General features: G+C 32.9%; 1 pseudogene; it reads left to right on the top strand.

Moving 5' to 3' along the window:
- Positions 1-36,998: 36,998 nt before the first annotated feature.
- Positions 36,999-38,260, top strand: LOC105070284 (protein downstream neighbor of Son pseudogene; annotated as a pseudogene).
- The last annotated feature ends 33,829 nt before the right edge of the window (positions 38,261-72,089 follow it).

The following is a 72,089-nucleotide window of genomic DNA, read 5'->3' as shown; positions in this document are numbered from 1 at the left end:
AAAGTAGTAACAGTAACAATGTATTGCTTGATGATAGTGCATATTAAGTGAAATGAATGACAGCAATATAGTAAGAGATGGGAAAGGGACTGAGAATATTCTGTTATATGTTTCCTGTACAACACAAGAAGTAAAATAAAACCTGACGGCACAAATAAAGCTTGAGAAGGCAGAAAAATAAGTCTTCAGCAACAAAGAGAATACAATTATGAATTGGTTGATATTGATCTTAATATATAACCATTTAAGAAAGAAGGGTAGATGGATCCATATATAACAGAGATTGCACAAAGTATTAAATAAGAAGACCTAACTATATGTTGTTTGTAACAAACCCATTTAACATTTAAATATTCAGGAAGGTTAACAGTCAACGGATGGAGAAAGATGTACCAGGCTAACCTTGATCCAGCAAAATCTGGGAGAGCTATATTAATTTCAGACAAATCAAAAAATTATCAGGGATTAAAAAAGATACTACAAAATGATAAAGAGATTAATTTTACAAGTTATAATGATGCCTAAAAATATGTTATCCAAATATGTGGAGCAAAACTGACAGAATGGAAAGTAAAAATATAAAATCTACAATTTTAGGTGGAGACATCAGTATTTCCTTATTACTAACTGATAGATCAAGGATGTATAAAATCATTAAGAGTATAGTCTAACTGCACTATCACTCAATTTGATCTGATTGACATGTGGACAACTCTTTCATTAAAGCAGCAGAATTCATACTGTTCATGTTTGCATGACAGTTTTGCCAAGATAGGCCACATTTTGGGACATAAAACACATCTTCAATTTTTTTTAATTGAAATTACATAAAGTATTTTCTCAGATTACAGTGGAACTAAATTAGTAAAAACTAAAAAAGATAGCTGGGACATACCCAGGTTTTTCAAAGTCAAAAAGCATATTTTTAAGTAGCAAATGAGTTGAAGCAAATTCAAATTAAATTTTTAAAAAATTAACAAAAATGAAAATACAACTTGTCTAAATTTGTCAGATGCAGCAAAATATGTGCCTAGAGAGAAATTTATATTATTAAAGATGATATTTGAAAGAAGTTAAAAAATCATGAGAAGGCAAAGCTCTAGAACAGTCAACACAATACTAAAGAAAAACAAAGTTGGAGGATTCACACTACCTCACTTCAAGATTTTACTACTATCATAATAAATATAGCATCACTGGCAAAAGAATAGACATGTAGGTCAAATACACTACACATAATAATCAACAATCAATCAATAATGATCCTTGAAAAGAAATAAAGTCAAGTCATGGAATAAATGGAATGGATTAGACAAATCTGTGTAGGAGAATTCCAAATGCTGAATGCAGATATTCTGTCCTTATAGAGGTAGAGAATAACCTCCCATTCCTTAAGTGTGGGCTGCACAACATGACTTCTATATAAAGAGTGTATATGGAAAGAGGATTGAGTACCTTCAATAATGCAGAAACTTGACAAACATTACCTCATCCAGGTGATCAAAGTCAACATCAAAAGTGAAGGTAACGTTTACAGTGGGTACCCAGAATGACACAGTAAGAATTAGACTTTACTTCCCTGGTCCTCCTTCCAAAACCGTTGCTACAGTCTAATCACGAGACAAACATCAGAAAAACCCCAACTGAGAGGCATCCTTCAAAATATCTGATTAGTATTCCTCAAAACTGTCAACGTCATAAAACACAAGGAATGTCTGAGAAGCTGTCAAAGCCAAGAGTAGCCTAAGGAGATGTGTTAACTAAATGCAGTACTGTGTCATGGCTAGGATCCTGAAACGAAAATAGGACATTAGGGGAAATTACAGAAATCTGAATGAAGTGTAGTCTTTAATTAAAAACAGTATGTCAATACTGGCTCATTAATTGTGACAAGTATGCTAATGTCAGATATTAATAGCAGGAGAAACTGGATGTGGAATATATGGGAACTCTCTGTACTATACTCTTAATAATTTCATAAATTTCAAACTGTTCTAAAATTAAGTTTATTATGAATATATAATTGGACTATTTTTATGAACAAAATAATATGAATTAATATTGCATGTATAAAAATATGAGCTTTCTTTCAGTAATTTAACTCTCATTTCAGCATTCAATATCAAGCAAATATTGCTGCTTCACACAAGCTCCCTTAACCTTGCATTGTTGATGTGTTTTCCCTTTGTTTCCACTGCTTACTAAACAATCATGACCTCTCTTTGTTATATCTAATATATCCACAAAAGTGCATTTATTCAGTTATTAATCATGCCCATCAATTTCTCTGAATTAGATAAAACGCTAAGTGAAAATAGAGTTAATAAGGATAGACAGTGATTCACAGTGTTCCAAAGATGCCATTAAGATAACAATGCATGTCTCTTTGACTAGATGAAAAGGAAATCACTAAAAAATAAATAGAAGTCTATATTAGTTTTTGGCTTTGGACATTGTTTAAACCACAGTGTTTGTTTACTTTCTCTAAAACCTTCATAATTATAATGTAACTATTACTTTTAATCAATTACATTGCATCTTTCTTCCAAGTGATTAATAATCAGCACTTCTCTATAATACTGAAAAGTCATTAAACTTTAATACTGAAAGGTGATGCATTTTAGACATGCATATATAGATAATTTTAATAACTGGACAGATATATAAGTCCATAAGATAACTGGGATGTTGTATATATTAAAAGAGATAAAAATCATTTATGGAACTTATTGTATTGCAGGTCCATAATGCAGCAGTGCTTAAAGTGAACTTATTTTTGAGGTGCTTTCTTGATGTTTTAGGCCGATTTTATGTGAGATTATTAACTTATAAATTATATGGTAATCCTCTGAAAGAATTTATAAAATGAAAAGCAAAACTGAAAAGTGTAAAGTTTAAATATATGAAAACAAGGAGAAATAAACAAGACAAATGAACAGCATACTGAAGTTCCTATACAGTATGGTCTTAGGGAGGAGGAGCCTTGGCGTAGGTGCTCATGGACTATAAGGCCAAGCACATACCCATTATGCTCTTTCTTTGTTCTTCACATTTTTTGCTCACTTTTTCCTACTGTTCTGATTTCTGCAAGTGCCGGATACATGTTTGTCCTCTATTCATTTGTTCACTTGTTGACGCACACATTCCTGTATTGAACAAATGTTACCTACATGTCCGCCAAGTACCAGCTATCCTTGTAGGCGTAGGTGGTCCCTGCCCCCACATAAATTTCTACTGATCTCCATTCCAGCTGCGTAATGGGATCATCTTTTTCTTCTTCTGCGAGGACTCTGGATAGGAATTTGGTGTCATTACTGAGCGTCTTTGGCTTTTGGGTAGAACAGGATATACTTCCAGTTTGAGTGATAACTAGAAATGGTCCCCAGTATCCTAGATGATCTCTACTGATTAAATGCTTTTTCACAGGCCACTGACCTCATCCACAGATGTAGCAGCAGCCCCAGTAAAACTTGGCTATGTTGCAGCTTGTATTCATGTGCTCTAAACAGTTACTTGGAGAAAAAGCTATGTAGATCATAGTTGTCATCATTCAAGCATGCATCAGTAATGTATTAACTGTAAAATGAAACGGGTAAAAATACATGTAAAAGGACTGGGGTATTAACATTTTGCTAATGAAGAGTAAGTAGTGAAAAGATTATTACGAATGGGCAAAACTAAGAAATTTATGTTTTATTAACCAAATTCGATTGGATATTGCATCTAGACATTTTAATAATTATAATTTATATACATGTCACTATTTATTTCTCTCTGCTATATAAATATGAAATAATGAGTTTTTTTTTATTCTTTGTTATGTAAAAAAAGTGGCTAAGCCTCGGTGTTTAAATACAAGGGCACAGATTTAGGAGTTACTAATTGCTTCTGTGTTGCACAATGGGAAATTGAAAATTCTACTAATGGGGAATATTTCCTCACCACCCAGTTTCGATTTTGAACCTGCATTCATTTAAGAAGACTCTTGTGATGGACAGCTCCTATACTTACAAAAGCTTTCAGTGTCCATTATTTGTAAGGACACTGCCACGAAAAAAGAGCAAAATTGACCATGATAAAGTCCCAGGAAATTCTCAAATTATCTAGTTATTCCTTTTTTCTACATAGCTAGGAAAGGACCCCAAATAACATGATTTAGATTGAGTTTCTCATTACAAGGGGAATGATAATTTTATTTTTTACCAGGAAAAATGTTGAATTGTAGTATCACTTGAATATATATGCTACGAAGAAAATTTAAACCAGTTAGAGAATAGGTTATCTGATTTTGGTTTCTTGTGAGTTTGATAGCTGTTCATAGCTGGATAAATCCTTCACTGTGGGCTAAATATGTTCCCAGTCAGAATAATAGTGTATGCAGCTCAAACACGGAGTATATTCTGTTCACGTGTTCAGTTAATGTCTACTGTGCACTAAGTACGTGAGAGGTCTTTTCAAAACATTTAGGACACAGCCATGGACAAAACAGAAAAATTACTCTATTCTTGGACATTACTATCTAGTTAACAGAGATAGTCAATGTACAAATTAAACAACTGGGTAAGCAAGAGAAAACCAGTTTTTATAATTGCTATGATAAATGGAATCAACTAATTGATGTAGAGAGAACTGAGGACTACTCTATGTTGGATGGTCAGGGAAGGCCAATTGGAGAAGGTGGCATTTAAGCAACTGCTGGAATGAATTAGCTATTTAAACAGAATAACTTCTCAAGTAGAAGAAAATAGGATGAAGGTTCTGAAGTGATTTAAAAAAATTCAGTACAATCAAGGACCAGAAAGAAAGCCAATGTGGCTGGATGGTTTATCAAACTATGGTTTAGTGAGTTATGAAGAGTAAGCTCAGAGATGTTTTCAAAGATCTTGGGCCAAGTTGCAGCTTCAAGGGTTGGCCTCAGTATCAGTGGCCCTGGATGGAGATGGGGTTTCTAATTCCAGATGTTTCCACCCAAACCCAAATTCTCTCCACCTGCCAAATATGCTCTGTCAAATCAAGGCACTTATAATTGTTGTTGGTAATGACTGCTAATTTTTCTTTTCAAACCTTGTTAATTCAAATAGAGATTAAGGACGGTTTTTGAGAAAGTAAAACTTTTATTAAAAATATTTAAATTGATGAACTGAGGCTTAAGTTTTTGCTAATGGTATGGCTACAATTGATAAAAAAGAGGAAGCTAGCAGCTGGGATGGAGGGTAGTGACCATTTTATCATTCAGTATAAATAAAATACCTTCCTGAACATGATAGGGAGCTGCGTACTTTCTGAAGTGTACTTGCTGGAAAACCATTACAGTAATAATAAAGTTCATATTTTCAAACATCATTCTTTTCCTTTCACAAGGTCAAAGCAACCTGCATTTCGCTAGGAATGTTCAGGTAGACAGAGTGTAGGTGGATGAATTACCCTCCAGGGGGGAAGCGATCACTGATCTCCTCCAGCACTTCATCTGTGAGGATTTACTCTTTTCTACTGAGGGTAGGAAATGAGAGACTGAGGGTTAACATTTTGTCCATTTGCATTCCAATCACTGAAATAATAATAGCTGTACGGTTTCTAGAGTAGAAATGGTGCTTTAAAATAAGGGCTTTCTCTCAAATCTTAATACTTTCCACTATAAACCCGGAGGACCCTCCTTCCTAGATTCAGTGTTTCAGAGAACTGTTATTAGTTGAGTCAAAACTTTAAATGGCTTTGTTGTAAAATAAATAATTGGTAGATGGCATTCAATGAGAGGGATGGTCTGAGAATGGTTTATTGTGACAATGCAATCACTTTCAGGTATTAAATTTCAGGATGGAAACTACAAATCATTCACCTTGCCAGAGTGAAGTTTGACTTATTCCTGGGGTCAGCATGGATATGGACACCAAGGGCAAATGAGTCACAATAACTGGATGAAAAAAGCCCGTAAGCTCACAGAGAAAAAAATGTGACAATGAGTGTGTATATGTCCATGAATAACTGAAAAATTGTGCTGAACACTGGAATTTGACACAACATTGTAAAATGATTATAAATCAATAAAAAAATGTTAAAAAAATTCCTAAATGGTTGTCTGATTAAAAATACTTAATATCACAACCTATAAAAAAAAAAAAGAAAAAAAAATAAGAAAAAAGCCAGTAAGCATTAATCATGTCTATTTTTCACCTCTTGCACAAACACGTGCTAAATTTTCACTATTAGCAATTCTCTAATTATAGATTAGCCATGATTTTTTTTTGGCTATGTGATATATTATTTTATCATACAGTATGTATTGACATATGAATGAATGAAGGCCAGTAATACATACCAAGCTTATAATGGGTTAGAAAAGTCTATTTTGTTTTTATCATTAAAATCATTTTCATTGTTGTCTATCATCGATGATATGTACCAATTATAACTGTGTCCCTAATAACATGGTACTGAGGTGTTTTTGTCTGTTTTTACAGGTACAATGTTTAATCCACCTTATGAGAACAATGGTATAAATAACTATAAAGTTTATAATTCAATTACAGGCCCCTCAAGGTCTACAGAAAGTGTTTCTCAACTTTTAATGTGCATGTGAACCACATGGGATCCTGTTAAAAAGCAAATTCTAATTCAGTATGTAGGGAGAGGAGGGGGAAGACTTTTATTTCAAACTCCATGGTGACACTAAAGCTTTCATTCTGCTGATCACAATTCAAGTAGCAAATAATGTAAGTATATCAATAGATAAAAGAAATATAAAGTAAAATATTTTCAGTACTAAGAATGGTTACATTCCTACGTAATTTTTGCCTAAGTGAAAGAGACAAGAGGCAATGACATTTTCTAGTTCCCTTTCCTCTTTGCCTTTTTTCGCCCACATTTCTTATTTCAATTTTAAATAAATACCTAAACTACAAATATTTTCACGAATGACTCATGCTGACTTCAAAATCAACAGTACGGCTGAAAATTAAAAGCACCTTTTACAGTAATGTGTTCCTTCTGGGAAAAGGGTAACTTCTGGTGCCATTCTCCCCATCATTCTCACTCTCTTCTTCCTGCCTCTGGCCAAGGATGTTAACAGAGCATCCTCAACTGTACTCCTTTGCAAACGGGAGCGGTGGCAAAGATGAGTGCCAAAGACCAGGAGACTTAAAGACCACAGATGATCTCTTCACCTTTCACTTAATTTTTGGAAAATATTACAGTATAAACATTTGCTGTCATTCAAAAATTTTTCCCCCCAGTCATTTCAAGGCATCTAAAAAATGTATTCAAAAATTAACAGCCGAACAGCTGAATGTACTCCATCTGGGGACCCTCAATAGACAATTCAGGAATGCTGATTATGCATTTTTTAGTTTGTTTCTATTCAGGGAGGTTATATATGTATATAATTTTGTATATATACACACACACACATACATACACACATACACACACATCTACATATATCTAAAAATACAACTTCTATATAGAATATATTTTTATGTGATACTTTTTTCCTCTGAATTAGTATTTGCACAGTAATAATTACCACCTGCAGATCTCAAGGCAATGTAATGGCAGGTCAGCAGCTGCAGAAGCCACAGTAGCAGCTGTAACCTGGTTTTCAGAAGAGTTGGCATCATCTTTCACGGGTACACTTAAATTTGGTGTCAATACACAGCCAGATTTCAACTTTTGTAGAGTAGTCATAAGGATAATAGCGTAACAAAGAGTTACACTTATTAAATTTGAAAGCAGTGTCTCTTTTGCTTTGTCACTGTCTTCAAATGTATTATGTAGGTTTGATTACATTTGTAAAAACAACTGCTGCTACTGGAAATGTAAAAGTTTGAAATCTACAGAGGTGCACGCTTACAATAATAAGTTCCATTAAAGCAATACTAACACATATGGAGGGATTTTAATTGTAAACTGGCTTATAAATTGATTTAGATGACAAAGTTAATAGTGCTGCGTCATGATTTAGAAAAGGTTAACTTGGGAGGGACACGTGAATGAACATACTTTGAAAGAATTTTCATATACAGGAAACTTGTTCTCAGAATCTTCACAAGCAATCAGATATTTTTTGCAACTATGTTAAGTGGACTTTTCAAAGCAATAAAAAAATAGAGTTCAGAAGATACTGTTTTCATGACAATGTCATAGCAGTAAAATAAATGTAAGGAAAACATATTATTCACTCAACCTACAAATAATTGAAAAGCTTACAAATATGAGCAAATCCCTTAATTCATAAGCCTTATTTGTTAAATGTCCAATTAAATTTCATTTTAAGTCCAAGAACTATCCAATTTTTCCCATTTTTGATTTTAATAACAGTATAGTCTTAAGTATGATTATTAGATAAAATGTATTGAAATAAATTTCAACTTAGTAAATTGTACTGGACCTATCAACACTTGGCAATAATGTATATTTTGTTTAGTAGTGAACAGCAGAACTGACTTAGAGGTCTTTGAAATGAATCACTGTACCTTCTCCATTTTGTTCACTGGTTCACACATAAATTATACATATTATACATATATATTTATTTGACAAGTCAGTAAGTGGATATTAGTAAATTAATGATTGCCTATCGAAAGTGAAGCTGGTTATATGTATTCTTTGTTTAATAACCATTCAGGTCAATATTTATTATGTAATTGAATATAATTTTCTCTTTTTATCTCAGTCTTACAAAAATTTTCATGGTTTTTTTTACTTCGAATATTTTAGGAAGTGTCATGGCATTTCATCTTTCTTAGATGCAAGTGTGCTTTTTTAGGCTTAGGGTTACATGATTCTAAGTGACTGGATAAATTTGATATTTTCAACAATTTTTGCTTTACTTTACTCATCAAGTTTAATAACAAAATACATTTGTCATCAGACTGTATTAAACATAATCACCTATGATGATTCTTTCTTACTGAGCATAGTAATTTTTTCACTTTTTAAACATTTTTTATTAAAGTGTAGTTAATTTACAATGCTGTGTTGGTTTCAGGTGTACTGCAAAGTGACTCAGTTATGAATATATGTATTTATTTTTTCAGATTATTTTCTATTATAGGTTATTATAAGATACTGCATAAAGTTCCCTGTGCTATACAGTAGGTCTCTGGTATCTGCTTTATATATAGTAATGTATATATGTTAATCCAAAAATGAAGATTTTTTTTGAAATAAATGTAATGTGGAAATTAGTTTCTATAGTTCTTGTCCATGAGAATTTTACTTTTAGGTTTTTTCAGGAGTCATCACTTACTCATAAGGAAATGTCTACCTTACAATAGTAGCCTATAAACCAAGCTTGACTTCAGCTGTAAAATTTAGGATATTTATAATAAATTATGAAGTTTGACAATAATCAAAACCATGCTGGAGTCTTAATGACCACCAAAGGTTAAGCCCTTTCTTGAATATGGAGAGGATATAGTGCAGTGTTTAAAGAGCCTAAATTAGTCATGTCTTTGAAAAATTATCTGCCATTCACTAATTTTGTGACTTGAAATTATTTATACATCTCTTTACCTAATTTTCTTCATTCATTTAGTGTATGGCACTTAGCAGTCTAATGCTCCAGCACTTAAAATGAAATGCAGGAACAAGACCAGGAGTGAGAAACCTGGTTTGCACAGGGAAGAATTAGAAACATATTATTCACTCATTCATTCATTTATTCACTTGTTTATTTTTACTTTAAAATTTATTTTTTCACAAAGATATAAAGATATTATAAGAAGCATTAATGTTTTTATTTTTTATTAAAAATGTTGAGTTTTAAGTAACTTTTCTTTTAATTAATACATTTATAAAATTTATTTTAAAATATAGAAAATTAGGAAACTCTAAAATTTTGCTCATCTATTTAATTTCCCTAATTGGATTTTTTTTTCTAATTAATTTCTTCCCTATGGCCTAAAATTTATTTTTAAGGTACTATATTTTTAATAACTTTTGCCAGACAGAAATCCTAATTTTCTATATTGACAAAAGACATCTACATCTCCTTTAAATAATATGTCCTATTACTAATAATGGAGAAAAAAGGGAAAACATTTACTAATAAAATTATACTACTTAAAGGAAATATTCAAATAACAAATAATTATTATAAAGTGTTCAATTCATGAAAATATGAATATCTAAGTGTGAAAAATTAGTAATAATTAAGTGTGTTTTAAATATTTCCATGGATTAATGTTAGTGCAACAGAAAAGACTAAAAATTGTTAATTTTCATCCTGCAGAATAATATGTTCCACAGATATAAAAGAGCTTTTATTTGTCTTAACTGCATAGTCTGGCATTACTTTATATATACATTAGTTTTGCAATTTCAATACATTTAGTTTTCATAATTTATTTTTTTGCTACTTATATGAAAAATAGTAACTCTTTATATGACAAATGAAAACAAAATATGTATCAAAAAAAGGCCTTAAAATCTTCTTTTTTTTAAAATAAAACTTTAAATTTCAGAAAAAGGTAACTTTTTTCCTGATGTGATTTGAGTCCATAAAAATTGGTACTACAGGATAATTGCATAGTTCCATGTTCTCAACCATACTAAATAGAAGCAAACATACAGGGCCTGTAACACAGGTTTAAATTAAATCTATTTTTATGTTTCGAAGCCTAGCAATTTTCTTAATGTTATTTAACTATGGCATAACGTGCAAACTGTACTAATAAATTAGAGGGTGAAGGAATGTGCTTCAGGTGTTAGTAGAAAATTTGTGCTGGTGATAGGCATTATTTTCTGCATTATCGGGCAACAATTATCTTGCTTCACATGTCATTGCAATATTTTTAAGTTTTATTTTCATCTGAAATGGCTTCTAGTTATCATGAGAACTACAAGTATGCTCAGTTGCGTGGCATATTGCATGTGTTAAGAAAACAGAAGCTGATCATTCCATTAATCCTAAATTAGACGAGTCTATACAGGTAGTTTCTGTGTTAGGAATACGAAGGTACAGATATATTTGTACTATTTATGTAACTACGTTGAAAGCATGCCACATTATTTTATACTTCTTCCAAAAATACGAACAATCCGGTAAACTGCATTTGGACTTAGCTGAGTACTATTAGTGTTTGAATGGAACATTGTGATTCCAACTTGGTTTTAAGTACATATCACATTTAAATACCTTCAAGTTGGATCATACTGAAAATAAAATATAGTAATTAGGTAATGCTATTAAAATATTTGTGTTTTTACTAGAATGTATCTTTATACCCATAAACATCTGTCTCTTTCTCTTTTTTATTGGTCAACCTATTTATGACTAAAAAACCTACTTTTTCTTCTATCATCCACGTATTTCTCTCATATCTATGACTAAGATGATTGGATAAATATGGGTGAAATAAATGAAGAAATTAAGGATGACTTTGGGTTGCCTCCACTGAATAACTATCTGGATGATATATTTAAAGTAATGTTGTAATTGGGAGAAAGTCCATTCAAGAGAGACACAAGTGTTCAATTTTAAGTGGTAAAATACTGGGATATCAGTATGATGTCCAAACATGCCAGCTGATCTATAAGATCTATAACTAAAATATCTAGGCTACAAATGCAAGTCAGTAGTCATCTTCATAGAGAGTATTTTTTAAAGCCAGAAAAATAAATGAAGAAATTTAAACAGAATATAAAAATTAAAATAAATACTCTATGGACAATGAGGACAAATTTTGAAGAACAGAGGTTGATGTAGGAGAAAACAAAGAGTAACCAAAGAAGGAAGAGCTGGGATGGAATGGGGGTGGGAGGACTGTGGTGAAGACCAGTTAAGTAAAGCAGAAGTATGTTAAGAAAAAAAAAAAATAGGTTGGGTCAACTGTGAAGAATACTGATGAAGGGTCAAGCAAGACGAAGATGTGGCAATATGAGATTACGGACCAGTCTGATAGCTCACTGTAGTTCTCTAGTGAATGAGAGATAGTAAATATGCCATTTTTTAGAAGATTCTTTTTAGAATTTGGCTATGGGGAGGGCAGAAAATGAAGCAATAACTGGAGGGTGATGCTGGAAACACTCTCACTTTTAAAACCACTCCTGGTATTATAATTGACAGTGAGATGCACAGAATTAAAATGGACAATGACTTTTGATAATTATCATTATGGATGTAAACAACTGTCAGATTAAGTTATAGAATCACTGATCTAAACGATACCTAAATTAAGTTATAGAAACTTCTTCGCATTTCTTTTTTAGTTCATTTCTTCAGAATCCCCACACAGAAGCTACCGGTTTCAATTTCTGATTTGTCACAATAGGTAAGTGTTATAGTTGCTGGGCCTTCGTAAAAAATTGAATCATACATTTTATATCAGGCTTTTTTTACCCCCTCAACATACAGCTTTTCAAATTCATGAATATCATTATATTCTTCACTTGTTTATTATTTTTCATTGCTAAGCACTACTGCATGGTAGGAAAGTACCCATTTAATCATCTTCCTGTTGATACATGTTCTCCTGTTGACGCACACATTTCTTTCCAGATTTGAGCTATTTTAAGGAACTGGATGTTAACACCATTTTTATACAAGTGTTTTACGGATACATGGCTTCATTTCATTCAGCAGATATTTAGAAGTTAGATGGCTAATTGTTAGAGTAGTTGTCTATGTACTCGATAAGAAAATGACAAGCATTTTCATGGTGTTGGTTCCATTTTACACTTCAGTTATGTATGCAAAGTTACATTTGGCTTTGCAGTCCTGCCCCTATTTAATATTGCCATGACATTGTCAGTCTTTTAATTTGCATCCATGTTAGAATGTATAAATGATATCACATAGTTGAAACTTGCATTATTATATATATATAGCTTGAAAATATTTCTTCATTCTACAGGCTGCCTTTCCATCCTGTTCACTATTTCCATTGCTGCACAGAAGCTTTTTAGTTTGACGTAGTCCATTTTATCTATGTTTGTTTTTGTTGCCTGCGCTTTTGGTGTCAAATCTACTCAATATACCTTCTGAAAATAAAGACAGTGTGTTTTCTGCCTTTTTTTGTTTTGCTGAATCGCACTATGACATTTGGTAAAATATTAGTGAGCATGGTGAAAACAGATTTCTTTGCCTTGTGCTCAAATAAATAGGAAAAGTGTGAAGTTTTAACATAAAGGATGATGATGGGTATCTGATTTTCTTACACACCCTTGATTTATATTGAAAATGCTCTCTTCTATTACTGATTTGCTAACAATATTTAATCATAAATGGATTCTTACCTATCCTTCTATTTTCTGTTCCTATTAAGATAATTATATTTTATAATTTTTCTTTTACAAATTTTCCTTAATGTACTCAATTATATTCTTTCATCTTTAAAACATTTTTAAACCAATGTTGAGTGGGATAAACCTTATACAGACATAGTATATTATCCTCTATATTGCAGGTATATAGTTGGTAGTATTTTGCTATGCACATCTAAGTTTATGAAAGATACTGGTCTATAATTTTCTTTTCTTGTAATATGCTTATCAGGCTTTGGTAGAGTTATGACTGTGTCAGTAAAATTACTTGATAAACACTTTTTGTCCTTTTTTTGAAAGAGTTTGTGTAAGCTCAATTTTGCTTTTCTCTTAAACATTAGGTAGCATCCAGTAGTTTCATCTGATTTGAAATTTTCTTTTTGGAAGAATTTTTTTTACTATAAACTCAAGTTTATATGATAGAAGATAAAATGCTACTTAGATTTTTAGGTTTTGTTATGTAATTTTTTGGTTAGTTGTATTTTTGAAATAATTTACTTTCTTCCTCAGAGATGTTGAATTTTTAGGCACAATGTTGTGTGTGTGCTTGTGAGTGTGGTTTACACTAAAATGGTTAAAATTCTGTACCTTATCGAATGACAGTTACTGGTTCACTTCTGATTTTGGAAATATGTGTTGTTTTCTCTCTTCTAAATCTTAATAATCTTGCTAGAGTTTATCAATCTCATTTTTCTTTTCAAAAAGTTAAGGTTTTCTTTTCACTGATTTTTTTTTGTTTAACATTTTATTATTTTCAAATTTTATCTTTATTCTTTCTTGTCTTCTTATTTTGGGCATAATTTACTCTTTCTAAAGATGAAAAACTATCTTATTGATTTTAAACTTTATTATTTAATTCATTTTTTTCCTCTGGTACAACTGTTTAAATCCATACATTTCCCAATAAGCACTGTCTTTGCTGCATCTCACATCTTTCAACAGATTGTATTTTTATGCCCATTCAGTTGGAAACGTTTTATAATATCCAGAGTGGTTTATTACTTGACTAATGCATTATTATCTGGGGATATTTCTACATATTGATACTGATTTTGTTCTGTTACTATCATTGTTCAAGAACATATGGTGCATTATTTCAGTCCTTTAAAATGCATTGAGACATGTTTTGATGTCCTAGTTAGTATATGTAGTCTATCTTGGGGAATATTTATCTATTTTGGTGAATGTTGCGTATATTCGTGAAATGAATGAGTTGTCAGAAGTCATTACATTTAGTGAATAAATGTGAACTGGGTTAGGTTTTTGAGACTATTGCTGATATGTTTTATGCATTTGTGTTTTTTACTTTTTCTTTCAATTACTTAAGAAGGATTATTCAATTATTTGGACATATTTTTGGATTCTTTTTACTAATTTCCTTGGCACTTCTTGGTTTAACTGAGAATTTCTAAGTGTTTCTTTACAAATTATCTTTATTGGCTTTAAATTATAATTCCTTAATTTATTATGTAGTAGTTATCCTAGATCAGTGCTATCCAGAAACACTTTCTGTGGTGACAGGGATGTTTTACAGTCCTCACTGCTCAGTATGATAGCCACCAGCTACATAGGCAATTATACAACTGGGATGTGGCAAAACAATTAAGAAAATGAATTGTTAAATTATTTAGTTTTAACCAATATAAACTTAAACAGACACATGTGATTCATGGCTGCCACACAACTCTAGAGATTGCAATAAGCCTAACTAAAGGAAACAATTTTCAAATGATATTATACTATGTCACATGTAATATGGTATAAGTACCAAATGTTAAGCTGAATTTTGTGATTGTAAATTTAGGGTGAAACTGTCAGCTTTAAAATGGGCTTTAATCTATCAAATTTTACTTGCTTAGGAAAATGTATGGAGAAAGTAAAGAAAATATTCTTCTGGAGTTGGAGAGTTTTTTTTAAGGCTACTGGGAAGAATTTGAGATTTAAAAGATGCTACAGTTATTGGTAAGGATAAGATCTAACATGTGACATTAATCTGAGTGGCTAAGGTGAATTAAAAGCAAACATCACTATATTTAAGAAAGCAAAACAAAACAAAAATACAGAGATGAAGTGTTTTGCTTTCCTATAATGATGTGAAGTCTTTGAGAAAAAAAAAAAAGAAAATTACCAAGATACCAAAGGATCATTACTTTTTCCCTTTACTAAAAACCAGTTTCAGGAGTGTTCTTGTAGAGACGAAGTAAAATATTCATAGAATGTACTTATCACTGGGAGCTTAACATTGTAAGCTCTTGATTTATATTAGTTCTCTTAGTTATTGTTATCATTTGGCTTTTTAGAAAGTGCACTACTGCTGCTTTGAAGATAAAGAAAAAGATGAGGATGGCCCAAGTAGGAGTAAGATCATGAACCCCAAAACCTGACCTCTAGCTCAAAACTTGAATTACCACCCACAAAACCTGGGAAAGAACTTTGTCACATTTTTTTTTAACCTCAGTTCCTGAAAAACGAGGCTATAGTGTCAATTGCTTAGGGATTTTGCTGGAATGAGTTCATGCAAATATAGTACTGCAAACACCGGTCCTTAGTAAGAGGAAATGAATATTTACTAATGCTATTAATAATTAAATATTACTATGATTTACATTCTTTGGGTTATCAGAGGACTATTTCTGAAGTTGTGGGGATTGTGCTGAGATATGGAGAGTAGAATGTAACTAGAAAATCAAATGAGGTACAGGACTGTTCGAAGACAACAGGAATGCGGGTTGCAAAGCATATTAGAAAAACTAAAGGAATTCCAGTGTGGACGAAACACAAGAATGGATAGAAGCCTTTGACAGATTCAAATGGACATCAGATGGGGAAAAAACAAATTGGATGTGTGGTTTTACCCAGAGAGAAATAGAAAGGCATCAAATTGTTTCAAGCGAGGAATTATTGCCCATTTATAGCAGGAATTGCAAATTCAAATGCCTGTATAAGACGAGTGACTACCACAAATACGTGAGGTGTCAAGGAAAAGACTCTGGAGTGTAATAAGAGCAGACACAGACTTAAATAACTTACACACAAAGGGAAACATCTAAAGTTGCCATTTTCCAGATTCTAATTTAAGGCAAAATATATCACTTTAAATGAATATTTAATAGACTTACTCTGTAAAGTAAGTATTTCGATAAAAACACTTATCTCTAAGCTTAAATAAAACCATGATATATATGCATATGTATATATGTATGTGTACATATTCTTTTATGAAATAGAAATAATCAATTTATAATAAGTAGGGTATCATTCTTCCTTTATTGCTTAAAATTGAGATAACTAGACATGGAGAGGAAGAATTTTTTTTTTTTTTTTTTTTTTTTACCATGGTTCAGAAATTATAGTCTGAAAGGCTTCATTTGTGGTCTGGCTATGTATGACTTGAAAGCTAAGAATGTTTTTTACAGTAGCAAAAGGTTATAAAGTAGAAAACGAAACAAAAACAAAGAAAAACATGTGACAGAGACCATATGTTCCAGTATCTTAAAATATTTACTCTTTGGCCTTTTGCACAAAAAGCTTGCCAACTCCTGTCTTAGGTGATAATATATTATTTAAACTTAAAAATGAGAAAAAAATTTATAAGTTTAATCGACATAAATTTTAATTTCATAGTAGACATACTATTGAGATTTAGACAATGACGACAGTACATTATCCAGGAACGTTGGTCCTCAATGATAGCTTGCCATATATATGCTTAAATAGGAATTTACAGTAAGCATATATTAATGTATTAAGCATATGTTAAATTTAATATATGGATGAATATTAACATTATGTATTGCCATTTTGTAAAGACCGCCATTAAAACACATATCACACATATATGGAATAAAATATTGCTGCAATAGATGTTGATGGAGATCTTAAGGACAATAATTTATATAAAGAATAATTTAAATAAAATTATAAAAATAACTACCTTTGGTTGATTACTGGTAGACCACTATTTTATTAATGGTCCTCACAAAAGCATGCCTCTCTGTATCCATATCCTGTTTCAGTTCTCTCATATCTTATTCAGAGATTGGTCATATGATTTATTTAGCCCAATAGGATAATATGAAACAGACAGAGGTTTGAGAAGTACATCAGAGCTTTTTCTCTTGGAATGCTGCTCTGAGACTGTCAAGTAGGGCCAGAATAGCTTCCTAGAACAGGAAGAGGAAAAGTACCGCCTCTTAACCAAACCTAGTTTGCTACATATGTTTTTGTAAATAAAGTTTTATTAGAACATGCTCAATTTGTTTACATATTTTCTATAGCTGTTTTCACACCACAATGGTAGGACTGAGATCTGATGACCCAGAGATCCTGTGCCCCACAAAACCTGAAATATTTACTACCTGGATCTTCACAGAAAATGTTTGCTGAATCACGTACAAGAGAATAAGGGCTACATGGAAGAGAACCAAGACACACCTTGTTGGCTGGCAGCACAAACTACAGAAGTTGTAAGTAAAGCCATCTTGAAACTTTCATCCGGCCACCTGTCTGGGCCCAGATAGAACCAACAGAGAATCACCCAGCTAACTTCTCACAGAATCATGAGAACTAATAAACCACTTGCTTTTCCAAGTCACGATGGTTTTGAGTTGATTTGTTACACAGCAATGGATAACTGAATTTGGTGCTGTTCTCAGAATAAAATGTGTGTCAGTGACTTTGGGATTGTGCAGCAGGTGGAGTTGGAAAGGGCAGCACACTGATCATAGTTACAGGCAGACAGAATAGTGAGAACAGCAGCATTCAAAGTTAGATCAAAAGCTAACACGTGCCACACAATGGGTAAAAAAAAAAAAAGGTAGCAATAATGTTTGCCTGGTGTATAACTTGGACAAACAGAAACGTTACCAAGTTGACTATATACCTTGCTAAAGACAGTTCTGGCAAAATGAAGGAAATGGTAGTTGGCTTTTCTTAGTTGCAGGCAGGACCAACTGGATTAAAAAATAAAACTGTTCTTCCCAGTCTATGAAAAAAAAAATCTCCAAGTAGGAGCTGCCCACAGTGCAGTAGTTAAGGGTAAAACTAAAACTAAAATTCTTTGTTAAGACCTATTAAAGAATTTTGGTGTTTTCTAGTATATAGTCTCAGCTAGATAAAGGAACTTCCAGGAACCTTAAGTTTCTTGCCCCAAGTAGCCTCTTACACAGCCGAAAGTCAGTGCAGATTCAACAACTAGTTTGAAGGGCAGGGGTAGTGATTCACATGGAGTAAATACTCCCAGTTTGACTGGCTCACAAAATTCCGTAACATTTGAAAATTGGCTCTTATCACTTGTAGGCTAGTGCCAGCTGGCTCCTGCATTCCACGGCAGTTAAAGGATGCTTAGAGAGTTCCAGATACCATTATTTTTGGGTGCATGGAGAAGAAACTGTCTCACCTCTCAGCTTCATTCTCTACGAAATCTCAAAAGTTGTGCAAAAATAGAACCATGGGCCTGACACTGGCAAAAGGCCGTATCAGAGAAGCCTGAGATACTTGAAAATCTGAGGACTGTGAAGGGCTGAACATGCTTTATGGAAGAGAAAATCTTTTCTCCCATGAGAAAAGGGGATGTATGAGAGTGACAATGGCAGAGATACTCCTAGAGGAAATGCACACGAAATGAAACCTCTCACTAGTTCTCAGTTTTGCCTTTCCAGATTTGAGGGACTAGGGAGAGGAAGAAAGTAGACGGCACTGCAGAAGACTGTTACACTCCAACACTGGGGATCAGGGGGTTCAAAGGGTTTGAAAAATAAAGCAGAGGGGAAGTCTGCATACTGTTACTGTGGTCTACTGATTGAATTTTTCCATTTCTCTTTTTAAGGGGTGATGACTTCCATTAATTCAATGTGGGAGCAAGAGATTATCATTTGAAAATTGGTTATTGAAGTTTTAGGATAATAAAGACAGGATTTTCAACTAGTGATTGAATAACCTTGGTTACAACTTAAGGGAACTAGCAAAGACGATGTGAATTAATCTATTAAAACAATAAAAATTGAACCAAGTGCTTTAGAAAACACAATTTCAATGTAAGGAGCTATATGAGGGTTTTAAAAGGTAAAGGGAAACTAATATTTATCACGATGGAATTTAAAATCTAGGTGGATAAATGTGGAAATAAGCTCCAGGCAATAGGAGATGAAATAAGTGTAAAACTTCATCTCAATTAGTGTCAGATTTCAGTATTTAGTCTGCCAATAAGACTGTGATTGTATGGATGATGGTTGGTTGAACTATCTTTTACTGAATGACTATCTGAAAGAGACTGTATACATTCCACTGAAACCTATATCCTTATAATAACTGATAACAAATCTGTTAACTTCCTGTTGTCTGACATAGTTTAAACTGATGCTGAACTGTGTGATTTTCCAAATCGAAAAAATTTTCCACTGATAGGTCTTTACGATTAAATGATTGCTGATAGGCATGGAGCAATTTAATCAACATAGTGTTCTCTTAGATTCAAATAATAGTTATTAGCAAGAGCATATATAAATGTACAGGGCCACACATACAGTGTATTTAATGAGTGTTATAAGGCTCTCCAAATTGTTATAAATGAAATTTCTCAGCATGACTAGACTTGCACAAAATGATTCAGTGATTAAGATGGTTGGCATTTTAAAATGAGTAGTGAATCATATAAACCATCATAATTAATTTTAAGTATTCTGATTGCTGTTGTTTTTAAATTTGGGAAGGAATACAGCTTGACCAAAAACAAATTAATTAAATTATTGCCACAAAATATGTTTCCTTGTCTGTGTTAAAATATGCCATTAAAACAAATAGGCTTTACATGCCTATTGAGCTGATAAATCCCATTACTGACTTACTTTTCCCTGAGGCATAGTTTTCATGGCTACTATTCTGACATTGTTAATAACTTGCATGATAGTAATCAAATGCTTTTTTCCACATCTCTATTGTGCTACATTAATTTTTTTTTAACAGCCCAAAACAACAAAAACACTGAAGGAGAATCTAATTGTAATACCAACTTCGATCTTGCTTTATGAAATTTGAACTCTACAGATACAGATAATGTTAATATGGCTTTTTGTTTAAAATGCAGTTTCAAAGTTCTAAATACTATTATTCTAATCTCACGAATAAGTCTTGGAACACTATTAAAAAGCTTGCTTAGAATGATAATGTTTGTGGCATAAAAATAAATGAAGGCATACAACATGTGATTGAGCTGTCCATCACAAAATCACACACTTGTGAAAATAAAAGCCCATGAAACTGCCAAGATTAATTTAAAAAAATAGTCCTAATCCTTTATTTTATTATCTGGAATAGATACAGGCATACCTCAGAGATATGGCGTGTCTGGTTCTAGACTACAATAAAGCAAATATCACAGTAAAGCAAGTAATGTGAATTTTTTAGTTTCCCAGTGTATATGCAAGTTATATTTATGTTATACTGTTGTCTACTAAGTGTACAACACCATTATGTCTAAGAAAATCATGTACATACCTTGATTTAAAAATGCTTTATTGCTAAAAATTGCTAACCATCATCTGAGCCTTCAGCAAATTATGGTAGTAACATCCAAGATCACTGAACACAGATCACTGAAACAAACGTAATAATAACAAAATTTGAAACATTGCAAGAATTACCAAAATGCGACACAGAGACGGGAAGTGAGCAAATATTGTTGGAAAAATGGTGCCGACAGACTTGCTTGACACAAGGTTGCCGCAAACTTTCAATTAAAAAACACTGTATCCGTGAAGCACAATAAAACAAACTATGCCTGTGTAAGAAGTAAATGAAATGGTTAAAACTAATCATTTCAAAAAAAACAAAAAGAATCTGTAACTCTAAGAGTAGGAAAGTCAACTTTCATCATATCTCTACACTTATTAAATCACAACTTTGTCTCAGCATATGCTTGTGTAATATTATTATCGTGTTGGCCAGAATTAAGTAAAACCTTACTTTTGTGGTAGATTATATTAAATAATAATATGAACAGAAGTTAATACAATATTTTCTACAATATATGCTGTAATTATTATTTAACCCTCACTTCACACATAAAGAAACTGAAGCCCGAACACAGGATTGTTAATGGCACAAATTTATTAAGTGGCAGAGCTGGGATTTGAAAGGTCTTTTGGAAGAAACTGCATTTTACTGCCTGTTTGATCTAAAATTAGCTTACCCTTTAACAGTAATTAATGATTATATATTTTTTACCCAACCTGTATTTATTTAGTGCATTGTAAGTGTTACTTTCTTAGGCTCTCAGGATACACTGAAAAACAAAACAAGCTAAATCTCTGTCCTTATAGAATTGATACTGGATTACAGCTTTGAACTATTAAGCAAGAAAATAAACAAGAAAATTTTACAAAGCTTAAGAAGAGGGCTTATATAAATAAGAGTAGGAGGGATGTTTTCTAAAGGTAATATTTGAGCTTATTCTTAATGGTGATACAGACATGAGGAGACTGAGAAGGTTATGGAAGGCTTAATATACATGGAATTGGATTGCCACTAAAAAGCAATAGAGAATGTGGTAAAAGTAGTTTCTTGAGAGATAATAAAGTTTTCCAAAATTATTTAAAAATGAAAACAAAATGAGGACATTCAATAGCCCCCATAAAATATTAAAACATGAATAAATAAGCAAGTTATAAAGAGATCATACATCACGTATATGGCTTGGAAAACTCAGTATTAGAATTATTCTCATTGCCACAAAATTATTCTGATTCAACTCAATCTTAACAGAAAACCTAACAAGTAGACCTGATACATATATGGGGAAAAGGGAACAAGAAAAGCCAAAATATATATATATTTTTGGTGGGGGGAGGCATTACAACATGGATGGATGATAGTCAATATATGAACATATAGAATTTTTTATAAATTAATAGACTGAGAATGACTAGTTATAGACAATAGAACTAGAAAGCTTACCAATTTATACAACAGACTATAAAGCCAGAAATATTTAATATTACTATGGTAAAAAAAAAAAAGATCAAGAACAACACTAACATGTCAAATATATTTTAAACACATCAGATTTGCAAAAAAAAAAAAAATATATATATATAGTGTGTGTGTATGTGTATATGGGAGGAAAAGTGTATTATTTTGAGGAGAAACAAGTATTCTGATAGTTATTTATAATAAAATACTATTAAATATTCCAGAAGACTACCTGACAAAAGTCATCTAAATTTTACAATGTTTTGACAAAGAAATTCTACTTCTAAGTATTTAATAAAAATTAATATTTCTAAAATAACTACATATAACATTTTATTGTAACATTGTTAACAATTGCTGAAATATAAAATAATCAAAGTTAACATCTGTGGGAAATTGATCAGAATTATTATATCTATGTATACAAAATTATTATAGTTATGTTTAAAGTCACCTGATACAGCTTATAAAACAGGTTGCAAAAAAAGCATTCTCAGTAGTCTCCTATTTTGGGGAGAGAGAACATCTAATATACTTTCTGGTTATCTGCCTATCTTCCCACATAATTTCATAAAGAATTAAAAATAATGATAATGGATTACATTCATGTACTGTTTAATTCAGATCAAACACAGTTTGGAATTCTTAACATTTATGATCTTATTTAACCTTTACAAGTGCCCTATGATAAAGATATTATTCCAGTGTCAATTGTGTCTTTTCAGATTCAAAAATGTATGATGCAGAAGGTTAATTAACTTGCCCCAAACAATCCGTAAGTGTTAGAGTTTGAATTTTAATTCAGGCATTTGCTTCTGTTCGTGCTCTTCAATACTATACCAAAACTTCGTCACCACAAAAGATTGCAATAAAGCAATCTGGAAACAAAACATAATCCCAGCAGTTTACTTTTTCTCATCCTGTCATCTGCTAAATCTCGTAGGTGCCTCATTGGAGAACTGTCCTCTGCTGAATGGAGCTGCCTCACCAGGGAAGTTCCACTTCCACCAGCAGCCCTCAGTCAATGGCTCTTGATGTGTGGTTACAAGGGCTGGATCAGACCTTTAGTAGGGATAAACTTGTGGTGCAACTGATGCTCCAGGGGGTTCCCTCTGTGGGTAAGGCCAAGGCTAGGCTTTATCTGAGACTAAATCCTTGCTCAGCTGTCTCCTGCTTTCCCATTCGGCCTAACTCCTCCCTTGTACGCATGTCTTGAAAAATCCTCTCCCAGAAAATTGTATACACTTGGATCCTCACTTCAGACTTTGCTTTTATAGAACCTAGCCCAAAACATTTAACCTTCTCTCACCACATTTCCAAAATGCAGATACATAGAAAGCTGAGATACTCAAGAAAATGTATGATGCTGATCACAAATGATGCAGTGGAGAATTGAGGACCTCTTAGGGAGGGAGTAGTTCCAGGTGAATGCAGCCAGGTGTGAACTCAGCATCCAGGCTCCATTTTCCCAGATGTCTGATTTTTTTAAATAGATTCAGAAAATATTTAATTTATGTGAAACATGTGATGATTTTATTTGACAAATCCTGTAATTAAAAAAGGTATAATATATTTGAGATAAAATGTTTACAAGCTAATACGGCATGCAGGCTCCACTATTACATTTCTGTATTTCCTTCTTATAATCAGAAAATAAACTATACAATACAGATGATATTTTAAATTTATAGTCTTAGCAGATCAGGTTGGGTTTTGTCTAGCAACTCCTGTTTATTGAATCCTCTAAGCATTTCATATCTACTCACTTTATAGAATCATAGCATACGGATTAATGCTTATTAATTATTAAAATAATTATCATGTAGACAATAAAACTGAAATAGATACATTAACTAACTTTACTCTGTGTGTGATAATGGGCCAATGGGCAACTGGTGGATGGGAGTGTCAAAGATTATGTTTTGAACGCCATATCGTATTGCCTCTGATCAACAAAGTTGATCAGTTCATTTTGTTCCACATTGAAACAAAATAAAACCTATCAATTAAAGTATCAATTAGAGAAGTTCCTTAAAGGACTATGAACTGCTCTAGGACAGACTGTACATTCACAGGATTAATTAGTTCCTCAAAGGACCACCTAATCAATTTTACTGACTGTTGTACTGAATTGACCCCTTTAAGTATTTGATTAGGCTTCCAGAAAATACATCTTTGAAGAAAAATCACAAATTCCAGATTTACAGGGAGAGTGTCAAAGAATATTAGAGCCAGATTTGAAAACTGACACGCACATGGTTTCCAAACTGAGTTTTTTCTTAACATTTTTATTGATTTATAATCATTTTACAAGGTTGTATCAAATTCCAGTGTACTGAGTTTTTAATTTTCTTCTCTTACGCTTAGATTTTTTTCATCATGAATCATTTTAAAATTCATATTAACATGAAAGTTTCATATTTTCGAATGCCTACAAGATTGTTTTATAAAAATAACTGGTTGATAATGAAGAGATTTATCAGAGACCATGAGGTTTGGGCAAATAAGCTAGCTGAGTAGACCTTGAGAAATTAGTGACAAATAGTAAATCTAAATTAGAAAAGAAAAAATATAATATAAAGCCTGCTGAAAATTTTAAAGTGATATATTACTTATTTGCAAAGGAGGAGAAATCAGTGAAGTATTAAAATAAAAAGAGGGCAGTGGTTCCCAAATATGGTCCATGAATCAATAGCATGAACATTACTTGGGGCTTGTGATAAATCCAAATTCTTATAGCCCACCCCAAACCTATGGATATTGAATCTGAGAGTGAGGCCCAGAAATCTGTTTTATTTAGTCTTCCAGGTGATTCTAATCTACTCAAGAGTTTGAAAATCAGTGATATATAGAAATTTTTGTGCATAGAACTCAGCATGCCACTCAGCAAATGTTGAAGGTTAGGCTTTTATTTGTTGTTTATATTTTTATTTTAACTTAAATTATAGCTTTGAGATCATCAGAATTAAGAGTATTTGTGTCTGCTAAGCAATCTAAAAAGAACTGAGGCATAAATCAAAAGGCAAATATTAATTCCCTAAAATTGATGATTGATGTGTACATCAGGGCTTTGTTATGAGAACAGAAAACACTGCAGGTATTTTATTAAAATGGGATTTGTAGAAGAAATGTGTTGCTTTCAAAACCATTGCAAAGGGATGGGGAACAGATATCATGAAGACCAATAGGAGGAAATCTGGTAGTACAGAAGTCATGAGAAGCTACCTCCAGTGGTCCAGCTGCCTGCATCACATAAGGTGACTCATTGCAGATGTCCTAGAAGCCACTGCAAACATTTCTTTCACCTACCCAAGAACTGATCCATTTCTGCAGGTGCAGAAGAGTAACTGTGGTTTTCTTCCAATTTCAAACCTCACATGTGTGTTTACAATTTGGAATCCTGCAGTCAAGGGAGTCTGGGAAATGTAGCCACTACGTTTCCAGTCCTTGCTAAACAGCAAGATACTAGAGGGGCAATGGTAGATTTTGATACAAAAAGAAAATATTCCACACAATCTGTTCCTTTGGATATTCAGGTTTCAAATACACCGTCTTAGATATGAAAGTACAGAAACAATAATAACCAAAAACGCGTCTACACTTTGTATGGTGCAAGTATCACTGCACAAGTAAACAGATGGTCACCCTTTTCCTCAAAAGGGAAGAGACAAAATCCACCCATCACTGGAGCCAACTCTGGGTGCCCTTGAGAATCTTCTGTCTTCCAAACATACACCCCTTACCCCAGAGCAGTGTCATCTCTTCTCCATCATCATAATGAAGATCAATCACCATGGTTACCAGTTATGTTTCAATGGTGTATGTTTCAGAACCTGAAATGGCCAGATGGCATGCAGAGATCAAAATGAAAAGGAGATGGCATCAATCTCTAGTTAAGTAGGACAATAACTGTGTTCCATGGTAGAAACACGACTACCCTGGAGAAACAATACCTCTAAATCACAAGAGGGTAAACCTGGAGACAGGAGATTTAAGGATAATTGAGAGTGTAATTAGGGGTCGTATTGAGATAGCATTCTGCCTTGCTTCTCTTGTTCCGAGTTCTGGCTTTGAATAAAGTACTGTATTTTCATTGCAGATTCCAAGTGCTCTATATACTTCCTGGATGAGTGCCTAAACGTGTAAGCTATTAATACCTGGCTGGCATTGTGACTGATACTTTAATATTCTGTTACAACTCTTACTAATTAATAGGTAAGACCACAAACTTCCTTGAGGGATTACTCATTACCTCCCTTGCTGTACAATTATTGACTTGTCAAAAGCAGTGTTGTGTGAGGTAGCAGGGCACTGAATACGATAATCACTAAATCCACATGTGACAATGTGGACAGGAGCTTCAGTAGTAAGGAAGAAAATCAATATTAAGATTAATTCACTTATCTAATAAAGAAAAAAAAATTGCTGCTCTGTCAATTTTGGGGAAAAAAAAATCAGTGTAACCAGTTTGCTACCAGGTAGCCAGATTGTTCTTTCTTGGAAAAATAGCAAATTGGTAGTTCAGTATTGGTATCTATCATGCCAGATGTGGTACTCAGAAATATGTCATGGCTAGTTATGACAATAAACAAGTAAGGTACGGCCGGGGAAGGAAGCTGACAATCATACAAACAACTGGATGTATGGTCCTCCTGATTATCAAGATGCTCCTCTGTGGTGGTTAACTTTGGTGTTTATTCAAGTAGGACATAAAATACTCTTGAAATTTCAATTCTACTATCAATATAAACCTGTTACAGATCTACGAGTCAACAAGTCCACAATCATACACCCAACCATTACCCACTGTGTACAAATCAATGTGTATTTTGTCTCTGCTCACATTCTACACCAAGGAAAGTACTCAGCAAGATCCACTTCTGACATTCTTATCACTGGGAGAATCCCCCCCCACCCCAGTTTTCTTACATAATGACATAAGTATGGGGTTATAATGTAGGACAGACCTCTTCAACTAGTACTGGAATCTTCTAAAACCTAAGACTGGAGTATGTTTGTTTTTCAGGCAAATTTTTGTTGGAAATCACTGAGGCCAGAAGAGAAGGTTGATGGAGAGATTTAAATACGTTCTAAGTAGCTGCCCAGGAACACTGAACTTAGGGAATCTGAATCTTTACTAATGGGCCCGAAAAACGCCAGTCCTTTGCTCTTGAGGGATGTACTGTATACATTACACTAGACAATAAACATAATGTCCTTTACTGTGGAGAGAGTAACTGAAGTACATATGGGACAAATCATTTGTATCAAAAATACACAAAAACACAATGGCTCAGTAATAAGTAGACAAAGAACTTGAAATACAGGCAAATATTTTGAAAACACATTTCACTAAATATGTAGAAATATAAGCATGTAAAAGTATCCTCATTAATTTCATTTTAAGAAAAACGTCAGTTAAAGTTCAAAAAGATTCCACTACACTCAACACGCATATAGTATCTGAAAGACTGAGGGTACCTATTTTTGGCACATATATGGAATATTTTTTTCTCACAAATTGCTGGTTGAATTTTAAGAATATATAACCACTTTGGGAAGACATATGAGAGTTTCTTATAAATATACATGTTTTTAATATACAAATCACCAATGTCACTCTCAGATATGTTATCTCTTACTTATTTATTGCCATTATCCTGTTGCCAGAATGTAAACAGTGTAATAAATATTCAAATAAACCTACAAATCAGTGATTCCCAATCCTGGCTGAATTAATATCTAGATATTTAACTACTTAACTATATATTTATAGTTATAACTATATAACTAAACTATATTATCAACTGTATACACTGTATATTACATATAGTTTATGTATATATATTATATATAATTTAATATGTATATATAACATATATATTAATAAGTATATAAATAACTTTCTGGATTTAAAAAAAATACCTGTACCATTTATCACCTAACACCCAGCCCCGCCTCGGCCCCTCATACACACACAGACCAGTGCATAAGCCTCACTCCAAACAAACTGAATCAGAATTTCTGGGAATGGGCCTGGGCATCATTATAGTAGATGAAACAAAACTTGTAGGATATCAACACTATGTCAGCCATATCGCAAGAGGCAGGATTCCCATTTATTTTAATTGTTTGAAGGAACAATTAAACAGCCATATAAAATCTTTGAGGCCTATTTTGGAAGTAAATTTTAAAATCATTAATATCAAGTGTCACAACACCAAAATCAGAAATATTTTCTATCAATAAAACATTAGAAATATCCCAAATAAAGAAAATAAGTATATTATCATTGGGTTTGAAATCTAGCTCCCCAATGGCTAGTTACAGTCCTTGAAGTCAATTACATCTTCCTTCCATTCCACATTCAAAAAAATTGCCTCCTAAAGATATTCTGGGAATCATCATATAATAAACATAAACTACTTAGAACACTTAGCCTTTAGACAGTTTTCAATATGCTAGTTATAATAGCAGTATTAAAAACCCATTGATCTTAAAAAAAAAAAACAGTCAGAAATTCTCCAGCAAAGATGGATTAATTTGAGGTCAGCCAACACGGCAAACCACACAGCAGTCCCAGCTCAGCAGGGAAGGAGAACTCTTTTAGAGGAGAAAGGAAGTGGGTGTGGGTATAGGAAACAAACATGGCATTTTATTGGCTGAGTTCTTGCCAGGAAAGAAGAGGAGTCTTTTTTCTTCCTGTTGGGCTCTGCTATCACCTCAAGGTGTTTTATTTTTAATTCTGATTCTTGTAGAAGGCATATGTCCAAGAGTAATTAAATTGAATTTGCCTAATTATTTTCATTTCTTAAATGATTATATAGCTTTAAAGAGGCCCTGTGGCCAGCTGAGAGAAGTAGGAGCTAACTCATGAATAAAGATACTAATTGTTATTATGTACTAACAAAATCAAGGTAACCTAGTGTTGCCCAGATCTCACAAAATGAGAATGTTAGTTTCAGTCTTTTCCTATGATTGTAAGATTGAATTTAGATAATTTGTTTTTCACAGTCGTTTCCATCTATATGACAGAGGCCTGACTTATATCTTCCATAGGCAATTTCCAGATGTAAGGCTAAATACTTTCTGAAATGTTTAAGTTTGTGTGTGTGTGTGTGTGTATGCCCAAAATCAGCTGTTACATCACTATGGGCATTTTTACCTAGGAATCGCACTTAAATGTAGATGAAAATATATTAGATTTTTAATTTAAAAGCTATAGACAAAACAACTATCCAATTTTTATTAGAATCATGGGCCAGATGATGTTTCTTTCAATATTGTGTTTTTCTTTTTTTGGTACATTAAGCTGTTCATTCATGTGGTTAGAACAATAAGAAAAAAATTAGTTGTAATAGGTAAAATGTTTTTCAGACCATATATATTACCAATTTCCATTTGCCTCCACTGCAATTCAAATTATGAGCAGCAATTAAATTTTCAAGTTGATTTTTGCAATCTAAGTTAAAATGATCCTTGGTAATATATCAATGGGAAAACATTCTTTACCTCTTATAAACTCTATGTCAGATAATGATTACTCAGGTCACCAAATTTCCAAAAACTGCTAGTATTACTTATTGTAGTCACTTCCTTCCTTTTTTGTCCAATGTCTCATCTTTCCCCGAATCACAAAATCCTGATAATTTTCCTTCTTTATTATCAATTACCCCCCCTAAAACACCACTGCGGTACAGGGGTTCAAATCTTCATTATTTCTTAGCTGGATTTCTCCAGCTGATTGCTGTTTTCTCATAATTAGTCTTAGATCTTTCAATTTATCTCCCTGATTAACTGACAAAATGATCTTCATAAAACACATAACACTTTTCTGATTTTAATCTATTTTTATAACCGTAGCATCATATGCAAGGATTTTACACTATTTCTCTGCTTGGTTATGTAACTTCAAAATAGCTTTGTTTCATGATAACTAATACTTTTGTGCCATCTGCCATAATTAGCCGTGTTCCTGGATATCATGGATAATATGTGGAATGCCACTAACGTGTCAGAAATAGGGTTATTTGAGACCTTGCATTAGAATCTTCAATATTCCTTATATGTTTATAGGAAAGTTCTATTCAGAAGCAAGTGGAAACCCATGGTCATAGAGAATCTGAGTGCTAGAGAATCCATGCTGTCTGCTTCTAGCCATCTTTCTTAACTTCTATCACCTGATACAAGCAGGTGTTGATTCTTACATCAAAAATCTTTTCCTATGACTCCTACCAAAGGTTCCTTATGAGATCAGGGGTAAATCCATCATAGACTTTTAGGACTTGGTATGGCTAGTCTGAATAAGATGGAAATTCAAGCTTCCTTTTAATACAGGCAAGCAGAGTTGTTTTGTGCCATAGAACACAATTAGACTGGTCTATCTCATGCCAGAAGACGACTTGGAAAGGAAATTTGCTAAATATATCTCGTGACATAATGAAGAGGTAATTGGACAGGAATATTTTGTTCCACAAGGGGGCTTTGGACAAAGACATGTTGTTATAAATGGTTGTGTTCCCTTAATTGGGAGAAAAAATTGCAACAAATATTGCTAATAGGTTAAGTCAGATGAGTTCTGAAAAAATGATAATTACATTCAACATTTAGAGGTGAATGCTTGAAAGGAATGGTGGCCACAAAAATCTGTTTAGTCTGTATTCAAAAAAGAATAAATATAGCTGTAAAAATAAGCAGAGAAGTAAGTCACTGTTTGAAGGAGACAAAGGATCATTGGAAGGATTTGCTTTTTCCTCTTTTATGTACTGGGTAGTACACTGACAGGACTGATTCAGTAAAGATGGAACAGTCAATTATGAAAAAGTACAAAGGAACAATCACATATGGAATAAGATTAAATAATCAAATATACACTGAATCCAGTACACAAGAGCATATGTCCTTACACAGGACAATAGATGGTTCATCATTCAGTCAAGAGGGGAGGAAGACAGCTGAGAATTTTGGTACTTCTGTGTGTTTAAATGTGGTCCCACCTTTATCCAAAAACCTCTGAAATTGAAACACTACAGGACGAGCATACTGGAGAGTCATGGGTGCAACCTGGAGTGTGGAACACTTGAACACTATGGAAGGTGTTATTACTGGTAAAGACAAGATCTAGGATTTCGCCATAGAATAATGGATGGATAGACAAGAGGAAAAGATATTTGAAGATAAATCCAACTATTTGAGGATGCATAATTTGTGTAACTGTATCAAATGTAGCTTTCTTTGTTTCTATTTTGCTTAGAGTAAATTTCTTCCCAGAAGATTCCTGAGTCTCTCATAAAAATACACCAAAGTGATCAACTTGGACGTTCACACATAAATATCACCCTAAAATATTGCAAAATCTTTCTGACTGACTTTAAATTATCCTGCTGTTTCATCTCACAACAAAGATGGAGAATCCAAATTTAACTACATTAAAAGTAAAATTTAGCTTAGTAACTTTGACAACCTAATTATTTGGTAATTATATGAAAATTAAATGTAAAAATTAATTCATTGTTTTTCTATTCAAGACATGAACACCTATCAATCAAAAAAGCAAAAAAAGAGAGCAGTAAGAATTTTCTAAGACAAAAATTTTAAACTGAATATGATTAAAGAACAGTGGTACCTAAGTATGCCACTCTAAAACAGAACATAAGATGAAGCAAAATTTTCTTTTTAGGTGAATACTAACTTGACCTCAAAACTCACATTTATTAAATTACTGAGCTCCATTTACTTTTTTTTTTTCCTCAATTTTGAAAAATGCATACGTGCAGGTGCCTTAGTTTACAACACTAGCAAAAATTCAACATCATATTTTAAATTTATTTTAAAGAAATAAACTTACATGTCCAACAACACCAGTTTATGAACTCATATATATAATTACTAAAACATTGCTCAGGAAATAATACTAAGACATGTGCAAATAAAAGTCAAAAATTGTGTATAATTGAGCTGTTTCAAAACTGCATTCTAAAACAGAACAGGAGGGAGGAAAGGAAGGAAGGGGGTTGAAAGAGAGAAAGAGAAAGAGAGAATACAAGAAAAACATCCAAAAATAATTTTTTCAGCTCCAAGAGAAACGATGATACAGTACAATGTCTATTTAAAACTGAAGGAACAAAAACTTAGTTCCCTAATTTCCTGCTACTCTTCTTTCCGGAGTTGTGCCAAATGTCATTATTAAGGTGGCTATTTACATAAGGGCTATAACATGGGGCACTTAAAGGTTAAAGTCAGTAGTAGAAAGAACTTCATTAAAAAGGCCACATTTTCAAAATGGGAAGGTCTTTTTTACAAGTACCACTAAATGGGGGAATTAAGGCAGTGACCCAAATAATTAAAGTAAAACAAACCCTATGCATCTGAGAGAAAAATAGAACTTTGAAGCTTAAATCATCCCGAATTACTGTCTACATTCATCAAATTAATGGGTAATTGCTCAGCATGCACTTTAGAGAGGCTACGTTATCTTCCAACTGAAGTCATTTCTATGTGCAGACACTGATTTACTTTTGTTTTATGCTTTTCAAAGTCTCGGAGCGATTGATTTCCTGTAATAAAAATGAGCTAATTTTGATATTAAGACTGGAGAAAATTGTATAGTCAGTCTGTCCTAAGTAGTGCTTATTTTTATTTTTGTATTTTGAAATCCATATATTGTAAGGGTCAGATAAAGCTGTATTGTGGCGATGGTAGAAATTACATAATAAAATGTTATCTTTTCCAATATAAATTGGAAGCACATGGCCCCCTACAACTCCGCCAACCTATTATTTCCTCAAGTCTTTTAAAACCACTGCTGTCAGAGCCCACTAGCTCATGTTTGTCACAACCATCAAAGGGATCGACAACTGATAAACAGCATGGACATCTTCGTGCTTCAATGGCTTCCACTCTTCCTCCCTCTTTCCACCCTCCCTTCTTCTCTTCCTCCCTCTGTTTCTTCGTGGTTCTTTCTTTCTTTGCCATGGAGAACAATGCAAAATGGGAAATAGTAAAGAAAATGAGGAACATTTACTAAAAATGGCACACCGTCTTGGAATTTTGAGTATTTAAGCCTACAAAGCCTAGTATACAAATTCTAAACCTAGGAAGTTCAAATTTTGACTAAGATGATAATTTTAAAACACATTAAAAACAAAATATAAGAAGTCTACAAGACGAAACCATTATAGGAGGAAACAAATGAAAAATATTTTTAATTACGTGAGTCTGAGGGTCATGAGGGTGTGAGGCTGAGATGCCGACTGGTACGAGAATGGCACACCTAGAACATACCTGGAAAATGTTCTACAGGAGGGACTGTTACACTTGGGAGGCTAACTGAGCACGTCTGGGAGGTATAGTCCCCAAGACTCCCCAAGGAAACTTGAGCAAATGTTAGTCACATTTCTCTTAAGGCACAAAGAGAGGCACTGAGGGAAAAGGCATAAAGCAAGTTTAGGAATGAGATAGCCAAAGGTATCCCCTGTGGCAGACATGTTGGATTAAAGAAAGCTAGAATCACAGAAATGCAAGGCACCCTGGTCATAGATTTGGAAACATGACCAATTCTAGCAACACATAAGGGCTGTTGCAGACCTGTAGTAAAGTGAGACGATGGAGTCAGGAAATCCAGGAGACAGGATAGGTCAAATTCAAGTATAATTTATAATTCCCTCATCTTTGAACACTTCCCAAAGGACACTCTGGGAAGGCTTGCATGACTTTTAACTTTTAAATCCCACCACAGATGATGGCAACACATAGTACAACCTGTTGTTCTAGATAAAAGACATCAGCTGGCTATTTCAGGTAAGGGAACCCAAGGAACCTAAGAAAGATGAAGATTTAAAGTCTCAGGGTCAGTATCCTTTACGTCTAAAATAATTATATTAATTTTGAATGTGAGTTTGAGGGGGTACCTACATTCACTGCCAAAAGATGGAGGAAAACTTTCGAGTGAGAAGTGAAACAGCAATTGTGTCAGAGGAGTTTGAAGACTGTGATAAGTGCATAAACAGAACTTTGAGTTGGAAATGAATTAATGGAAATCCCATGAGCTTTGCCTAATTTTCTCAATACTGTTGCTTCCAATCGCTGATTTGTTACTGAAGAAAATTAAATCCTCATGATTTGGCAAGAAATGGTAGCATCTGTACAGCTCAGAGGGAAGATCAGTGATTTTTTTTTCACTTATTAATGTGCAATTCAGTCCTACCCACCTACAGACATCTACATTCCTATTACATATTCTTTCTGTAGCTCATGACTGGGAGAAGCACATACAGAAATGTCATGCTGATGGGTGTTTCAGGGTTCACGCTGCAGGGCAACTTCCCTGTAGTTCAGGGAAGACTTAGATTTATAAGTCAGAGCCCTGGACTTGTGCCCAGTCACTGTCATAGATCTATAGATTGCCGTCTCGACTCCTGCTTTATGCGGGACTGTTGGATTTAGAGAAGTTTCAGGAATTCCTTCTTGCTTTCATTCTCCATCTTTTGTAGCCCTAAACTTGAGCACCTCCAGCCTTAAATTTTAGGTAAGTTATATACTTCATGAAAATAAAGTTTATAACATTAGATGTTCAAAGATCATGCAAACATACTAATATTACAATAATAGACAATTTATCCTAAATTATGAAAAGATACTAGTTTTTAAATATTTTATTTATTATTGTATTACTTATCTTTTTGTCAGGGGGGTAATTAGGTTTATTTATTTTTAGAGGAGGTCCTGGGGATTGAACCCATGACCTTGTGCATGCTAAGCATGTTCTCTACCACTTGAGCTATGCCCTCCCCTACAAAAGACACTAATTTTGATATCACAGGACAGATTACCAGTTAATATGCCAGTTATGTAACTGGAATTAAGGTAACTGGAGAGATTTCTGTTTCTTGTGAGTGTCCCTAAATTCACAGACATAATAAATGGATAAATTTGAACTCCTGAGAAAACTTCTTTTTAAAACATCTTCAAGGTTATTCATAGTCACACTATATAGACTGAAATGGGAGATTAACAGGCAGAGTTATTTGCCCAAAATACTGAGTCATGAAAACACTCATCATTTGAAAACACCTGTTAAATCTTACAGCTAAATAACTGGAATATGTCAAGCAGACAAACTTCTTGCTCCCCTGGGGCCCAGGGTTTAGTGACTTGCTGCACATAAAGAAAGGAGGAATAAACCCAGTTTATCTAGCTACACTTCATTTAAATAATGATCAGAGCCTGACTAATCCAAGGGAATTATATTATCTGCAAGTGTTTTTGTCTATTTTTTCAATTGTTACATGGCAAATATGCAGAAAGTATACAAATCTGAAGTGTATGGTTTGATGTTTGATATATACCCACATGATGCTCCACCCCACCATCAAAAAAAAAAAAAAAGGAACATTTTAAGCAATTTGGCATCCAATCTCATGATCCCTCTGTGGCACTGTCAAGTCCCCCGGCGCAGGTCATGACTATTTTTACTTCTATCACCAGTGATTAGTTATGCCTGATTTGGAATTTCTTACTTTTTTCATTCCATGTTGTATCTGTGAAACCCATCAATGTTTTGTGTGTAGCTATTTTTGCTAAGCCTTTAGCCCCCCTGCTCCTTCTGCTGTAATTCTTGGTGTCTCATCAAGCATATGAGTCACTCATACATAAGCAAATATTTGAAGAAAGGAGAGCCATCATAATTTTAGGTAAATTTCATCAAAGTTTTCTCCTCTCCATGATTCCATCCTCTAGATTTTGAAGCTTTATCACAAACTCAGATCTCAGTTTCCTCATCCCATTTCTTTTCTGCATCTCAAGTTTCTCCCTTTACTGGATTTTTGTCTGATCATTTTACAGACATACATGGATGTCTCTTACAACCACATATGTGTGCACACATGCACTCATGCAAAACATGTCTCTTCCTTCACATTCCTCTCCAGCTATTCACCCATTTCCGTATTTCTTTCACTCAAATTTCAAGTTTATCTTTTCTCTTCTTATCTCACTTCATTCCAAACCATTTCGCTCAAACTGCTTTACCGGGATCACTAAGGACCCTTACAGTGCTGAATTTCAAAGTTGCTAGGCTGTGAACATCTTTATCAGTTTGTCAGCCTCATTTGATGCAATTTTTAAGTTCCCCTATACCGATTCTTCTTTTGGCTTCTATGTCACACTTATCTTACGTGTATTTTTAAGATTTCTTTATTCACTGGGTGGACCACTAACTATAAAGAAAAAGAAAGAAGAGACCCATGTTATGTGGCTACTATAGCAATCCATAAGGAAGCCTGTATTTGACTTAGTTGTGGAAAAGGATAGAGAGATAAATACATATAAACAGGACATATTTTCTAGTTAGAATATAAATTAAAGGTACTATGGGCTGGTGAGAGAAAGGAAATAATATCTCAAAAATTACTTTATTTCTAGCTATAGCAATTGGCTGAATGTGGGTACAATTAACCAAAATGATCATTTGCCAAAAAAAATCTGGGTAAGCTTAAAATTTCTCATTTAAATATATCAAGTAGCAGACAGGACATACACAAGTCATGGAGTTTGAGATATAAGTTTGAAAGTCCATAGAATATAATGTAAGCCATTTGGAAAGAAAGTAGATCGCAAAAAACAAAAACAAAAACAAAAACAAAAACAAAAACAAAAACACAAACACAAACACAAAAACAAAAAAGGAGGAGGGGAGCTCCATGGAGAGCTTACTTTCCAAATATTTACAGATAGACCTCAGATTAGATAATTACTGAATTACTCAACAAACATCCTACTTCTCCAAATCTGATATCCCATCTTCAAGTACCGAGTTACTTGTGGATTGAAGTATTAAAACTTGACTCCTTTTCCCTTCTTTTCAACTCTTTACCTAGGCAGCCTGGGCAGATCATTTGAAAGCACGTGAAATGGCTCAAGGTCCTGTCTAGCTTTGCAGGGCAGCAGAGTTCTTTTGCCTTACGGTGTACAGAATCCCAAACTCCCACACAGCTCCACTGTGTGTCCTGATCAGAGCCTGACCTATCAGGTCCACCCCCAGGGCCACCTTGCCTTGGCCACCTCTCTTCCCTCGTGTTGGAGCTGATAGAAAAATGGCTGGAAAGACAAGCCCTCAGTTAAATGATGAAACCCTGCAACACATGTAAATGACTGACTGGTCTGTGTGCTTCACTTCTCCGTATAATCTTTGCCCCTATGTCTATGTGTGTACCTATCAGTCTGCTCTCCTGTTTCGTACAGCAGGATAGTAGGAAATGATGCCATCATGATTCTCCTATCTCCAACAAGTCGAGGTGTGAGTAGAGCTATGAGGAAATAAGGTATTGAATTTTCTCTGCCTTTAATAAAAGAAAATGGCTGTAAGAACAAGACAGCAAAGGGAACAAGCTCGGGACACAGGAGGGACTAGCAATCAGTGATGAAGATGAAGAAGTAGTTTTTCCTGCTGGAAGAGATGGGAGTGAAAGATAAAGTTTAAAAACACGACAGAGAACATGGACACAAGCTGAGTGAAGAGAAACATCAGGTACAAATGCACTACAGACCCGAGCCTGTTGTGCTGGTGAAAGCGGTCAGCACCTCTCCATGGCTAATATTTCTGATCAACTGTAAGAGCTTAACTGCTACCTCAGATCCACAGGCAGAACTTCCACCAACACTCTTACCCCCCCATAGCTTTTCAAGGTGCCACAATACAAATGATGAAGGCGTGAAGTGGAAATATGAAAATACCAAGCTCTTTCTGGATATAAAGATCGATTTAGTTTGGTGATCACAAGTCCTACCTACCCTATTCTCTGCATTCTGTGATCAGACTACTCACATCTTCCCAGACTGGGTATTTTTCTGCAGGACTACATAGACATGAGCCAACTACAGTATTTAACATCTGCCTGCCAACAAATCAGGTGCTGGATAATGAGACTTCCTGAGAAGCAAGCTGCTGGACCAGTTTAGCCAAATACCATTAATGGGGAAATTATCTTTACAGACTGTGGAAATGAGTGACCACATTTATCACTGGAGATCCTGAACACTAAGGTAAGACTAAAAGGAATCTCTGAGGAAAAATAAAAGGCCTCCTAGCAAGGAAATTCAATGTTTTTATACCTTTGACTTTAAAATTCATTTTGAAAGTTAAAAGGAATATAACAAAAATATTCAAATGTTGCCTATAAAGAGCAGCTTTTTATATTCCCTTTTACTATGTGCGCAAAGAAGTAGGATGAAGGTTTTAAGTCAACATTTCCTGCAGTGATACAACCTTGAAAATGAAGAAGTAGATTTATTACTAAAGAAGAATATTCACACTGAGAATGGAGACTTTTAGGGTGCATTTAAGAAAGGGAGAAACACTTTGTAGGACTTTTGTTTCTTTCTAGGGACAAGAAATTGGCTCTTGTTTTATCTGACGTGCACTGTGTAACTCTTTAGAAGAGCTCCTGTCTTGGCTCAAATAGGCCTTAGGATTAATTCATTCATAGCTTTCCTCTAATTAATTTCAGAGGCTTTTGGAAGCAACATCAAAATTGATTCTTAAAAGACCTAAATCAAAGAGAAACAGTGATTCAGACAAGAAACTGTCTCCAAAAAAGTGTATGATTCTCTGACATCCCATAATTCTTCCTCCACCACCTCAGATCCTAGAAATTAGCTACAGTCCTAGAAGAAACAGGCTCAGATTTTAATTTCATTAGAGTTACAGAAGAGAAAAAAAGATACACAAATCAGCTATCAATGTGACAGTCGGTCAGGATGTGTTTTGGCATATAGTTAAGGTCCCTATTTTATGCATCCCCTTAAAACAACAACAACAAACTCAGCACCAATAATGGGCCAGGATCTGGGTCTTTCTCTCTGCCTTTACTAGGTGTTCTCTCTTTCTGAGGTGACTTTCTCATTGAGGTTGACTTTTGAATGCAACTGCTGTACACTCGCATTTTCCTAAGCCTTCTCTGCCTGTCTGATGTATTTAGGATTTGTTTTCTTTACAACAATGGAATTTGACTCACATTTTAAACTTGTGGGCCTGAAGCAGATGAAGCAACCTGCTTACTGGGATTAATATTGCTTGCATGACATGAAGCCTCTCCGTGCAACACCATAGCCCACTTGTTTTATATTGAATTTGGGAGTCAAATAACAAGACAGAATTAAAATGGGATGCTTACATGCTTCATCAACTGTTCATAAATGTCCCTCTTGGATTTCGAGGCAAGGAGTGGCTGGTTAAGGAGAGAATCATATTTGGAAACCTGATGTGATAGGTGTCTATATTTTGGATCTATCTGCATCAATGGTGGCTTGATTAATGATTTCCCTACTTCGTTGTTACGAACATTAACTAAATCTCATACTGCGTTTCTAGGTGTTCATATTTTGAAGTGATATCTCAGTAGATTGTTTCCTTTATTGTTGTTGTTTTTTTCTAAACAAAGAAAATCTTCCTACTTAGGGGCAAAAATCAAAGCTCCCTCATACTCAGGAATGAGCTGATTATTTGTAATAATTCTAAGCAAATAGAAATGATCGTGTAAACAGTGTTCCAGTGTCTGAAAGGAATATTAGCATTCAGACTAAAACTACAGCATTTTAATAATCTCATCAGGGCTGATCAATTAATAAAAATGGGTCATTAGGAAATAACTAGCTAGGCCTTTCATTAATGTGCAAATAAGCCAAAATAGTATTAACATCTTCCACATTTGCCTAAGATGCATGCAGACAATGTTGTTCAAGCATCAACCTCTTTTTCCTATGTTACTAAATTTTCTTAATTACATGTTGTGTTTTACTTACTCATATAAAACACTGGAGACAGGGGAAGTATAGGAGGTAGAAAATGAATTCATAGTTGGTCATTTGATTGTGCAAAACTGGTGTCATTGCTCTTAACTGCCTCCCTAGCTGCTCCTTCTTCACAACATCCTTGCCCTCACCGCTGCGCAGACTGGAAAACTCAGTCACCCTTGATGACACTTTCACCTTCACCCCCATATCCAGTAAACACAAGCCCTTGTAGATTCCATTTCATATTAATCTATAGAGTTCTTATCTACCTTTCTTTATTACACTATTTTGGTCCAAATCACCATATTTTGTTGTCTGGCCACTATAACTGCCTTTTTTTTTTTTTTTTTTTTTTTTTTACTGGCTTCTACCAATGAATTCACACTTCTCCCAGCTACACAATTTCAATATTCACTGAGTAAAAATGTATTTTTATTATCCTTGTGCTTATTATAGGAGAAGGGCTTCCCATTATTTTAAAAGTATAATTTTAAAAATAATCTATTACATGAGCATCATTCCATACCACGTACCTTCCCAGCATTTTCACCCTTGTCACACATCTGCATTCCATGGTCTAGACTTACATGTATTCCTTATGAGAAAATATGCTGTATTTTTTTGGATTCAACAGCCTTTACCTACTGTCTTAAATAGTTTTTCCGTATTTTTATTTTGGCTAAATCTAATTTTTAATTTCAGTATATGGTTAAATGTTACTTTGTAGTTAAGCTTCTAATGACTTCCAAAATTGATCAAGTAGTCAGAGTATATGGATTCACAGCATGCTGCATTTTACACTTTTTAAAATGTATAACATACTTAATTTATTTGACTAACACAGAAGAGCATATGCCCTAGGAAATAAAGGATGATATGTCTTGCACACCAGTACATCTACAGCGTTTCTTTAGTGCTTGCTAGATAGAAGATAATCAAATGATGACTTGAGACCTTCTTACCTTATCATTCACTTGATTTTGGGAAGATATGGAAATGTAATTAATGTTAAACCTCAAAATGAATTAATAACTGTCTTTTTATGGTAAGAAGTATATTTTCTTCCATAAAAATCTCCATTTATTGTGTGCTAAGATCTTAGAATAACGCAAATTAATATTGTTTTAAAAAATCAGTAAAAAAACTCTTAGAGTATGCACAAGGGCCTTAGTTAAACATTCTGGAATGAGCATGCCAGTTTACAGCTGCTCTTTTAAAAACAAATTTACATGAAAGGAGTGGGTTTAAACAATAAATAGACCCAAATATCAAGAAAATGAGGAAGGTTAAAAACAACAACAACAACAATAACAACAACAACAACAACAACAACAAGGTCTGGGAACAGGAAAGCAGAGGGGTGATGGACGGATGGATGGATGGATGGATGGATAGATAAATAGAAAACGGACATTATGCAAAACTGTGAATAAGGCCGAAATTCTCAGAGTGGCTAAGGAATTGGATGAGCCAAGTACTTCTGAAATTTTCGGGTGCCTGTGAAGCTGACAGGAGAAATCATACAAAATCTGTAAAAACAGAAAATAGACTCATGTGACTCTTCACCATCTTTTCAACTGGTAAATTACCCTTTGTCCCTTTAAGAGTAGACTGTAAATTTCCTCTTTGGGACTGCTGAAAAAGAGAAACTTAGAAGGGATCCTAAGACACAGCTGAGATTAAAGGTGCTTTACTTCAGACATGGAAATAATGATAAAGTCTGTGTTCAGAATAGAGGTGACAACTCCTCCCAAGACACGTTCTCCCGTTAGCTGTGAGAACATGGTAGCCAGGCTTGCAATCTCACCCAAGACACTGAAGAATTCCTCTCCAGCAACACTTATCTAAGAGAAAAACCATGCAGAGATACTCCCTTTTTGAGATACCCTTTTATGTAAGGGTCTGGAAAGATCACGCCACAATAAAATCAGCAAATTCCATCAACCTGCATAGAACTTCCAATTAGCTTAGATACAGCCTTGCTCTTTAATGTGAAGAGAGCCTAGTCTTACCAGACATTTGTAAAAATCCTTTACCATGAAACACAGATACCAAAGCAAGTAGACACACACACAAAAAAGAGAAAATATGGGTAAAAGAAAAAAAAAGTCAATTGTTAAACATTAACATTCTAAAATATTAACTAGATCATCCATGCAAAACACCAGTAGGCACTACAAAGAAACAGTAAGAAGGACTTCAATAGGACTTTCTCCAAGAAATAGACAAAATTACTAAACTAGCTGAAAGTCCTGAGAGGAGAGTTACACTTCTGGTGGAAAGTTAAGGTATATTTTATCATAGATACATAGAAAATTAAGCAAAAAGTGAATGAGCCTATTATTAACCCAAAGTATATACACATAAGGGAATAAAATCGTAATATGATAGATTTACAACTATAAGTAATAATTACCAGGTCTTGATATATGTCATACTAAGTAGCACAAAATTATGGCACAATTATATTAAAATATATGATAGAAAGAAAAATACCATATGATATCACTCATATGTAGAATTTAAAAAAAAAAAAAGACACTATGAACATCTACAAAACAGAAACAGACTCACAGACATGGTAAACAATCTTATGGTGACCAAGGGAAGGGGATGGGAAGGGATAAATTTGGGAGTTTGAGATTTACAAATGTTAACCACTATATATAAAAATAGATTTTTAAAATAAGTTTCTTCTGTATAGCATAGGGAACCATATTCAGTATGTTGTAATAACCTTTAATGAAAAAATATGAAAATGAATTTATATATGTATATGCATAACTGGGACATTGTGCTGTACACCAGAAATTGACACACTGTAATTGACTATACCTCAATTAAAAAATAAATATATAAGGAATTGTATGCATGTGGGGACAGATACAAGGAAACTGGTTGTATTTTTCCTTAGTAGAAACTCCTTCCCTTAGTAGAAATATTTCAAAAGAGAGAAACCAAAAAATATAAATATATTATTTTTGCAAAATACAGGCAAACTCAAAAAGAGATTAGCTAAAGATTATAAAGACTTTACCTCTGGATATTGTGAAATAGGTGAGACATGTGAGAGCTATTGTTTTCCATTATCCGTTTGGCAGAAGTCTTTAACTATTTTAACTACAAGATTTTGCATCCTTAATATAAATGTTTACAAACAAACCAAGAAACCTCATGCCCAGTTATTTTAAAAAGCCTTGTACACCAAAGCATATCATAAGCTTTACTCTACTCCTGACTAAATTCATGATTATTCAGGTAAGAAAACTGGTGAGAACTCTCTTTGAATAGTATGGGTTAGGTATTATATATATATATTTATTTCTCTGAAATTATTTTCAGTATATAATAGTGACAAAATTGTATTTTTATATGTTTTTCTCAAAATATATTTTATATCAACATAGAGATAAAGTGTAATGAAATGAATTAAATTAAGGCATTATTTTCCTACTACAATTACATGTAATTATATCCAATTCTGATGGTGGTGTGGTGCCACAGAAGTATGCATAACCTGGTGCTTTGAGTATACACCAAGAAATTTAAAGCAAGATAACATTTCCTTTATTCTGTAAACCCTTTAGCAAATATACATGAAACAAATTTTATCCAATATGTTTGTGAATATTACAGGTATGTTTTATTATAGTTTCTGTATTTCTGATTGTTACTTAAAATAGGAAAATTTGGACATGGCAAGAATTTAGAAATGTGAAAATAATTTTAAATGTGAAAATAGTCTTGGCAAAAGTATAAGGTTATATATGGCAAAACTGTACATATTTATTAAAAATAATATGTTCAAAGTTACTGATGTTGGGAAATGTTCACAACATAAATATAAGCAAAATTGGTCACAAAAATAATTACTTATTAAGGTGATTCAACATGTTATTATTAGTTTTCAGTTTTACTTTGTATATCCTCTATTTACAAAATCATGTATCAAATGAATATAAAGTGTTACACATTAAAGTATTACTGTATACCTAATATGACTAATACAACATATTTCCATTTACTAGAAGCCAAGACAAGTCAATGCAATGGTGTTTTTCAGGAATTAAATAAATAAATAGAAATTTCATTAATTTATCCCCTGAGTAGCAAATATTTGAAATAGTCTATATTTGCTGATCAATTCTGTAAGATGCAAAAACCATAATTTTTAAAAAGTTATTATTTTATGCATTATATTCTTTTGTCTTTCAGATGACCTTTCCAGAATCAAATGCAATAAAGTATATGTCTATTGTTTTATGACTGTTAATGCCTGTTGCCATTTTCCATTTTACTATACATTAGATATCCATCTTCATGCATCAGAATTGCATATTCTATTTTCTACATAAGGCTTTTAGTTACAAAGGGCTGTTGACCACCTGTATTTATCAATTCCCAAGATAATACTAAAGTTATACTACAGGGATTCCAATAGGAGAAAAATAAAATACCAATGATCATAAAACAATTACAGTTGGAATTTCAAGTGAAAGATATACCTCAACGTGAAATAAAACACCGAGTAAAAGAAAGAGAAAGAGAGAATTAGAGAACTGAGAAATTCAGTATGTATCTATTATAATATTTAGAGAGAGAACAAAGAAAACAAAATAAAGGATATTATCAAAGAATAATGGGGAGTAAATTGAAGAGGATTGAAATATATATATATCTCAATGTTCAGCTACAAATGCTTTTTTTAAAAAAAATAACTAAACCCCAATCTGAAGAAATAAATCTTGTACCCAAATTTTGTAAAGAGAAGGGGAAAGAATGATGAATTGGTTCAATGCGATATTATAAACTCAAAGTTTAGTCCTTGGAGTGTATTTGAGCACAAAAGCCAAAATAGAATTAAGCCATAAAGCAGAGTTACCATGAATACAAGAAGTCACAGAAATACTGAGTACCCGGGATGTACTTATCAATGGTAGAGCATGATTCACATGATTAACAGTGCTATATGTTATAAAGGCCGTTATAAAGAGTAAATCCTAATAGTTCTCATCAGAATAATATTTTGTCTTTTTCTTTTATTTCCTATGTATATGAGATGGTGCATATTCACTAAAGTTATTTGTTGCACACTTTGAACTTACACAGTGCTATATGTCAATTATATCTCAATAAAACTGAAAGAACAGAAAGACATTATTCAAATAGAAACAGAAAGTAACAATAGAGAAAATCAGTAGATCCAAAGCCAGTTTTTTGGAAGAAATCTTTAGCCAAACTCAGAATATCTTGAATGAAGATCTGTAATGAAAAATAGGATATCACTATAAATACTATAAACTTTAAAAAGATAACAGGAGAACATGATGAACAATTTTATGGCAGAGTATTCCACAAATTATAGAAAGTGGTGAAACTCTGTTCTTTTTTTCAATGTTTACTCAAGAATATACACATAACCTAAATAATGATGTATGTGTTGAACAAATTACATTTATACATAAACACCATTCTACAAAGAAATCTTCAGATCTATCCAGCTTCATTAGTGGATTTTACTAAACATTTAGGTAATAGGACAAATTCTATACAACCTATTTCAGCAGAGGTGGTAAATCTTCCCATTCATTTTGTTAAGTAAGCATTGACATGATACCAAAACTAGGTAAAGACATTACTTAAAAAGGAAAGTACAGGTGCATATTTTAATAAATGTAGACATTTGACTGTAGTAAAATCATATCTAACGATAAAGACTAACACACTATAACTAAATGGAGTTTACTGAAGAATTTAAGTCGATATGACATTTAGAAATCAATTAGTATGATTTATTGTATCAATAGACTAAAAATATGATATTTCAACATCCATTCATGGTAAGAATATCTTAGCAAACTAAAAACATCAGCATCCTTACTTAGGTTAAGGAAGTCCCTAACAAAAACGTACAATTTAGACCATACTTAATGATCAAATACTGAATGATACTCCTCCAATATTAGAGACAACACAAAGATACAGAGACTCATTATTTCTATTCAACGTTATATTTGAACACATAGCCAATGCAAAGAGACATGCAAAAGCATCATGAAGATAGGAAAAGAGGCATTAAAACTGCCCAACTGAGATGTTCCTGATGTCCTGACCCACAGAATCCATAAACATAGCAGAATTATTGTATCACACCACCAAATTTTTAAATGGTTTGTTAGGTAGCATAGAAAAGTTAAATATAAGTTTTTGAACAGAAGCTATAGCAATGTTCCTGGGAAGTCATGATGGTGACTTGGAAAAGGTCATAACAGTGATATTAATAAGATTAGATACTGAATATATATTTTGAATATGGGAGATGTCTTTTAGACATACAAGTGGAGAGGTCAGCGAAGTAGCTGAATATAGAGAACAGTATTTTGAGAAGGATCTCTAGTTGGGAGGAAGACATCTGAGAGTCATCAGAAATTATACAGTATTTAAAGGCATGAGACTGAGTGGAAAAAAAAAAAAAACTATGGTGGTGAATTTAGTTAGACTAAGGAAGAAACTCAGTAACCCCTGACATTTCATACAGAAGAGTTAGGAGAGGACTGTAATCAGGAAGGTAGATGTTGAGAAGTCAATGAGGCTGAAATAACACCAGGATTATTATTATTTTTGCCTGTGAAAGACAAGTGAAGCAAATATAATCAGAAAGCAAGTTGATCAATAGTATCAGATTATACTCAATTAAGTAAGAAAAAAACTCAAAACTGATGAGCATTTATTTAATACAGAAGGCACTGTTAGCTAGGCCAAGGTCAGGTTCACTGATGTAGGCCGTATTCTGATTAGAGTTGAATAATGAGGACCAGCAGAATAAAAATTACACTATTATAGACAACTACTGAGATAAATTTGGATCACAGGGAAACAGAGAGGGATGTGGGTCAAGAGAAGATTTTTTTGTTCTTTTTTAAATAATATTGAAGAGGTAAGAATGTGTTTGCATGCTTATAAGAATAATCCAGTAACAAGAGAATGAATGTAACAGAAAGATGTTTAAGATTTATCTATTTCAAAATTAGAATTCATGACTTAGGTTTTGTTTGTGATATATTTATATAAATTGAAGAACAAAGTCAGATAATTTTTTCCATAACTGAAAGTCTATTTTGACAATACAATGTAGTTTGCTGATTTAAGTTAGATATTTTCCATCAATTGAAATCATCTGTAGTGGTATATATTTAAGCAACTATATTTAAAATCTAATTTACACATTTTATAAGATAAACTCTCTTCATGGTATTGAAGTTTAAAATGTATTTTGATTTTCTAAAACTACAAGTGCATTGTGTTAAGCAGAATTTCTCTAGGTGAAAGTTTAACAGTTATATTTCTGTTACTTCTGTAATGGAAATAAAAGCAAAAATAAACAAATGGGACCTAATTAAACTTACAAGCTTTTACACAGCTAAGAATACCTTCAACAAAATGCAAATACAGCCTACAAACCAGGAAAAGATATTTGCAAAAGACATGGCCGATGAGGGACTAATTTCCAAAATATACAAACAGTTCATACAGTTTAATATCAAAAATCCAACAACCCAACCAATCAAAAAATGGGCAGAAGACCTAAATAGACATTTTTCCAAAGAAGACATCCAGATGGCCAACAGGCACATGAAAATATGCTCAGTATCACTAATTATTAGAGAAATGCAAATCAAAACTACAATGAGCTATCACTTTCTACCCATAGAACAGCTATCACCAAAAGACAGAAGATAACAAGTGTTCAAAAAGATATGAAAAAACTGGAAAACTCACACTTGTATTGTGAAACATACAATTATTCTATGACCTAGGAATTCCACTATTAGGTATATATTGCAAAGAAATAAAACCATATTTGCACCCAAAAACTTGTGCATAAATGTTAATACCATTATTTATATTAACCAAAGAGTAAAAAAATCTGAAATATCCATCAAATGATGAATGGATAGACAAAATGCGGTGTAAGTCTATGACGGAATATTATTCTACAACAAAAAGGAAGTCCTGTTAAAGTGCTACAACATGAATGAACGTTGAAAACGGTATGCTGAGTGAAATAAGCCAGTCACAGAAGACCACTTATTGTATCTCTGTTTTTTAGGAAATGCTCACAATAGGCAAATGAATAGAAAGAAGGTAGATTTTTCATGACTAAGGATGGAGGAATGGGGTGGGGTGGGAAACAACTGCTGATGATTACATGGTCTCTTTTTTAGGTGATGCGAATATTCTAAAATTGATTATGGTAATAGTGGCACAACTCTGTTAATATGCTAAAAACCATTAACTGGAGGGTTCAATGTGTGACTAGTACTATATATTAATTATATTCCCAATAAATCTGCTAAAGATAATTAAATAAATGGATAAATGGGTCCAATATTACTGAAAAAGATTACACAAAGTAGCTATTTTTAAGTTTGAGCTTATTTCTGCAATCAATATTATGAATGACCTGACATTAATTATAATTTGGGGTACCTGTACTAATCGACTTGCATTTTTTAACATGATTTAACTCTTGCTACTTTATGGCGATTTAAGTAGTTTTTGATCCATATGTAAATTCATATACATCCAAGCAATTTATGCAGTTTTCATTCCCCTGTTTTACTTCCTAGAATAACGTGACATTATTTTCACCTCATAGCACTTTATTTGAAAATCAATATCCCATTAGATATATTGAAATGTGTGACTACCGATACCTGGAAATACAATCTAACACAGGCTAAAAACTTTGCCAATGTTGAAATACAAGCTCTCTTTTTTCGTAAAAAATACATTGAAAAGGAGACTGAATAGTTACCTTATTGTGAAACATCATCATTATTTTTTCATCTAAAGAAAAGTGGGATGTTAACAAGGTAATCAAATAGAGTTAACATGCTCTTCAATACAAGATGCAATATTTTTCTTTAATGTTTCACCATATTTTGTTTTCAATTTTTTAAAATTCTTTTTCTAGAAGTTTAATTTTTTTGCTGAGTCAATGTAACTAATGCTAAATAGTAAAATTCATTTTTGTTACTTCCTGTCTTAGTTTTTTCCAACTAGCTTTCAGAGACTCACTACAGAAACAGACTTGAAAAGATGCACAGATGTTATGACTGAATATACTAAGAATAAGTTCCAGCTTCCCCATAAATGGAGAAAAATAGGTGTGGTATTTTAAGCAACATCTCGGACCATCAGCATCCACATGTGTAAAATAATGGCAGTAACCCTTCCTTTCAGAGTGTTTGGAAATAATAAACACAATGGAAGATAAAATGCCCAACATTGTATCTGACAACCAGAATGTGACAAAATATTAAGATGATGATTACTGTAATACATGTAAATATGTAATAATATTCCTGGCCACTGAAAGGTACATGAGCTAGTCCACTGTGGAAAAACAGTAATAGAAACAAGTGAAAAATCTTGTTAAATAGATTATGTATTAATGAAAGCTTGAGTCTTAATTTCAGATTTAGGCAAATTCTAAAATCTCATGGAACATTGTAACCACAGTGTTATTGTCTTGCCTTATTGTCCTACTGTCCAATGATATGATACCAGATTGGGACTGTTCTCTTTCTAAAAATTCACTTAAAGAGATTTTTTAAATCTCTGTAACTTATCTGTCCAAATTAGCTTGGTGGGTTTTTGTCAGTTTCCTCAGATAATCTTAATGTAAATTAAAATAACTGTAAACAGCTTCTTACTCTCACTTTGCTTTTCCTGAAATCTATAGAGTATGTAGTAGCTTTCAAATGGATATACTAAAAACTAAGTGAGATTAACTACACAGTGATGCCTGCAACATGCCAGAAATCCAATCTTTGTTACACTCTCTGACTTAACCTCTAGAATCATCTGAGATGCATTCCAGCTTCTATAGTTCCATTTCTGCTTTACTTCCCAAAGAGCTGAACACAATCCAGGTCAGAGATCAGAAGGCTTCTTTATACAACTGTCTTAGTACTTAGTGCATTGACAGGAAAAAAAAAAAAAACAAACTTCAATAAAGTATCAGGATTTGTGGATTTATATTTTGAGCTTGATAAATATTCAAGTAGTTGGTACATTTAGGGACAAATTTTAATGGTCTAACAATTTTCTGACAAAAAATATTCTAACAAAATTCTAATGAAAATAAAAATACACTGTGATTTAGGTCTGAAAGGTTGTGTTTCACTCCTAGAATTCTGATGTCACCATTTTTTAAAGAACATAATGGTCTTGATGTTACACTACGTATTAGACCTATCAGTCATATTATGATTTTATGTCATTTATATAATGATCACATGAACTTCAAATAAACTGCCAGCTATATAATACACTTGGCATGTGTTAATCATGTTTTCAAATATTTATGAGAAAATACAACGTCATAATACAGGGATAGCACATAGCACACAAAGAAACACATCATCCCTTTAAATATACAATGTCAAGAGCTTTGAATTCAACAAACAAAACATGTTATCTAAATGGTGTTAAATCATACAATACCTAACATTCAGATTTAAAAATAAATTTTAATTAATAATATTGATATTTAATACTTAAAATTTACTTGTAAGGAAAAAAGCATTTGAGTGCATTGATATCCTGTGAAATTACTGTTGATTGATTGTATACCTAAAGTCATGACCATTTTACTAAATATCGTTGCTATGTCCTACTACATTCTTATCTTTTTCCTCTCAAATGCAACATAAACACATGAACCAAAGGTTATACAATGTGCCACCCAGAAATACTGAAACATTTAAAGTTCAAAATTCCTATTAACTTTCCAATTCCAGTTTCCAAAATTGCTGCGTCTTTCATTTTACCTGATCAGTGCAGAATTAGGTCTGAATTTACACTCCCCACGAAATGCCAGATTTTTAAATTTTTATCATATGCACTGTGGAAAATGAAAGCATTGTTGCCAGACTGGCCTAGAATAAAAGACAGTCCATTAGGAAAAAGAGATGTTAATTAGATTTGCAAAACAGAACCACCTGACACAATATGAAACATTGCTTACATGTGTCAATATTTTAAAAAATTATAGATGGTATTTTTAAAAGGAGAAAACTATTTATACCTTTTAAAATGAAGTTACATTATTGTTAAAAGGTATATATTTGTGTAAAAAAAAAATCTAGTTATTTTTCTCCAGTTGGAGCTAAAGAAATTTTAATTTGATGGCTGTTTTTAATAATAGGTTATCTTTGTTTTTAACATAAATTTCTACATATTTTTATACATGTGCATTGAATTTATGTACATATTTCGTTTGATATGTCATTATTACAATCATTGTTAATACAGAAGAAGATAAATACAATCAGCAACATAATTACAATATTTTGTGTTTTTTTTTTCCTGCACGGTGTATCCATCAGTGCTTTGTGGAAAGAAATGAGAACTCAGCCGAATATGTACATAATTTCTTTACAAAAATAAGATGGATGGCCAGTGTATTTATGTAAAAGATGACAATTATCTAGAATCAATCATATAAGGATATTATTCCTTTTGATTTTCAAAAGTATGAATTAAATGAAGTTATCAACAATATGGTGAGGATTTTTTCCCAAACCCTTGTTCAAATATAACTTGTGTGATTCTTAGTAGAATTAAATCATTCTAAATGTTTTCAAATTCATTTTACAAACCATTATATTTATGGTCGTTCTTATACTTTTCATTTGCACAAGTGACCAAGAAAATTTTCCTTCACATTTCACACCAATAAATCTTCACGATGCACAAAAATATAGAAGAATTTCCTTTAAGAAGTACTTTGTTTAACAGTGCTTTTTTAAATGTTTGTGGTGGTCACAGACCCAGGATGAAAATTCTGGATTCTATTTCTGGGTAAAAAAAATATACATAAATATATTTCACAATTTGTCTTTAAAAATCCCTCAAATTATTATGCTGTCTGCTATCAAAATACTATGAAGTGATTCTTTCATTCCTATAATAGATTATTAATATTAAAGAAAAATATTCATTAATATTTTATTCTATTCAGTCTTTACTGTGAAAAAATAATTAATGAAGATAGGGTATTATACATAGAATACTGACTTTAATAATATTCTGCCTAAGCCAGAAGGAAAGATGAGAAATTATCTGATAGCCATAAACACAGATGGTACAAAAGAAAATCTGGAAGCCATTCTGCCATTTCTAATATTCAAAAAAATAATCATGGCAAGCAGTCATCTCTGAAGAAAAGATAATTTATCTTGTAAATTATATTCTTAAGCAATTTTGTTAAAGATGAATCAAGTTGCTCAATATGGCAGATCATGTGGATGAGCTTATTCAGCATTTGGTCCAAGATCCACTCATATATCTTCCAAAGGATGCCTCCTAAAAAGAAGTCCACAAAGAGAAGACAATAACACTGCTAAAGCTGGAAATCTAAATTTCATTTCAATGATTGCTTACAGCTAGGGTGTTAGATTTGATTTTCATTTTAGTATTGCTGTGAAACTTGGAATTCATTGGGTGGTAACTGAGGAGAGAAGAAGGGTTGGAGACGGTCCTGTGGGTATGGACTGTGGCAGGGAAGGTGCTTTCAAGGACTGTAGTTATATTGACAGGATCCCATTTCAAAAGGCAGTGCCCTTCCCACTGCAAAAGGAACAGCAAATACAGTTTAGGGGATGATTGCTGGAAGCTTGCTGAGTTTATCTGCTCATCCCCTCTTACTGATTCTGAGTGATTTAATGCCCAATACTGACTCATTGTCTGTTTCACCTTGCATGTATCATATGCCTTGCAACTTAACCCTGACTACTGTGCCCACCAAGGTCATTTTTATTGTTACCTGGTATTTACCTTTGTACAATAGTTCAGCGCATCATATAGTCTCATTGTTTTTATCTTCATTACTCTTGTTTGGGGGATTTTACTCCCTCAACTGTGTCTTCTTAAACTCTCAGTCAGTGCACTCAGTCTCTGTCCCCAACCTGTCCATGCTGGGGATGGTGAAACAACCTCTCTGAAAAATGTGGATATTTAAACTTCTGACCAAAGCAACTGCTTCAAGAAGTGGATAAAACGCTCGATGTTAACCAGTTATTCGCTAGGATTGTTATATAAAAACTGAACGACTTTGTTGCTGTACAATGCAGTGAATGTTTTTTTACAGGAAAGAGACAAGGGAAGAGGCTGTGACAGAAACTCTGAAAATAGAAATCAACAAGGAAGACAGCGCCTGGCAGAAGAGGTCTTCAGCTCCACTCCTTGGGCCCAGGTAATCAGAAAACTTCCTTCCATTCTATAAGATTTCCAAAAGGCAAAAATTACATAGTTTTGGTGCAGAGAGTTATTTTTATTTCTCATCAATTCTTTAAAATGATACTTCCTTGTCCTTTAATTTCTAATTTGTGATGAGTTGACTTCTGCATGAAGTTGGACATTACAATTTTGATGGAAATTACTCTCTTCTTTCCATTCTGAATATTGTAAATGTTTTGTGCTCTGATTAAAAAAACCTACTGTTCTTCTGCGTGATATTTCAGAATAAAAATATCTTCACATTTGAATTCTATCTATATTAAATGTTGAAAGGCAGTAACCAATAGATTTTTAATTGTGCTACCTGATTGCCTTCCAGAAGTGCTTTATTCCTATTTCTCAAATAATTGAATGAGCAAATTTCAATAATTTATCACATTTAAAAGGACTAGGGAGAATTTCCTCCTTAACCCCTTTTTACATAATTGGAAGTAAGTTTGGTATATTTAGCCCGTACTTTGAATTCTAAATCCTACTTAGTTTATTCACAAGTATTTCTCTCTAAAATATTTATCTTAAGCTCTAGTCCTAACTTCTGCAGATAATTTCATTCTGTGTATTTTATGATGTGAGCATTTAATAAATATGATACTGGTTACCTCAAATCGATTCAGCCATGACTTACTTCATTACGTTATGTAATGTGGTAAGGGAAAATGATCTTAAGCTGTGTTATTTAAGAATATATAACTATTTTAAATAAGAAATATTATTTCAAAATTATATAAGGAAAACAGTACTGATCAATGAGAAGAAAAAAAGAAGACTATAATTTAAAAGTTGATCACTTTCATACAGAATTATTTCTATATCAAGTGTCAAGGACAATAATAAATAAATGTGTATATAATGATTCTGGAGTAGTTTTCTCAAATCAGTAAGTTTGCTTTTACAAAACAGTAAATATATATGCTAATAGAGCACTTGCTTATGTTCCATAAATTTTATTTAATGAATAAATCATCAAAAATATCTAGCTTGCTTTTTAAGTAACTTTATATAGTTGAAAAGCACATGAAAGTAAATAAGGGAGCAGGAGGACAGAGAGACTGATGTTATATACCTGTAACATTCCATCAACAGAGCAGGCATTTTTCTTCATATTTCTTTCATTTTCCCCTCTCATTCAAGAACCAAGTGTTGATAGACGTTCCAATTCAAAATTCCTCAAATTCTGTCCAATTCTTCATCCTCACTATCACCGTTTTAAATCAGGACTTTGTTATCTTTTCTCAGTTGCATCTTAACAACTCACCATAGCCAGATTATTATTTCCTTATCCACACCACTACCATATTTATCCTGCTACTACTAAGAATTTATACTATTTATATACTAAACAAACAATCTACAAGGATACATGGTACAACACAGAGAATATAGGCAAGATTTTATAATAACTAAGTGGAACATGGCTTTTAAACATTGTGAATCACTATGTTATATACCTGTAACTTATGTACCTCAACTATATCTCAGCAAAAAAGAGTGTAAGTGCATCTATGTGTGTGTGACATATAATACATTCACAGATGCATATGAATATGTTAAATTTATGTGTGAATGTGTGTGTCCCCCTTTCAACATGTCCACACAGCCTATAGGTGTAAAATATGAATATCTTTACATGTTACAGGAGACCTTTCATAATTCAACAAGAGTTTGTCATTGGAAGCTGTCCAATAAAACCAAATTTTATACTAAGATCATTAAATTTACAGATTATGCACTTTCCTTACACTGAACTATGTGCTTAATTTCTTTCTCCTTTCCTACATATCCTCTACAAACTGTAACATATCAAAAAAACTTGCACATAAAATTTAAGTTCAAAAATTTCCTTTTCTGTATCTCTTGTCTTTTACTCCTTTCCCAAGCAAAATTGGTTATTTTTCTCCTTGTTCCTAGAGTGCCATCTACCTACTTCTCATACCAATTAATATGTGTAAGTATAAATATGTGTGTTTCTTTATGTGTTTAAAGTTTTTATTTTTATATGCTTAGATAGCTAGAAGGCTCTGTTCCTTGATTTAAATTTTGTCTCTGTATTTCCAAACTCTTTATAATGAGCAGAATATAAAATAATAACTTCAGAAATGTTTCAATATTTAATGAAAAACTCTCATTATAGAATCCTCAAAGAATCTTTAAAAAATAAAAGAATGCAGGTAAGGTTACAATGTTAACTTTAAGAAATCATGTGGAATGTTTAAGAATATTTGTTATCTTTGCATACATGTAAAATAGATGGACAGTAATTTCAAGTTCATTTATTCTGCTACCCTATTAAATTGGTCTCAAAAAGAAGGCCTCATTAGTGGTAGAAATAGAAAATATTTATGCAGGACATACTGTTTAATGATTCACTACTTTGCATACAAGTGAGGTCAGAAGGTCCTCTAATGAAAACCAATGTGCTTTCTCATATTCATCACTGAGCTTTATCATGTTATGAATGGCACGTGCTATGACAGCAAGTTTTAGATTCTTATTAGTAAGCATCCTGTTGGAATTCTAAAGAGTGAAGATTATAACACCTTAGCAAATATGGATACAAATCATACAATTACCTATTTTAAAATGTTGGTTTTTTAAACACAAACATGTGGAGGATAAATATACTACTGAACAACCAATGGATCACTAAAGAAATCAGAGGAAATCAGAAAACATGATCCTGTACATAGAAAATACTAAAGATGCCACCAGAAAATTACTAGAGCTCATCAGTGAATTTGGTAAAGTTGTAGGATCCAAAATTAATATGCAGAAATATGCTGTATTTCTATAGATTAATAACAAACTATCAGAAAGAGAAATGAAGAAACCAATTTCATTTACCATTACACCAAAAAGAATAAAATACCTAAGAATAAACCTACCTAAAGAAGCAAAAGACCTGTACTCCAATAACTGTAAGACACTGATGGAAAAAGAAAAATTAAGAAAACACACAGATTGAAAGATATACCATGTTCTTGGACTGGAAGAATCAGTATTGCTAAAATGACCATTGTACCCAAAGTAATCTACAGGTTCAATACAATCACCATCAAATTACCAATGGCATTTTTCACAGAACTAAAACAATTTTTTAAAAATTTGTTTGGAAACACAACAGACCCTGAATAGCCAAAACAAACTTAGGAAAGAAGAATGGAGCTGGAGGAATCACACTCCTTCCAGTGATTTCACACTGTATTACAAAGCTACAGTAATGGAACAGTATGGTGCTGGCACAAAAACAGACACATACATCAATGGGACAGGATATAAAGCCCAGAAATAAACCCACACACTTATGATCAATTAATCCACAACAAAGGAGGCAAAAATGTACAATGGAGAAAAGGGTCTCTTCAGTAAGTGGTGCTGGGACAGCTACATGTAAAAGAATCGAATTAGAAGATTCTCTAATATCATATACAAAAATAAACTCAAAATGAATTAAAGACCTAAATGTAAGTCTGCATACTAAAACTCCTAGAGGAAAACATAGGCAACACACTCTTTGACATACACAGCAGTATTTTGGGGGGATCATCTCCTAGAGTAATGAAAACCAAAGTAAAAATAAACAATGGGACCAAATTAAACTTAAAAGCTTTTGCACAGGAAAGGAAACCATAAAAGAAAAGAAAAGGCAACCTAGGGAATAGGAGAAAATATTTGCAAACAATGCAACCAACAAAGGGTAATATTCCAAACTACACAAACAGCTCATACAGCTCAATATCAAAAAACAAAAACAAAAACAAAAACCAATCAAAATTTTAAAAATGTGTAGAAGATCTAAATAGACACTTCTCTGAAGAAGACATACAGTCACACTGGTTAGAATGGACATCGTCATGAAGTCTACAAATAATAAATGTTGGAGAGGGTGTGGAGAAAAGGGAACTCTCCTACATCACTGGTAGGAATGCAAATTAGTGTATCCACTAAAGAGAACAGTATGGAGGTTTGTTAAGAAACTAAAATTAGAGTTACCATAACGATCCAGCAATCCTACTCCTGGGCATACAGCTGGAAAAGATAAAACTCTAATTCAAGAAGACACATGCACCCCAATGTTTATGGCAGTGCTATTTACAATAGCCAAGACATGGGAGCAACCTAAATGTCCCTTGATAGATGAATGGATAAAGAAGATGTGCTACATATACACAATGGAATATTATTCATCCATTAAAATAATGAAATAATGCCATTTGCAGCAACATGCATGGATCTAAAAATTATCATACTAAGTGAAGCAAGTCAGAAAGAGAAAGACAAACACCATATTATATCACTTATACATGAAAATTTAAAAATGATACAAATGAACTTATTTACAAAACAAAAATAGACTTACAGACATAGAAAACCAACATGGTTACCAAAGGGGAAAGGAGGGTAGGGATAAACTAGGAGTATGGAATTACATACCACTATATATAAATACATACCACTATATATAAAATAGATAAACAACAAGGATCTACTATATAGCACAGGTAACTGCATTCAGTATCTTGTAATAAGCTATAATGGAAAAGAATATGATATATATATAATGGAATCACTTTGCTGTACACCTGAAACATTGTAAATCAACTATACTTCAATTTTAAAATTTTAATTTAAATTAAAAATAGTTTTTTTATTGCAGCTGAGTTCTATTAAAGATGAGAAAACAAACAAAAGTGGGAACATACATTTATAGGATTTACACAACCACCTGAAACTTACAAAGGAACATTTATTCCATCCAACAAATACTTGCTTTGTTATATAAACTCAACCAAATTAGAATGTTATAATTCTAAGAAACATACAAAATTTGAAAAATAATTCATTTAATGAAGAAGCCCAGAAATTTTTGTGAATTAGTATTACATGCAGTCAATTGTCGTGCAATGTGACTGTTTCTCTAAACACACACACACACACACAAACTGACACTCATGGAAAGACAAATTTGTTGGAGAATACAAATGGGAATAAAAAAACCAATTAAACTCTTATTTAACCTGGATATTAAACAAATATCATTATTTGATGTGTAAAAACCCACCATCAAACTCCACTTTGAGCTCTCAGTGATAATGTGGACTTAGAAAAAAGATGACATTGAATATTTTGTCCTAAAATGCCTGCTCTTTTATATATAAATAGAGGCAGCAGGAATAGAGAAGGAAGGAATCATATATTGAATAGAATACAATTCATAGTCCTTAATTAAGTATAATAATTACCATAATTACAATTCAGAACCCACCATTATATTAGACTAGGCCTCTATTTTGTGTGATAATTTAGATTTCAGTTTGAATTTCTCATCCACTGCAGTCTGTTTTGGCACTGCCTCCATTTCTAGGATAGACCACAGTGGAGAGTATTATATATGAAATTTGCCAATTAAAATTTTAATGATCACTCACAAGATTTTAAACATACTCTCATTGCAAATCATTTTTATCTGTCTACAGCATTAAACGCAGTCTCACTCTGCTGTACCATGTCCATAGATAATAATGAATTCTGCATTTGTTATTTTCCTCCTGGATGTCTGTAGATAAATTTTATGCAAACCCGATTTATTTGTTGTTTTAAGCTATCAGGTTGTCTACAAACATCCAGAATTTGTATTTGTGTCAACTTGGCTGAGCCACAGTGTCCCAATGCCAGGTCAAACTTTATTTTGGGTGTTTTGGTGAAGGTATTTTTGGGGTGAGATAAGCTTTCAGTCAATAGACTCTGAACAAAGCAAACTATCCTCTACAGTATGGGTGGGCCTCATCCAGTCAGTTTAAAGATGTACCTTGCCAGACCAAGAAGGAATTCTGCCAGCAGACGGCCTTCAGACTTCAACTGCAGCTCTTCCCGGGGTCTCTAGCTTTCTGGTCTCCCCTGCAGTTTTTGGCCTTATCAAGCCCCCATGATGACATGAGCGAATTTTTCAAGATAAATCTCCTTCTGTCTATATACACATTATGTCAGTTCTGTTTCTCTGGAGAATCCTGACTAATACAGGGACTTACACAGAGCTTCTAGAAAACTATAATAAAACTGGGTTCCAAAACAGAGGTAACATTTGACTTTACCTTAACACTTGCTAACTTCTTAACTGGTATCGTTGCCAGGTTTGTCATTATTGCATCAGGTTTTTGGTGAAATGTAATTAAATACAGTATCTGTGAAATATATTGGATATAGATAAAAAGATTTGAGTAAATAAGAATCAAACCAATAAATATTACTAATCATTACATTTATGGTCTTATTGTACATATGAGTTGATGTCTCCTATATGGATTATTAACAACTTATAATTAATAAGCATGACAATGTAGCTAATAAGCATTTATTGAGTATTCACTGTTTACCAGGCCTTAAGCTATGTACGGATCACCAGTTCATGTAAATCCTCAATTCATGTCAATTTATTTGGCAATATCTAACTCCCATTTTTATTTTCAATCATGCTAGAAGATTCATTTGCCAAATTTACTACTACATATGTTCTGCAAACTTTGCCGTCTTACAGCATATGATATCAGAACCCCACATTTTCAAGGATTTAAAACTTCAGCTCATTCTTACAAAAAGCATGCACACAGTGTCCCAGTTGATTCTTTATTTTGGATGAAACATAATCTGACACTGTTTTACCAAACACATTTTACTGGTGACTGATTTGAAAGATTGTACTGTGGGTAGGTTAAGGGCATAGTCTTTGGAGCCAGAATGTCCGGGAACATATCTTATCCCCTCTACTGTCTAGCTGTGTGAACTAAGTCAAATCACTCAAACCTCTGGGTCTCAGTTCCTCCATGTGGAGCAATAGGATAGTAAAAGTATCCACCTCAAAGGGTTTTTGTGGGGTTTACACTAGTTCATACTTGCAAAGCTCTTGAACAGTCATAAGTATGGTACAAAGGTTTGGTAGTACCACTCTTATTTTAAGCAATAATTTAACACGTTATAAAATAACCACATGGAATTCTATTCTCTTTGATAAAAATATAAACTGACTGTAATATTAAAGTGATATTTCACCTGTTACTGTTTGGATTACTTTGTCTGTTGTAAACTTTATCTTATTTTTCCTGCCATTCAGTTTACCACTCTTGCTCAGTCAGCCTGATAAGCCAACCCCCATTCCAAACAGAAATTCAGCCATCCATTATGTGAGCTCTGTTATTTAGGATCAGTGGTTAATGGATTTCTGATGTAGATGGAAGTTTTTGTGTAACTGAGATATCACTTTGACAGATGAGGTCACAATAGCTTTAACTGATGTTCTTTCAAGCCTGAGGGCTGCCTGCTCACAGGTTCAGCTGAAGCATTTCAGGCAATGCAGGGGACCTAGCGGTCCAGATCATTCTATATAGATACACATTTTTATTTTTAAATTTTGTTTCAAGGCTTTTAATAAGCTTTAAAAATTGATAAAAACAAAACTCTTGTTCATTAAACATTATCTTTTTAATGGATAGTTTGAAAGGATTGGACATACTCAGTACAATGAAATGGTGTCTTTGATGTAATTTTTATTAATTTGAATTCAAAGTTATTAAGTTCAGTATCTTCTTTCTACAAGCCCTTGCTATTTCATTTATATGTGCACCAAGTAAAGCGTGCTGAAACAAGAGCAGTTAAAAATTGAATTTTATTTGAAATCTTTTTTCCTTTCTATTAAACCAGTGCTTCTGTCACAGTAATATTAAAGCATCATATAATTATGTTCAGGAGACTCAGGTATTATGTTTTTAGATCATTTTCTTCATTAATAAAAGAGCAAAAAAATTGGAAAATTACCTTAAAATCTTTTTCATCCTATCTCAAGTAGTCAAAATGTCAAATTAGAGTTCAAATGAGGTTAATTTTACTTTGTCATACTTTGGAAGAAGCAATATGAATGTGTGTGCTGATAATTAAAATAGCACAATGTATTTTCAGATAAGAGGATCAACAGAAAAAGTAAACTACATATAACGTATAAAAAGCAAATACATTTCAAAACAATGCTTCCCATAGAGTTCACACGTATAAGTTCAAACACTTATAAATGAAGCAGAGTGTTGTGTGGGATTTTGTATTTAAATGAATATATTTCATTCTGTCAATAGCAGAAAATAAAAGAATCCAGTGGTTTTGCTTTAGTTTTTAGAGAAAGGAGAACGGATGATTCTGGAAAGAGGATCAAGTGGAGATACTGACTTACTCAGGAGCACGGGCAGCCAACAGCTGTAAAAGGAAGGAAGACAGAGAATAAATGGGTAAGAAGAAAGCAGATCACAAAATTTGGAAGAAGGAGCATATGGAGGTTCTTTTTAATTGCTTCCATTTTTCAGTGAATCACAAAGTACGTTTATTAGCTAAGAATAAGAAATGGAGGAACAGTATTGGGAAACTATGAAGAGAATGAATGAAACAGTTAGTAGAGCAGAATATGAATTGACTGGGGTGGCAGAGCAATCATCTAGGGTTTCCTAATTTTTCTCTTGCTCTAATTCACTTGAAGTATTTACTGGAAATAGAGATTCTCAGGAAGATTTTGATTCCATATGCAACTTTGCCCAGAAATCTGTTTTTAAGGGACCACAATCAATGGTACCATCATCCAAAACTGGAAAACCAGATGGAAATAATTCATTAAGAATGTTGTATGCAAGTAATGCACTAGATAGTACCAGAGTTAAAACAAATGAATGTTTGTTATTTATGCTAAATACGGGAACTATGACCCCTCTATACATTAATATAATTTCAAATAAAAATGGATTATAATGTGAAGGCTTCCTTTATAACTGATGGATATGATGTACTACTATGTAAAGAATTCAGAGGCGGAAACATGACGTTATGGCTAGATTAAATGACAGAAAGAAGGAAGGATGCAGGCTTGCTTGAAGTTTTTAGTTTTCATTTTTTAAATCAGAAAGCTAAACAACTGAGTGCAAGGACAGGGATGCATTCTATATAGGGAATTGCATCAATGATGGCAAGGAGGGAAGGAGGCAGGATACCTTTAAAAAGACAACAGATCTCACTGAATCAATTATAATCAGTAATAGGAGATGAGAGCAGAGAACTTTAGAGTACTTTTATACACTGGGAATACACTAACTGCTTACAACATGCAAAGTGCAAAGAATAATGAGGGGAAAAGGAAAATAAGAAAGATCCATTCTTGAAGAACTCATTACGCTACAGAGCGATTTGTGTTACAAGAAGGTAAAGCAGAGTATCCGATGGGAGAGCATAAAGAATGACCCTCTACATATGGAGACGGGTGTGAAGGGACAGGTTTGTGAGGCAGGGTTTATGGAAGTCTTTCCTGGTGTATAAGTTGGAAGGTGAGGTGATAATCAATAGCGTGTGGGCCTAAGTGTGGATGTGTGTGTGTACGCGTGCACACACGTGTGTACACACATACACACCTGTGGATCAGGTGAGGCTTTCTAAGTAGATGAAGCTCAGCTCAATCCAATGACATTATAATGATATGACCAAATGTACGTTTCAAACCTGTCAGTCTGACTGAAATATGAAATGAAAGTCAAGTATAGAAAGAAAACAAAAATTTTAAAAAAAATAAACTAATGGAAACAGTAGTGTTGAAGTAATTCAAGAAAACCTTTTCAACAATTATTGTTGAACTACAATTGCTTCCCAAGTATTTTTCTAGGTACCAGGAATATACATAAGGCATTTGCTTCCTTGATACCTGTTTAAGGGCAAATACTGAGACCACAACATTACTAAATAAATGAACAAGACATACAGATATTAGCAATTATTGTAAATGGGAAGTACAATGATTGGACATGAGTAACATCAGCAGCAAAGACCTCAGTGGCAGAGGCTGATAAGCTGATTAATGAGGAGAGGTCCACCATGGCAAGATCCAGGAGAAGGGAGAAAGCATCAGATCAGAAGCTGCTCGGGGGTTTGAGGAGCAACAACAGAAGGTCATTAAGATCTGAATGCAGGCAAAGGGAAGAGTGTGAGTGAGTTTAGAGAGGTATCATGATTGTGACTGAGTAATGTAATAATACCAGAAATGAACAAAAATAGGTCTATTAATGGTGTAAAAAGAAGACTACATCCATCAGAATTCACAATTAATTTGGGGCCTTTGGCAGGTAATTAGGTTTAGATGAGGTCATGAGGTTGGTGTCTTCATGATGTTTAGCCCTTTCATAGAACAGAGTTCTCTCTCCCTCCTCCCCTATCTCACGTGAAGAGACAGCGGAAAGAAAGGCTTTTTTTTTTTTTTTTTTTTTTTTTTCTTTTGCAAGCCAGAGTTCTCAAAATAACCCAAGCATACTGGCACCTTGGTCTCAGAATTTAAGCCTTCAGAAATATGAGAAACATATTTTTGTTGTTTAAGTCACTCATTCTAAAGGATTTTGTTATAGCAGCCTGAGCAAATAAAGACCTGAATTATTTCAACTTTCTGTGAGCTTTAAAAATGCCAGTCCTCTCCTGTTTGTACCTTTTGACAGTTTGTTGTTAACCTTCTCTTTGCTCTTCTATATGTTTAATTTTTCTGTCTTTAACAGTACTTTTAAAGTAGCATTTATTTTCTCCAATTTGATTGCAATATGCCTTAGCAGAGCTTCCTTTAGGTGTGTTCTGGTTTGGAGTCATGGAGCTTTTAGATTTTTGAGTTAGTAACTTTGTATCAAATTGTAATATACATACTTTCAATTTTTTGCTGTCTCCCTTTTCTTCCTTCTGGAACTCCCATTACTCATTTTTTTAGACGCTTGATAATGTATCACAGGTCACTGACTTCTCTATTTTTTGTCTTTCCGTACTCAGTTTTGGATCCTATTAATTACTTAAGTACATTGATCTTTTATCTGCAGTGTCTAATCTCCCATGACTAGCATCAAATCATATTTCAATTTTAGAAACTGTACTTTTAATCATTGTTTCCTCTGGGTTATTATTTTTCTACTACTACTTTTATGTTCATGTTTCCTCTATCTTCTTGAACATAAGAAGTACCATATTTAGAACAGTTATTTTCAAGTCGTTTCCTGCTAGTTCCATCATCTTGGATTTTTTAAAATCTGGTTTATTATTTGTTTTTACATGTACATGGGTCATAATTTCCTACTGTCTGAACACCTTGAATTTTCAATTGTTTATCAAATTTCATGTTGGGTGTTGGGTTTTGTTGTGCTAGCTTAAATAATGTTTTATATTTAATGATATGCAATTAAGTTACATGGCCTCAATTGGGTCATTTCAGGTTGTGGATTTTTTAAAAATTAACTTTGTATCTTAGAACAGTGTTAGGTTCACAAATTATTTAGATACACTACAGTTGTAGATTAATAATTTGTAAAGTTTTTCTCCTTATTTTTTACAGACATCTTTAGAAAGCAGTAATCCCATTTACAAGGAACCATCAAAAGAGAAATTTCTTCTTACAAAAAAATCTAGTTGACTCTAAAATATTGAGCCTTAGCTCTTTTATTCTCAAATAGTATCAATGAAAATTCTTTTAAAGGTAAATTAAAAAAAAAAGGAATAAGATAAATACTTTGGAACATCTAAAAGTTGTTGATATGGACTGTAAACTTCTCAACTATATGAAACATATTACATATAAATCTAATTGTAAGCTAGCAGAATCTATAGAAAACAATGCATACTTTCAAATTTTCCATTAGAGTTAACAGAAAGTTTTAGAAATTATTTCTGTTGCTACTCTCTCCCAGTATTTACTTAGTCCTTTTGAAAATGACCATTGTATTATATAATAATAGATTAATATTAAAGATGTACATTAGAAGTATCTTCAATTTTCTTCCATTTCTCTTGATATTAACACTTTATTATCAATTAATTAGAAAAAATACTCAAGATAAAATTAAATTAATTCACTTCAAGGAGAATAAAGTTTCAAGAAGAATATCAAATATTTCTAAAATTAGATCATTAGATGATTTAACTTAGACCTGTGAATTTTAACTAGATTTGACCACAGTAAGAAAAAATATTTTTACACTGAAACTATATATGTCATAAATGCCTACGGCATAGATATAATCTGAAAGAAAATATTTAAGAAAAAGTATCTATAAAAAGATCCAAAATCTATGGGACACTGCAAAAGCAGTTCTCTGAGGAGAGTTTAGCAATACAAGCTTACCTCAGAAAATAAGAAAAATCTCAAATAAACAACCTAACCTAACACCTAAAGGAACTAGAAAAACAAAACTCAAAGTTAGAAGAAATGAAACCATAAAGATCAGAGCAGAAATAAATGAAATAGAGACTTAAAAAAAAAAAACCAGAAAAGATAAATCTAAGAGCTGGTTCTTTGAAAAGATAAACAAAATTGATAAACCTATAGCCAGATTCATCAAGAAAAATAAAAGAGAGGACCCACATAAATAAAATCAGAAAAAAGAACTGACACCAAAGAAATACAAAGGTTCATAACAGATTGGTAGGAACCAGCATATGCCAATAAAATGGACAACCCAACTTAGAAGACATAGGCAGATTTCTAGAAATGTAGTCTTCCAAGACTAATTCAGGAAGAAACAGAAAATATGAAGAGTAATTACCAGTAATGAAATTGAATCAGTAATTAAAAAAAAAACCTTCCAATAAACAAAGGTCCAGGGCTACATAGCCTCACAAGTAAGTTGTACCAAACATTTAAAGAAGAGTTAACACCTATCCTTCTCCAACTATTCCAAAAATCCCAGAGGAAGAATGCTTCTAATGCTTCTACACTCATTCTAAGATGCCAGCCTCATTCAGATTAAAAGAAAAAAAAGGCACAAGATAAGAAACCTATAGGCCAATATCACTAATAAACCTAGGTGCAAAAATCCTCAACAAAATATTAGTAAACCAAATTCAACAAGACATTAAAAGGATCACACACCATGATCAAGTGGGATTTATCACTGGGAGGCAAAGTTGATTTAATATCCACAAATCAATGTGATACATAATATTGATAAATTGAAGAATAAAAATCATATGATCATCTCAATAGATACAGAAAAATCTTTGACATAATTCGATATCCATTTATGATAAAAAGTCTCAACAAAGTGGGCATAGAGGGAACACAACTCAACACAATAAAGATCATATATGAAAAGCCCACAGTTGTTATCATTCTCAAAGGTGACAAGCTGAAAAATTTCCCCTAAGATTAGAAACACCCCAGGACGCCCAATCTCACCCTTATTCAACATAGTATTGGTACTCCTAGCTACAGAAATCAGAGATGAAATAAAAGCAACAAAAATTGGAGAGAGATAAGTAAAACTGTGATTATTTGTAGATGACATGATACTATGTATAGAAAATGCTAAAGATGCCACAAAAATATTAGAACTAATAAATTAATTCAGTACATTTTAGGATACAAAATTAATACACAGAAATCTGTTGCATTTTTATATACTAACAATGAACTATCAGAAAGAGAAATTTAGAAAATAACCCATTTACAAGGGCATCAAAAAGAATCAAATACCTAGAAATAAAGCTGAGGAGGTAAAAATCTGTACACAGAAAACAGAAGATGAAAGAAATTTAGAAAATAACCCATTTACAAGGGCATCAAAAAGAATCAAATACCTAGAAATAAAGCTGAGGAGGTAAAAATCTATACACAGAAAACTATAAGATGAAAGAAATTTTCAAAGACACAAGCAAATGGAAAGATATTCTGTGCTCACTGATTGGCAAGAATTAATATTACTAATATGATCATACTAATCAAGGCAATATACAGTTTCAGTGCAATCCCAATCAAATATCAATAGCATTTTCTGCAGAGCTAGAACAATTCTAAAATTTGTACGGAAACACAAAGACCCAGAATGGTCAAAAGAATCTTAAGAAAGAATTAAGCTGAAGGCACTGTGCTCTGGTGCCAAACTATGTTTCAAAGCCAGAGTAATCAAAATACTATGGTACCAGCTAAAAACACAGACACGTACATCAACAGAACAGCCAGCCTATTAATAATTCCATACTTATGTGCTCAATTAATCTATAACAAAGGATACAAGAATATACAATGGGGAAAGACAGCCTCTTCAATAAACAATGTTGAGTAAACTGGACAGCTACATGCAAAATAATCAAAATGGACAATAGTCCCACACCATATACAAAAATAAACTCAAAATGGATGAAAGACTTATTTATAAAGCCTGAAACGATAAAATTCCTGGAAGAAAATATAGTCAGTATGATCTTTATCACCAGTCTTAGAAATATATATATATATTGACACACATCCTCAGGCAAGGGAAACAAAAGCAAAAATAAGCAAATGGGACTACATCTAACTAAAAAGCTTTTGCACAGAGAAGAAAACTAACAACATAATGAAAATACTGCCTACTGAATGGGAGAAGATATTTGCAAAATATATCTGATAAGGGGTTAATATCCAAAATGCAGAAAGAACTCATACAACTAAACATTAAAAAAATAATTAAAAAATGGGCAAGGGATGTGAAGAGACATTTTCCAAAGAAGACATAGAGATGGCCAACAGACACGTCAAAAGATGCCCAACATCATTAATCAGCAGGAAAAAGTGAATCTAAACCACAATGAGATATCACCTCACACCTGTAATAATGTCTATTATCAAAAAGAAGTAACAAGAGTTGGTGCAGATGTGGAGAAAAGTGAACACACATGCACTGTTGGTGGAATGTAAGTTGGTTCAGCCACAATAGAAAACAGTATGAAGGTTTTTCAAAGCACTAAAAACAGAACTACCATATAATACAGCAATCCCATTCCTGAGTATTTAACTGAAGAAAATAAAAATCTAATTCAAAAAGATACATGCATCCATCTGTTTACTGCATCATTATTTACAAAAGCCAGGATATGTAAGCAAGCTAGGTAGCTATGTGCCCATTGATAGATAAATTGATAAAATAGTTGTGAGATATATATATATATATATTCTAATCACGATGAAAAATATTTTCTGTCTTTTGTATTTTTGAGGAGACAATGGATCCTCATTAACCTTATTGTGGTAATCATCTCATGAAATATGTAAGTCAAAATTATTATGCTGTACAACTTAAACTTACACAGTGCTCCATGTTAATTATATATCAATAAAATTGGAAGGAAAAAATAATACCTACATTTTAAGCAACATCAACTATTTTCCATCCTATTCAATTACAATTTATTCTATTTCATAGATATTAAAAAACAATAGAGATTGTAACTCCTTAAATTGCTCTCATGATCCAATAATAGGTTCTGACCTGAATTATGAAAATCATTACTCTATGCAGTCCTCTGAAACTGGATATACCAGTGTCAAGCCATTTTGAGACACCCTCATTGGTGAATGGATGTAAGAATTACTAAATATTATATTACTCTTATTAAAGTCTAGGCACACTTTTATATAATATTCATAGTAACTTCTCACAACAAAAGGCAGGCATTTTGTAGAGCTATGTTTCAGACTTAGTTTTTAAATAGTGCATTTCCAGATTCAGAGACCTTCTCCTATTTACTGTCTTTTAGAGCATCTTAATGATTATTTCTCTTTTTAATAATTTATATATTGTTGATCTAAAAAGCATATACAAAAAGAGAGCAGAGAAGAGAAACAGATTGTCTTATCAGTATATCTGGCATATAGTTTGAACATCAAGCAATGGCTGTTATAATTGAAAACTAACAATTCTTCAGGGAGTGACTTTATTCTATTTAGAACACAGGTGAACATAAAAATTATAGTTTTATAAATGATAACTTGCATAAACGGTTTAAAGAAGGCATGGGAGATTGATTTCATGGGCATTTACCTGGCAACCAGATGTCATGTATCCGTAACTGAAATGCTTAAAGTTATGGTCACACTGAATTATGTGAGCAGTCTTGTCATTAGATAAATGGACATTATGAATAGATTAAAGGAAAGTAGTGTCCAGAATTGGTACTGCAATTACATTCTTTGCTCATCCAAGTAACTATTATTTTGCTAAATAGAATGAGAAAGTCATTTTTGTGGTTTGTAATGAGTTTCTAAATAAGTAGTTTACACACATTTTCTTCATCTGAAATGTTCTCTAGAGATCTTAAGATTGTCCACTGAAAGAGAGCTATTCCTCTATCCTACTGTCACATCTTCCCAGGCATTCTGGGGACTACCTCTCTCATTTCAGTTTCAAGAGATATTCACTAACATCAGCTCCCAAGTGTGTCTGGGACTCCCTCCAAATAATCCTTCTTAAATGTAACAACTGGAAGATGGGTGAGTGGTGACGAGAAGCTCTACATAATTTAGCAAGCAAATAACTTCCAAAAGGTTGTGGACATCATACATCCCAAAGATTTTGAGTCCTATCTCTGCATGTAACTAGATATTATGTCTTTTTCTGACCCTGGCCTCCCAACTCCTACCTCATACTTGGCCAAAGCTCCTTTAAGACTAGATCAAAGCATTTTCCAGGAAAGAAATATAAAATGATGCTTGTATTCTTTTTTAGAGCTATAGATATCATCCAATTTAACCTTAAAAATAGTTCTGTGACTGAAGTATTGGCAACACTTTACAGAAGTAGTGTTGGGAATCCTTTGATTGGTGCTCCAATTTCTTTGTCGTACTGTTTATTTTTCTATAGAAAAACTTGGGAGAGATTTTTAGGGTCAGTTTTCCTGAAAAGTATTTTAGTCTTCAAACACAACTGACAAAGAGGAAAACTAATCAATTAAACCTGTAGTACAAATAGTCAGATTATATATATATACGTATATATATATATATATATATATACACATATATATGTGTGTGTGTGTGTGTGTGTGTGTATATATGTATGGCAGGATTAATGCACTGACTAGCTAAGATGGAAGCAAAATATTTTCTTTAGCTTTATGAATAGGCTATAGAGTTTTTTCCATATAGGATATCATCATACTGATTAAAATCTGTAATTGGTAGTATCAATGCTTCACATCACATAAAAGGACACATAATATTTTTTTCTTTATATTTTACATTTTAGTGTTTAAATGCATCCTTAATCAGATAATTTACTATGTTAGTGCTATTTAAATTATGATGATATTCGCCAGGAAACAAATGTAAGACTGTACAATGAAAACATCAACACTTGTGACAGATCTGTTCTCACATCTTAACACAAGGTAGAACAAAATCTATTTTCTGATTTAAAATTTGTTGCTTGAATATATTCTTAAAATTACTTAACCAGTAAGTTGCTTTTTAAAAAAGCAGCTATAATATATACTGTCAGATGCCCCCCCCAAACCACATTAAAATACAGCTATAGGAACATGTTTTTTCTCATATTACTAAATTCACATTTGTTTCTTAGGATATTACTTGAGCATTAATAGAAATGAATAAAATTTTCTTTCTTCATAAATTTGACAAAGAAGGTTAATATACAATGATGTAAGAGTCAATTCATCAGGAGGACATATTATAAATATATATATGCACCAAACATCATAGCACTTAAATATACAAAGCAAACCATGACAGAACTGAAGGGAGAAACAGACATTAAGTTAATAGTAGGAGGCTTTGAAACCTCACTTTCAATAATGGATAGGCTTTTCAAACAGAAAATCTGTAAGGACACAGTGGACTTGAACAACAATATAGATCAGAGAAACCTAATGAACACATACAGAACATTCCACCCCCAAACAGAATATACATTCTTCAAGTAAACACACCACATTCTCTAGCATAAATCACAATAGGTCACAAAATAATTATTTAAAAATTAAGAACACTGAAATCATATCCAGTATCTTTGCTGACCACAATAGAATAAAACTAGAAATCAACTGCAGAAAGCAAACTGGAAAATTCACATATGGGGAAATTAAACAACAGACTCTTCAACAACCAGTGGGTCAAAGAAGGAATCAAAATGGAAATTAGAAAATATCTTGAGATGAATGATAACAAAAACAAAACGTACCAAAACCTGATGGGATGCAGCAAAAGCTGCAGTAAGATGAAAGTTTGTTATAATTAATGTCTTTATTAATTTTCAAAAAAAATGTATCTCAAATAATTTATATTTACACTTCAAGAAGATAGAAAAAGAATAAATTAAGGTCAAAGTCAGCAGATGGAAAAATACAGTAAAGACTAAAGCAGAAATAAAATAGAGTATAAAAAATCAATAGAGCTGAATTGTTTTTTGAAAAATAAACAAAACTCACAAACCCTCAGATAGACTCATTCAGAAAAAAAGACTCAAATAAAATCAGTAATGGAAAATGAGACACTGCAACTGATAACACAGACATACTAAGCATTAAAAGAGAATAAACTAAGTGGAAAACCTATAAGAAATGAATAAACTCCTAGAAACATACTCTATCAAGACTAAGTCATGAAGAAATAGAAAATGTGAATAGAACTACAATTAGTATGAATATTGAGTCAGCAATCAAAAACTCCTCTAACAACAACAAAAAAGAAGACAAAAACAAAACACAAAAAAACAGGAGGATCAGATGGCTTCATGGGTGAATCTTATCAAATATTTAAAGAAGAATTAAGGCCAGTACTTTTCAATTCTTCCAAGAGAAGAAGAAAAGGAAACACTTTCAAAACCATTTTATGAGGCCATCATTATCCAGTTATTAAAGCAAGGCGAGGAAGGACACTACAAGAAAAGAAAACTGCAGGCTGGTGCCATGATAAATGCAGATGCAAAAATCCCCAACATGATACTAGCAAACTG

This window comes from Camelus bactrianus, chromosome 1, assembly GCF_048773025.1.
Source record: "Camelus bactrianus isolate YW-2024 breed Bactrian camel chromosome 1, ASM4877302v1, whole genome shotgun sequence".
Lineage (NCBI taxonomy): Eukaryota > Metazoa > Chordata > Mammalia > Artiodactyla > Camelidae > Camelus > Camelus bactrianus.
This window is presented reverse-complemented; position numbering and strand designations above follow the sequence as displayed.